The 63,567-nt window shown below is 43.1% G+C and overlaps 2 long non-coding RNA genes across 4 annotated transcripts; one reads left to right on the forward strand and one right to left on the reverse strand.

The window, feature by feature from the left end:
- Positions 1-20,055: 20,055 nt before the first annotated feature.
- Positions 20,056-41,519, reverse strand: LOC308458475. 2 transcript variants are annotated; one of them, XR_013977456.1, is made up of 3 exons: positions 41,296-41,519; positions 23,768-23,852; positions 20,056-21,544 (listed from the first exon to the last, which is right to left on the reverse strand). It is a non-coding gene; the product is annotated as an uncharacterized lncRNA (long non-coding RNA). The 2 variants fall into 2 exon arrangements; XR_013977457.1 differs by having other exon boundaries at positions 23,768-23,875.
- A 1,762-nt stretch (positions 41,520-43,281) lies between these two features.
- Positions 43,282-56,557, forward strand: LOC308458406. 2 transcript variants are annotated; one of them, XR_013977370.1, is made up of 6 exons: positions 43,282-43,449; positions 46,753-47,170; positions 47,937-49,660; positions 50,003-50,165; positions 55,880-56,022; positions 56,474-56,557. It is a non-coding gene; the product is annotated as an uncharacterized lncRNA (long non-coding RNA). The 2 variants fall into 2 exon arrangements; XR_013977371.1 differs by lacking the exon at positions 56,474-56,557 and having other exon boundaries at positions 55,880-56,241.
- Positions 56,558-63,567: the final 7,010 nt, after the last annotated feature.

Raw genomic sequence — 63,567 nt, forward strand, 5'->3', positions numbered from 1 at the left:
CCTTTTAGCTCAAGTAGCAAAATGTCTTGGGTCTGCTGTTCCTTTTCCCTCTCACATTGGTTATTTAGCCTAATCATGGCTAGGCCATTTGTGAGGCAGGCTGAAGGCTCCAGAAGAGCTAATGTTGGATGATGAATTTGGGGTATGATTTAGAGGCGACAGATGTGGAACACAAACCCTGAATTTATGGATTCCAGTCCTTCCTAGCATCAGCTCTCTTAGCTAGACTGCTCTGGGAAGTATGGATGAAGCCAAATGCCTGGTCCTATACTTCTCCCTTCTGGGAAAACCACATGAAGATCAAGGACAAGAGACTTCGCTTTTTTTGTCATAGGTGATAGAAAGGTCTTCCTTAGTACAAAGTGCCATCACCAGGGACAGCATCAGACATTTCACCATTCATTCTCAAATCCAATAATTTATCTCACATGTTCAGATTCATCCCTCAGTGCACTGTCAATGCTGTACCAGGAAAGACTATTGCCAGAAAGCTTCTGGCAATCAGAGTTGAGGTTGGATGAACCCTTGGTCACACCATACAATTGTCAAAGGACCAAACATCCATGAATGAAGAGAAACGTGAGCCCAAGTCAGGTATTCCTGAACCTAACGTCTGCCTTTTCTCCATTGAAAACAGCCAGGTGATTTTGCCAGCAATTTCTCTAGATTCATTATAATTTGCCATAATGGCTCTTTGTACATTTGTCTGTGCGAATCAGCACCTACTAATATGCATTAAGGGCTCAGCAGAAAACCAAGAGATGCTGTGAGATATAGATCAGCTTTAGTTCTTTGAAAAATTGCCAGCAGGGATTCCGTCCTCATGGTCAGCATAACACAATAATTAAAAACAACACCAACAATACGATGCAGCAGACAACAGGACGTGGGACTATTAAACTCCACTCAAATTGCAGACCAAAGGCCTGAACAAATATGTTTTAAATTGACAATTACATGAGGTACAACAAAATCTCCACAGGGAAAGAGTTCCTCAAGCAAAGTACTGGCACCAAGAAGGCCCTGTTTTGTGGTATGGTCCCATGGGCTGCTGGACAGGAGCAGGGGGCTACAAGCAGGGCCTCTCCTCATCTGTGCCCCTGACCCTCAAGGGACTGCAAAGGATCCAGAATTACCCCAAGCTGCATACCTGCTCCTTCAGAGGGAGTGTAACCTCATCAAGAGCGGGCAGCCTCCCATCCACCTGGTCTAGGAACCACCCACTAACAGGGTCTCCGTCTTATCTGGATTGAGCTTCTGTTTATTGGCTCTCATCTAGTCCATTACTGAGGCAAGATAATGATTCAGCACTTCCACTGCCTCACCAGCAGATGCAAAGGAGAAGTAGAGTTGTGTGCCATCAACATATTGCTGACAATATATTCTGAACCTCCGGATAACCCCACTCTGAAGTTTCATGTAGATGTTAAACAGCATAGGGGATAAAATTGAACCCTGAGGAGCCTCACATTGAAGGCTCCATAGGGCTGAAGCATCACCCCCCGGAAACCTCCATTCAAGTAGGACCGGAACCACTGCAAAGTGATGCCACCCATAACTTGGACAGCCGCTCCAGAAGGATACCATGGTATTGAACACCGCTGAGAAGTTGAGGAGAATTAACAGGGACACGTTTCCTCTACCTCTCTCTTGACACGGTGATCAAAGCAGTTTCTGTGCTGAAACTGGGCCTAAACCCCAGTTGAAATGGATGTAGAAAATGAGTTTCCTCCATGAGTGCCTGGATTTGGTCCACAAGCACCTGCTCAAGAACTTTGCCCCAGAAGGGGAGATCAGAAACTGGGGAAGGTTTCTTGAGGAGTGGTTTTACCACGGCCTCCTTCAAGCAGGCGGGAACCATCCCCTCTTGCAAGGAAGCACAAATCATCTGCCTGGATCAGTAACACATGATCCCATCTTGCTGCTCCTCAATAGCAACCTGGTACTGTGGGTTAAACCACAGAGCCTAGGACTTGCCGATCAAAAGGTCGGTGGTTTGAATCCCTGCGACGGGGTGAGCTCCCGTTGCTCGGTCCCTGCTCCTGCCAACCTAGCAGTTCAAAAGCATGTCAAAGTGCAATTAGATAAATAGGTACTGCTCCAGCGGGAAGGTAAACAGCGTTTCCGTGCGCTGTTCTGGTTCACCAGAAGCAGCTTAGTCATGCTGGCCACATGACCCGGAAGCTGTACGCCGGCTCCCTCGGCCAATAAAGCGAGATGAGCGCCGCAACTCCAGAGTCGGCCACGACTGGACCTAATGGTCAGGGGTCCCTTTACCTTTAGTGGCATAATTCACCAGCAGCAGGTTCCGGACTGTCTTCAAGGTGGCCCCATGGATTGCTATAGTCCTACGAGGAGTCTATTACAGCATGAATCACTGCAGTCAGATTACTCTGATACAGGAAAGTCCATAGCTAGCTGGACAGGCAGTCCTCACAGCTGAAGCTACTTGGGCCTCAAGTGACAGCTTATGCACCTGTTCTCTGGGGGTGGGGAGTTCTATGCCACCCAGAACAGGAACTTTTCCTGATTCCTGTAAGCCAATGATATTCAAGGAATAAGGCATGCGCCATAGTGAACGATGGCGTAATGGAACAAATAACACTAAACCTGAGGTACAAGACAAGGATGCCCCCTTTCTCCAATTTTATTTGTATTACTTATTGAAGTTTTAGCCAACGTAATTAGATACGATGAAAATATAAAAGGGAAAGGTAATAAAGGAAAAGAGAAAATGAGCTTATTTGCAGGTGGCGCCTTGCTGATAATTGAAAATCGGGTGGAAAATACGCAGGTAATAGAAGCATATTTGAAGGAATTTGGAGAAATGACAAAGTTGTGAGTTAATTGGAATCAGAGAAGTTTCCCCAATTCTTGGACTGAGTAATCATCTACCAAAAGAATCTCCACCTTATTGATACCGAGTCTGCGTTTATTGACCCACATATGGACATCAGTCTAGCCTCTCCCGGTACAGATTTGGATATCTCTCTTACAATAAAAACAAAACAATGTTTGTGCTTTGCCTTAATCCTCTTCCCCCACCTTTTGAAGTTTGTGCAATATTTGTTCAGCACAGATATCTATCTTGTCTATAGAATGATATTTTTAAACAAATATTTCCTATACACAAAGCTGCTCCTTCCAATAAGTGAACACAGACAGGATTATCTCTTTTGCAGCTAGTGCACACACAAAACACACACACAAAACCTAGAACATGCCAGCAATGTGTCCTTTACCATCACCTAGAGGGAGTCTGAGTTTTCCACAGAACCTATTGATAAACCATTCAGTTACTGAGGTGGAATGCTCACTTTAATCACTGTGCATTTATTCCTCTCGGGTTACCATTGTGAGCATATTTACTTCACGGTAAGTGCTACCGAAATCTATTGGACTTACTTCTCAATAAACCTCAGGGTCAGCAGAATGTCTCTGTTTTTAGCACCACATGCAATAGTTTTTTCCTGTTACAGACACAGCACAGCTTTGGATTGACAAACAGTTAAGGAAAACGGCATGCAAGATTTCCTTAACCAGCTATGGTTTGGCACAGACTAAGATGTGAAGATTTTCCATTAATTAGATAACTCTTCATTGCCTCTCAGCCTCAAAATAGCCCAAACAAACCAACCATTCACAGAAGCCTATCATTAAAAACAATTTGGCAAGGAACCAAAAAACAACAACAACAAAAGCCCTCCAGACCCTTGATTTGCCAGGATGTTAACTCAGTTGTGCTCAGGTTCTCAAAACCACCATTTCCAAAGCTACACACAAGTTCAACAACATGCCTAATTTCATACTGTGTTTTAAGATTCAGGAAAGGCAGTGTTCTTTTTGCGACTCTTTCCTGGATTCTTGAGCTCTGTCTGGAGTGTGTTTTAACAGATGGGCTCGCTGGCAGACTGTGGGCTGTAAACCAGCAAGCCGTGTGGAATCTGCACTGAATGATTTGGAACCGAGCGCTCGTAAAGTTCACGGACACAGGCAGACTCAGACTTGTACGCAGTCGCACACAGAGGAGGTCACACACAGAGTACACATCGCTAGGCAGTCTGCCTCCATCCCCCAACCGCGAAAGGGAAGTTCAAGACTTGGCATTCGGCTTTACAATCCTCTCACATACATTGCAGCTCCTCATCTGGCTGAAACAAAGGAAGGGAAACAAAAAATGCTACATATACAGTCTCCAAAGAAATTAGCATCTCTTAACACAGCCTGCAAACAAGAGATACAGAAAGAGGCATTGGGCAACAATCATGGACGGTGACTGGAATTTCCCCCTGTTGTCAAATCCAGCATATAGGAGGAAAAGAAATTAAGGGTAGGATGGCTACTGAGTATTTGTTTGCCCTAAGAAAAAACTATTCCCATCTCTCGCTATTCTAAGACAGGAAGAAAAGATAGCCCAAGTGGAAATTTAGTCCAAGCCAGCCAGCTTTTGTTAGTTTGTGTTTACAACCAAATAGTTACCATGGCATGTGTTATATTTGTAATAAACACACATACACACAATTCTGACATGTACAGCAACTGCACCCTGAATTAGAGATGGCTTGCATGCACATTTATTTGGAACATAGGCTCTGTATTGCACATCTGTATTACACATAGCCTTCTGTGTGCTCCATTAATTGCTTTTTCCGTCTTTACACAAGGTAATTATTGCATTACAGTATGAAACACCATCAGGGAAGCTTCCCGCGCATACTCTGCCCTTTGGGTGGTGGAAACAGAAACCAAATACCGCTAAGAAAATTACTGCCAAAGAAAGGATGACAACTTTTTCCCCATACGCCGTTGTCCCCAATTTTAAAGACCTATTTTTAAAAGTCTGTCGCTCTCAGCAGTGCAACAACTCTGTGATTTTACCTTAACGGAAGTTCCTCAAACAGATGGGCAAATACTGGGGGAGGAAAGGTAACAAATATGAGAAACAGGGGGCCTTTCTTTTTTTCCTCCTCCTGCTCTGGAAGATGGGACTCCAATGGCTTCAAGTTACAAGACTAAACATCAGGAAAAACTTTCTGAGCTGTTCAACAGTGAAACAGATTCTCTCCTTCCTTGGAGGTTTCTAAGCAGAGGTCGGATGGCCATCTGTCATGGATGCTTTGGCTGAGATTCCTGCATTGCAGGGGGTCAGTCTGGATGACCCTCGAGGTCCCTTCCAACTCTACGATTCTCCAGCTTCCTGTATTTTAGGTTTGCAAAAGGAGACTCGCTGCTCAGTGCCAACCTCTTCTTAAAACCATCGTCCTCTCCTCTCTCTGGCTGGTATGAACTAAGTTGGGGGGTGGGGGATAGGGAAGAGCCCAGCCCTTCCTTGCAAACTGGGGGTGGGGTGCAAGCTCTTGCCTGGAAGAAGGGAATCACGCGCGGACCTGATGGAAGACTCCACGTCCCCACCGTGTCCAGCCCGGCTAGAGAGAGAGAGAGAGAGAAAGATCCACTCACCTTTCTTTCTTTCTTTCTTTCTTTCTTTCTTTCTTTCCTTCTTTCCTTCTCCGGAGGGGTCCCGCTTCTCAAGGCGCAGCTTCCCCGGCACGGGAGGCGCCGGGCAGCCGCGTCTCTGCCCTTGCGGGATCCGGGGACGGGCAGGCGAGCAGCCGTGTCCGCCCCCCGCGCCGGCAATTCATGGACCTATTTGCTTGCGCTGGAAAGAGAGAGGCAGCCCAGGCGGGGCGGGGCCAGCTCTCCTGATTGACAGCCGCCTCCTCTTTGCCTTCCTCGCCCTGGGAAAGGGAACCGGGAGGAGGAAGCCGCGTTTAAGGAGGACAAAGGGCGGCGGGGAGGACCCCTAGTGGCCACAGAGGGGAAGCGAACTGGGAAAAGCGTCCAGGTAAGAGCGCCGGAAAGATGCTCCAGGTAAATGCGGATGCAGCTGGCGCCGCACACCTGCCCATTAACCCCTTCGTCCCCGCGTGGCGGCGCTGCGGTCTGAACCACTGAGCCTCTTGGGCTTGCCGATCGGAAGGTTGGCGGTTCGAAATAGTCCGAGAAAGCTTTCCATTCTTCCACAAAACGTTCACCATTAGGTTCTTCTCTTATTTTATTTTCTCTCCCCCCCCCCTTATTTATTTCTCTTATTTTAGCTGGTAGCTCTGCGGATTCCACAGAGTCCCATGACTTTACTTATCCATTCTTTTTTGGTGGGCACCAGATGTCAAAGAGAACAACAACTACCAGATTTTTAGAAGACATCTGAAGGCAGCCTTGTTTAGAGGAGCTTTTAATGTTTAACAGACCACTGTATTTTAAAACTTTGTTGGAAGCCGCCCAGAGTGGCTGGGGAAACCACAGATGGGCGGGGTCAGTGGCCTAGTGTGGGTTGTCAGCACCCGGGGCAAGGCAAGTAATTTGCGCCCCCTAACCTGTGGATTTGCGCCCCCTAACCCCCAGATGTTGCGCCTGGTGCGGCCGCCCCCCCTGCACCCCCACCCTACGCCACTGGGCGGGGTATAAATAAATACATTATTATTATTATTATTATTATTATTATTATATTACTTCCTGTGGGAGCAGGTGGTGCTGTGGTCTAAACCTGTTGGGCCTCTTGGGCTTACCAATTGGAAGGTCGGCAGTTCAAATCTTCATGGTGGGGTGAGCTCCTGTTGCTCTGTCCCAGCTCCTGCCAACCTAGCAATTTGAAAGCACACCAGCGTGAGTAGATAAATAGGTACCACCGTGGCGGGAAGGTAAATGGCATTCCCGTGTGCTCGGGTTTCCATCACGGTGTCCCGTTGCGCCAGAAGCAGTTTAGTCATGCTGGCCACATGACCTGGAAAGCTGTCTGTGGACAAACACTGGCTTGCTTGGCCTGAAAACAAGATGAGCGCTGGAACCCCATAGTCGCCTTTGGTTGGATTTAACCGTCCAGGGGTCTTTACCTTTACCTATAGGGCAAACCACTTTCTTTGCAGTTGTCTTGTAGAGTTTAAAATAACCAGGGCTTTTTCAGCCGGAACTCAGTTTCGGCACCTCTCAACTGGGCGCCCTTGCCCAGTGAGAGATAAGAGAAAAAGGGAGGTATTTGTGGTGAGTTCTGGCACCTCCTTTTCTAGAAAAATAACACTGAAGATTAACAGAACCCTTTTTTATCCCCAGTCGTGGCTTATCCTCTCATGGCTGATATGAGACAGGTACCTTAGCTTACAACCAGAAGCAGAACTCTCCCAGAGAGAGAGGGGATGCCTCAACACATTCATTTCTCACCAAGAATGGTAATCTGTGCACCTGTATATCACTTCCTCAATTGGGTCCCATGGGTAAAGGGAAAAGGGTAAAGGGACCCCTGACCATTAGGTCCAGTCATGGCCGACTCTGGGGTTGCGGCGCTCATCTTGCTTTATTGGCCGAGGGAGCCGGCGTACAGCTTCTGGGTCATGTGGCCAGCATGACTAAGCCGCTTCTGGTGAACCAGAGCAGCGCACAGAAAGGCCGTTTACCTTCCCGCCGGAGCGGTACCTATTTATCTACTTGCACTAGTGTGCTTTCGAACTGCTAGGTTGGCAGGAGCAGGTACCGAGCAACGGGAGCTCACCCCGTCGTGGGGATTCAAACCGCCGACCTTCTGATCGGCAAGTCCTAGGCTCTGTGTTTTAAACCCACAGTGCCACCCGTGTCCCTCAATTGGGTCCCATGGGTAAAGGTGCTCAGTTGGGTAATACCCAACCATACTCAGGACTCAGAAGTGAGCTCCCCACTGCCATGGACAGATGATAATTCCAATGACATGCTGGTGGCGTGGGAAGGCATGTTCCAGTCGCTCCAAAATTCCCACTTTTGGGTGGGATCAGTGCTTCTCAAAGTTGCCAGCGCTTAATTTGCTATGCCAGAAGAATAGTTTGCATACAATCTGCTGCTGCATAAATGCCTGGATCAGGGCCACAGCGCCAAAGTTCAACTCTTTAAAGCCACTTACTTTCCACACAATTGTTTTTGGACCAGAGCCTCCGTTTCCCTGCTTGAACGGTGGGCATTAAAAATCTCACTCACAGCTTGGACCAGTTATGAAGATGAATGAGTTCATAACCGTAATAAGCTCTCGTTGTTTAAAGCAATATGCTTTAGTCGTTCAAAGTGCGAAGCAGAAAGAACACAAATTGTAATCAAAGCAACCAGAAGCATCAAAGAGTGGGGATGAAGGGGGGGAGGAAAGGATTTAAAGAGCGGGGCAGAGAAAGCACATAAAGGGAATATTAATCTCCATTTACCAAAGATCTATTCAGAAAGCTAACAACTAAACTGACGACTGAAATATTTAATTTTCGGCATTAATGAATAATTATCCCTTTTTAAAATGCTCTTGAGTTTGCTGGGAAAACAGTGTCCTTCAAGCAGTTTTCTTTAGAAGAGAGATTATAAAAAGCCTTCTATCAGATTGAGTTGACTGGGAAGCCCAGCTTGAATATCACTGTGTACAGAATCTCTCAATCCTTTATTCAAAGTAAGTGCACTTACTCTGATTGTGATAACCTCTCAACTCATTCTGTGTACATCTCCATGAGAGTAAAAGCAAATCACATTAGGGGCTTTCACTCAGGGCTGACGCAGGGGCCTTGCTTTATGGGAGCTCCTTATAATGATATTTAATGAGGCATAAGCATACTAATAATAAAGTCTTACAGCAGAAGGGAAATTATGTAGAAACAAGGTTAGCAAAGAAGTTGGGTGTGTGCTTCTTCCGCCATAAATGCGTATTCTTTTTCAAGGCAATATGGAAGAGTGCAGCTTAGCTTTACTTTGTTCCTAGATAAACGGGGTTTTCAGATGTGAGGAAAACACATATACAGTGGTACCTCAGGTTACATACACTTCAGGTTACATACGCTTCAGGTTAAAGACTCCACTAACCCAGAAATAGTGCTTCAGGTTAAGAACTTTGCTTCAGGATGAGAACAGAAATCGTGCGGCGGCAGCAGGAGGCCCCATTAGCTAAAGTGGTGCTTCAGGTTAAGAACAGTTTCAGGTTAAGTACGGACCTCTGGAACGAATTAAGTACTTAACCTGAGGTACCACTGTACTAATAGCAAACTCAGGCCGTGTACATACTTTCATCTGCATTCACACACCGCTGTGGGTTTGAAGCTGTGTGTGCACATTAGCCACAATTCCCATCTATCCTACACTTTCTTGCTTTTTAATACGTTTCCTGCCAAACCCAGCCTTGATCCGATTTCAAAATGTAAGCCATTGGAAGGCATCCACACTCCCTCTGCGACTACTGGGGTGGACGGACCATAGGAGCCAACTCCTAGGGGCCAAGGTCTCTTCATCCCCCCCTAAAATATTTGAGGGGGCCAGGGCACCCCAAAGATGATGGCCACTGCCATTCAAATGGCATGTGCCGCCATTCTACCACATGTGGTGGATGTGTATGGTGACAAAAGCATTCTGGGAAATGATATACAAAGAGAGAAATAGAGCTGTTTATATATTGTGGGTGAAACTCCTCAGAGGGACTTAAGAACGACAGCTTTGCGAGATGGAAAGAGCGATGTTATCTATGAAGGCGATGATATATGGAAACCATCTCGATTTGAGGAATGGAAGAACGGAAAATTCATACAGGATTATTATTATTATTGGTGTTTATCGGCTTAAGGAGACTATCAGAAGAGATCATAAAGGAAAAAGAGAAAATATATAAACAAGATGTGATGTGGAAACAGCAAGATAAGACTGGATAGAATTATAAACTCTGTTTGGACTGATTTGGACATTACCACAGTAGCAAGAAGATGATCAGAATCTCCCTTCGGATCTTGAAATATGGGTCCCCCCAACAAAATTTAAAATTCGGCTTTGTAATTCGGAATTTATGTGATGTGATTTAATTTGATTTGATTGGCCGGTTAATAAAAATTATTTTTTAAAAAAATGATATACAATGAATTGAAAAGAGTGTTTAAAATAACTTTTGTTTAAAAAAACACACAGAAGCTTTTTTATTAGGAATTATACGTACCAAAATCCCAAAGGAGCAGAAAAGACTTTTTATGTATGCAACAACAGCCGCACGGATGTTACTAGCCCAGAGATGGAAAGAAGACAAAGTCCCCACCAGATAAGAATGGCAAACTAAGCTGTTGAATTATGCCAAAATGGCAAAACTGAACAGAAAGCTCAGGAACCAAGAAGACCAAAACTTCAATAATGAATGGGGGTGGGATATAATTTACCTGAGAGACCACTGTAAGCGGATGAAAACATTAGCAGGATTACAATAAGACTTGTAATGTAGAAGATATTAAGGAGAAAATGGAGAGACATAAAATTTGGATGATGAAATAATATGTAGTTGAAAAGGTTTATAATAGGGCCCATGGAGGGGATGGTGGGAATTCTAGAGATTTGGAGAAATCTCTAAATATGGATATGCACTTTGTATTGTTGTAACTCTACACGTGTAAAATCAAATAAAAATTATTTCAACAAAACAACAAATGGTGTGTGCCACATCTTATGATTGATTTTGCGCAGTGGGGCTCACCTGCCCCACCCGCAATATTTTATTCAAGTTGGCATCCCTGGGGCAGTCTGGCGATTTAGAAATACTTCTAATTGCACACTAACAACAATGTGCAAATGTGCTTTGAAACACTACAGGGAGAAACAAGTTAGCTACTTTTTAAGCTGGCAATGTGTTCACAACTGATTAAACTCTGCCAGCACGGCCAATGGTCAGGCTATGAAGGAGAAATAAATGGTGATGACGATGATGGGACTTGTAGTCCAAGTTGGGGAGGCATGTTCTATGTATGCCCATGGAACTCATTTCCAGGCTTGGTAACATTTACAGATCCCCAGCTTTAACAGGGGTGGATAACCTTTGGACCTTCAGATATTGTTGTACGATGGTTCCATCATCTCTTACCGGCATGTTGGCTGGAACTGTTGGGATTTGTAGTCCACTAGCATCTAGAGGGCCACAGGTTAGCCAACCGCATTTAACAGAAACCCGGGCTCTTTTTCAATTGTTTGAAATGGCTCTCCTATCCAATAAATCCCAAAGGCCCTTAAGCAAAAACAATGTTTCAGCACCATTAGAAAACTGTATATCCTGCCCTTAGTAGCAATTTAAAAGAAGAATGTGAGCATCCCTAATCTTTTGCTAGCAGGCTTGCAAGGAAAATTGTATCACTTTTGATAATGTTGAGAGAAAGGTGGCATAGAGAAGCATAGTCAGTACGTTCCATTTTATTTCAGGGTCAAGTCGCATTATGCTGGTTGACTTTCAACAAAGGCACTTATGAGCTGATGCAGATGGTATTAGCAGGAACTCCAAAGAGCTTAAGATTTCCCCAATAAATATAAATGATTACATAGATATTAGTGCTGTGTCACATGTCAGGTATCTGAAAAGCTGCAATGATACTCTAGAGTCCCAAGCAACTGTAATTCATCATCTAAGTTACATTTAATCTGAAATATGCCTTATCTCCTTTCCGCTTTGAGCAAAAGAAGTTGAAGTGCATTGTTAAATCCCTACAAGCACAGAAGTACGCAGACATAATCTTGCCATTTCTTCATTTGCAAGGAGCAGCATTTTAACAACATGGAGTTCAACGTGATGGTGACAAAGATTCTTTTTTATCTAAAAGTCAAGTTGTTTGGTAGCCAGAAATGGGACCAGAGCAGGGTTTTTATCAAGGTTGCAAAACCAAGTTAAACATATAAATTCGAATTTCAAGAAATTCATGCAGTTTATTTGTGAAGAAGGAGATACAAAATGATCAAAGCATTCTTCTGCAGCCCACAGCTGAACTACAAATCCTTTCTTCACCCGCTGCCATCATCTCACAGCTCTAGGTTCAACAGCCGATACTCCAGTTTTTGTATATCCACACGATGTTTCATTAGAAATTGCCCATTCAAATGAAAGACAGGAATGTCATACTTGTACTTTCCAAACCAGGATGAGCGATTTGGAACAGTGATGTCTACTTCCTGCAAAATAAACTGTCAAAGACAGCAAAACTCAAATAAGAAGCATTTAAAAACGAAGGATGCATACTTACTTAGCTGCACTGAAGTAACTGGAATGGCCTCTAAAGAAAATACATTTACAAGTGTAGAGTTGGTGTATTCTAAAACAATAGTTTTTCATTGCATTTATTATGGGTGGTATCCCATTGGTTCTTCTATGGATGGAAGGCACCCATCAATGCAATAAGATGCAAGACCATTTTGGGTCTTGCATGATCCCCAAAATCTGCTCAGAAGGAATGGAGGGCCTTGTGGGACAGATTTTCAGAGGACGCAGGAAGCTCTAGGGGAAGGACGAGTCACTGGGAATTGTCTTCTGACCCATTCCACTGAAAGATGCTTTCCTTCAGCAGACAAACACTCACTGGATACCATCTTGTGCAGCCAGCAATAATTTCTGAATGAGTTGAGCAGGCAGATGTTGGCCCTTCAATGAGAAGGTGCACTACAGATCAATTGGCTCTTGAGAAAGAATTCTTGTGCCAGTTTAGTTCCAGAGAAATGTGCAATTTTGAAATTGGCAGCCTGCACATTGAAAAGTAATGTAATTTTCAGCTGCCTTCTCTGTAGACGTGCCTGTTGGCTTTCCAAGTGGCAATCTTAAGCTGCCTGCATAGAATAGAGTGCATACCAATTAGGTATGGGAGAGTATGGGACCACTTATAAATGCCATCTCTACCTCCTCAAAAGATTCCATCAACGGTGTCCCCAAAAATTTTTACACATCACTTGAGAAGATAGGTGAATTAATGCCAGTGTACTGGAAGAAGCAAAGATCACCAATGTCAAAGCGATGATTCTTCAACATCAGCTACGTTGGACGGGTCATGTTGTGCGGATGCCTGATTATCGTCTTCCAAAGCAACCACTCTATTCCGTACTTAAAAATGGAATGCTGGTGGTCCACAAAAGAGGTTTAAAGACTCTCTCAAGGCAAATCTAAAAATATGCAGTATAAACACTGACAACTGGGAAACACTGGCCTGCGAGCACTCCAATTGGAGAACAGCCTTTACCAAAGGTGTCATGGGCTCTGAAGACGCTCAAACTCAGGACAAAAGGGAGAAATGTGCTAAGAGGAAGGCACACGGCATACCCTCACCATGATCAACTCCCACTCGGAAACCTATGTCCCCACTGTGGAAGGACATGTGGATCCAGAATTGGCCTCCACAGTCACTTACGGACTCACTGTTAAAACTGTGTTTATGGAAGACAATCTTACTTGGCTATGAGTAATCACCAAAGAAGAAGAAGTAGAAGAATACATACCAATTAGGTATGGGAGAACTCCACTAGTTTCACTTTTGTAAAACTGGTGCATGTGGGTTTCCCCCTAGACTTGGATAAAAACCAGCCAGATCCCATAACTACATGCCGGATTTCATTCCAGAATGGTAAGTTTCATGCCCAAAGGCTTCTGTGATTACAGCAACATGCACAGCAGATTTGGGAGTCCTCTTGCTCCCATCCCTCCGAGGTCATGCCACAGTTTGGCAATGCACAGGCTACAGTCACTCCAGATGCCTTTCAGAACCAACATGTCTGGATTAGGCCCTTTCCTGGAGGCTTTTGGGTGGGCCTATAAGTGCTGATAGGAGTCAGACACCCAGAACAAGGTAGTTGCAGTTGACATGTTCTAGTAAGTGAAACAAAAAAATCTAGCAACGCAACCTGAGGCTACCTGTGGGTCACTTTGCCACTTCTTGAGGGCTTCCCAGTGGCTTCTGAATCTCATAAAAAGAACCACCTCACATTTGGCAAGACACAAAGATGTTTCAACAAGATGTTTCAGACAGACTCTCAGGTGCCTCAAAGTTCTCAAGAACTTTGAAGACTGAGGAGCAATGCCCAGGTAGGTGAGTTGTCAAGGTAACAGTGACCGGCCCTCCTTTGTGACATCTTTTTGAATTCTGGCTTAAAGGTCACAAACCAGAGGTGTCCAGTCCAGGAGTCAGGAGTGGTAGCAGCAGTGTGAGAGTGTGTCCATGGGCGTGCGAGAGAGGAGAAGAGGATTTATATTTTGTTTTGGTTTTTACACATTTTCATTCATCTTTTATTTAATGCTTCCCATAGCCTTATATATTTTTAGATTGATATTTAGGGATAGGGTTGGAGCAGCTTATGTGGGTTTTAGGGAGGTAGAAAACATAGGTTTTGGTTGTGTGTGTTAAATTACCTTTCTACAGAGAAACTTCATAACGTTAAAAATGTAAGTAGGATTTCTTCTTCTGCTAACTCAAAACTTGGTGTGAGGGGACTGGGGTCACCCATGTTGCCTCGTCTCTCTTGAAGGTCACCAGTTGCTCCCCTGTGATGCTGAGTCCAGACTTCATTTAAGGCAGAGTTTTCCAAACTGTGTGTTGCAACACCTGCAGTGTGTATAGGTGTGTCATGCAAACGCTCGCTTGCTCCTCCCAGGACTTGAAATGGGTTAGTTTAACCTCCAGTTTGCTAGTAAATCTGAATCACTGTGTCACTAAATAATGTATATCTTAAAAGAAATGAAACATGAAAAGTTTGGAAAGCTCTGATTTAATGCTTTGCAAGAGGCCTGTCTTCACCACCTACTGAGCTACAGAGACCAGTAGAATTACAATGGTACCTTGGTTCTCAAACAACTTGGAACCCAAGCACTGCAAACCTGGAAGCAAGTGTTCTGGTGTACAAACATTTTTTGGAAGCCAAACATGCTCCATTTTGAGTGTTATACTTCCGATTTGAGTGCCACACTGAATATTTGAGTGCCACACTTCTGTTTTGAGTGTTGGGCTGAGGTCTTTCTGTTTTTGCTATTTACTTTGTGTTTTTGTTTTTGCGGCTCTTTTTGTTTTTTGTGTGTGATGGTATAGAACCCAGTTCAGCTACTGACTGATTGTGTGACTGCGGAAATGGATAAAAGCCCCCCATCCAAACACTGACTATCATCAGTGCACATAAGGAAAAAATAATAATTTTTATTTTTATCATCTACAATACTGTCTTATTTATTTTATAGTACAGTACATTTATTATTGCTTTCATTTTATGGATCAATGGTCTTGTTAGATAGTAAAATTCATATTAAATTGTTTTTTAGGGGTTGTTTTTAAAAGTCTGGAACAAAATAATCCATTTTGCATTACTTTCTATGGGAAAGTGTGCTTTGGTTTTGGAATGCTTTGGTTTTGGAACGGACTTCTGGAATGGATTATGTTTGAGAACCAAGGTACCACTTTACTTCACAGAGTGGGGTAGGAGAGCTGAAAATAATGCCAATATATTGGTTGTCTGGCAACCAATGTGCCTCTTTAGTTTCAGATTGTACGACGAGTCTAAAAAGCCCGGGACGCAAATTTTCACAGTCCTCTAGAGGCTATGGTGGCTCATTTACCAGACGTAATGTATTTGGTGTTAACTCTGAAACTATGTAATTGTTCCTGACCAAAGTAAGCTTCTTAGAGCACAATATACACCAGGAGGCTTGGTTCGGTCAGATTCGTGTATACACTTCCAGAGTTAACACTAAATACATTACTGCTGGTAAATCAGACACCGTAGCTGCTAGAGGGCAGTGAAAATTTGTGTCCTGGGTTTTTTAGACTCATCTACCCATGTACTGAGGGACGCGGGTGGTGCTGTGGGTTAAACCACAGAGCCTAGGACTTGCCGATCAAAAGTTCGGCGGTTCGAATCCCTGCGACGGGGTGAGCTCCCATTGCTTGGTCCCTGCTCCTGCCAACCTAGCAGTTTGAAAGCACGTCAAAGTGCAAGTAGATAAATAGGTACCGCTCCGGCGGGAAGGTAAACAGCGTTTCCGTGCGCTGCTCTGGTTCGCCAGAAGCAGCTTAGTTATGCTGGCCACATGACCCGGAAGCTGTACGCCGGCTCCCTCGGCCAATAAAGCGAGATGAGCGCCACAACCCCAGAGTCTGCCACGACTGGACCTAATGGTCAGGGGTCCCTTTACCTTTTACCCATGTACTATCTGAAACCAAAGGGGCATTTGGTCGACAGATGTGATTCCTCCCCCGGTGCTGTAGCCCACTAACATCAAGAAGAGCCTCCTCTATATGATATCTCAACCTTAAAGCATCTAGCAGGAAGTGAATCCAGCAAGTGCCATCCTAATTGCAGTTTTGTGTGAGTGATTTGTATCACGTTCGTGCTGCACCTGACAAGGTGCTCATCTTCTCTGTCAATGAGTGACGGACAGCTTTGACCTTGACACTGCTGTATCTTGATTTTCATCCACACAGCTAAGCGTGCAGATACCCCAGATATATGAAGAGCAGAAAGATATAAAGCTGGCGGGGGTGGGGGGTGGGGGAAAAACAAGAACACCAATGCTTTCTGGGAATTAGTATTATGGAACTCAGCAGCGCAAACCTTTCAAGGAAGTTGGAGAAAGAGCACGGAAAGGTCAACACAATCAAAGCCCTCCTCCAAAATGTTGTCATTTTAAATTATGTGTTTTATTGCATGCGTCCAAAGAACTATAGGGCTCTGTTACATTACCTTGTGTTCATATGGTTCATGTGGGATGTAACATCACTGAAGCAGTCAAAGACAACATTTCCTGTTTGCCCAGAGTGGACACACAGGGTGTTATGTACTAACCTTGGATTCTAGAACAATAGGCAAGTAGGATCCTAGAATACAACAACTGATTGGCTTGCAGGAGAAGACCAATCAGGCTCCAGGAGGGAAGCCAATTCGGCCAATCAGACAAGACTCATTGTGTAAATAATGTATATAAAAGCCTGAGGTTTGGGGGGAAATTCAATCACTGTTTTACAAGCTGCAATAAAGAGCATGAAATCACTATAGGACTCCGAGTATATTTCACAGGGGAATGTTGCACCAGCCAGGAGGACTTCCTGTCACACCTGATCTGGAACTTACTCCACTTGCATGTGACCAGGTAGATGGCCGTGACCTTGGCAGACCCTATAAAGGGGCTAGTCACGAAGCCATCTCTCACTCTCTTGATCCCATCTCTTCTTGATGCCTCTGCTGTCTGCTGGCTCTCAGCTAGCAGCACATGGGCTCATCCCTCACAAGAGGATGAACCCACACTTTTCTCTGTAACTGTAACTACAAGCTAAAACCTGCCTTCAGGATCACACTGTGAACTAAATGTAAGCAAACCTTATCATTACTTTTAAAAGAAGACTGCTGTGTCATTATTGTTTTTAAGAGGGAACTAAAGGGGATTTACCAGGAACCCTCCAGCCTGGACAAGCCAGACTGGATTGCTTAACTCAAACGGTTCTCACAAATCCATCAACTAGCTTCCTGCAAAGTACAGGGGAATGTGCTCTGCTACTAGCTCACTAGCGTGAGTGAGGAAGGATAATATTTAATCAATATATCCCCTCCTACCATCCTCAACATTCCCACAGTTCAAGCACCACTTTGGCTTCATCACACAAGAAGCTGCGATGCTTCAGGAGAGAGGGGGAGACAGACAGCAATTAAATGAAACTGTGCGACACATGACGCTCCCTTGCTAACATATTCTCAGACAAATGATCCCTCAAGATCTTTTTTTTTAAAAAAATAATATTTATTAAAGGTTTCAGAATTACAGAAAAAAAAGAAAGAATTAAAAACAAAACTACAATACATAAAAAGGAAGAAAGAAAAAAGAAACAAAGCACAAAAACCAATGCAACAATACAGCAAAAAAATACAAAAAAACCAACAAAAACACAAATCCCTTATTACATATCTTTAACTTCCATTTGCTTGTTTCATTGACCTCCTCACACCTCCCTTTTTGTATTCTAATTTAATTAGTTATTTCAGCAAATTCTTTCCATCTTTCTCATTTTTCATTAAATAATTTATCTCAACAATTTAACCTATTAATTAACTCAACAAATCCTTTCCATCTTTTCCCCATGTTCTGTTATTCAAATTACCTTAGTTTATTTAACCTTATCTTACCATAAAATACTTTAGAGCTTAAAGCTTAATACTCAATTATACATAACTCCTGGTATCATTTCTACTAGAGTCATATAGTTTCATTCCAACATTTTCCCTAACATTCATTAATTTTAAGCCAATTCCCTAGAGAGAAAAAAATTTCTTTATAAATTTTCTTCCAGTCTTCATCCAACGTCTCTTCTTCCTGGTCTCGGGTCGTGTCAGTCCTTACTGTCCTTTCCATCTAGTCCATCAACCTGGTAATCTTATGTCCGAGGCCCTTAAGTCTCTTCCATGTCCCTTCTGCAGTTCTTCTTCTTCTTGTTTATACTTGCCCTTTTCCTTGTCTTTTGTTGGTCTCTTTCTTAATTTCTTTCCTTTCTCATTGAGGAGTAGGTCTCTGGGGGATTCCAACCCAAAATTATCTCCATCTCCCTTCATCAAACCAACCCATTCCCCACAGTCCCACTCCCCACAGTCATCAATGTAATCCAAAAAGTATTTAAAAGCATATTTCAAGGTCTCTCCAAAGTTAAGAACCTCCTCAACTCCAGACTCCCCCTGGCCCACTCCAACTTCAATCTTCAATGACAGCGGCTTATGCTCCTGTAGGGCCTCGGGTCTCTCCATTTGTATTATTTGAGGTGCACCCGCATCCTCCTCCATTATCTTCTGCACTTGCCCAGTCAGTACAGGTTCATGAGTTGGTCCCTGAATAGTTTCTGTATCAATATTCCCTATTTGTCCACAGTTATTAACCACAACAGTCATCAAGTCCATTTTCTCATTCATCAAATCCATCTTCTCATGCATCTGTTCCAACAAGGCACTTGTCTTGCGTAAAGCAAGCACCCAAACTTCTTCCCAGCTCATATTTAGTCAAGGTCAAAAAAGACTGGTCCCACGATCTTAATCTCACAGCTGTTGAGTCCTCAAGTAGACTGCAGCAACAATTTAACAAGCTCCCTCTAGAGGAGACAATTTCTATTTGTATCCATTTTTTTAAAGGCAAGTCCAGCAAAGGAAAATTACTTTCATTTTTCAGATATTTTGTTTCTTTAGAATGCAAAAGGCAACATTGGAATCAATTTATTTCTCTTCTTTAGCTATCTGTCAAAGTATTCCATTCACAGTCAATGAACCTCTCCAACTATTTCTGTCTCTGGCACCCCGTTCCCAGGTTAGACACGGTGGAAACTTATCTTTCTTCACTCCCTCTCCTGCAGGGGTTAAACAAAGTCCCCCCCCCCTTTTCTTCTGCTTCCAAGGGGGTTTCAGTAGTTATAAATGAAGGAAATTTAGACTTTTTTAACGACTTTTCAGGCTTTAGCTTACAAGGTTTTTGCTTCAGTCTATGTACAAAAAGCGGAAGGCGGACTTCCTGTTTTGAACCTTCCCGCTTCGATACCAAATTAAGATATTTCTTGATCCAATTTTCCGTTTCTACTCACGGGTACTTGTTTTAGATCCAATTGTCCACAGGAAAAAGTCAGCGCTCTCCGGCGATGGCTGTGCGGCTTCACTCCGTGAAAGTAGCAGTCAGTTCGCAGCACCGCACGGCTCACCCCACTTCACTCCGGAATCCCAAAAAGGGGTTCCCCGTGAGTAGGGGGGGCGCTCCAGGTGCCCTGTCGAACCCCACGTTCCCAGGCTTCCTCCGCCTGGGATTTCTAGCGGGTCCCCACCTTCACCGCGGCGGGAAGACACAGTTTCCACGGAGCTAGTTCCTCCGGTCGGAGGAACTCCGCCATTCACCGATGGCGCTGACCCGGAAGTCTAAAAAAAAAACATTTTAAAAGGACATAGGAAGTAAATCAGATCAACTAAAGGCCTGGTTAAAAAGGAACGTTTTTGCCTGGCACCTAAAGGTGTATAATGAAGGCGCCAGGCAAACTTCCCTGGGGAGAGCATTCCACAGATGGGGAGCCACTGCAGAGAAGGCCCCGTTCTCGTGTGGCCACCCTCTGGACCTCTCGAGGAGGAGGCACATGAAAGAGGGCCTCAGAAGATGGTCTCAGGGTCTGGGTAGGTTCATGCGGAAAGAGGCGGTCCTTGAGGTATTGCAGACCTGAGTTGCTGGAAACCACAGGAGGGGAGAGGGTTCCTGTGCTCGGATCCTGCTCGTGGGCTTCTCAGTGAGGCGTCTCGCTGGCCACTGTGAGAACAGGATGCTAAAATAGATGGGCCATTGGACTGACCCCAGCAGGCTCTGCTTATGCTCTTATCTGTCTTTAACCAGAGATGCCCAGTGTTGAAACCGTGGATAGCATTTGTTTCTTTCTCCTTAACCCGCCATGATGATTCTTAGTTGGAAAAGGTCATCCTTTCAACTATCTGCCCACCAGACAACCTCTCCTACTCTTCCCAACTCAGCTTCCCATCCCCTCTGTTCTAAAGAGCAGGTCCAAACATGTTTGCGTAAGAAAAGACACACAAACCTCACAATAAATGGGACACAATAAATGTAGAGGAGATGATGGTGATGATGACGATTGAGGAAGTGGGAGAGATGGTGGGTGGACAGTCACTCGGGACAATGCCATTAACCAAGAGACTAGGTTCTATAGCCTCTCTCTGTAATATTGAAAGAAAAAAGGGTGGTAAGAAACTTTTCCTTGTTTTTCTACTTCCCTGGGCAACCAGCCGGGAGCCGCTGACATCATCCTGACAGCATGTGCTCTGTCACTGAGCTTCAGCCTTGCATGATAGGCTTCTTTCAGTGACGATGGGCCTGCTGCTGTGTTCTTCAACGAGGAACATGGGGAAGTCGGGCCTTTGCTATTTCCAGTTGGGGTTCAATCACAGAGCAGCAAATTCAAGTTGCGCAACAAGCCCATTTCCTCCCCAAATCAGACTTTTTGCAATAAGAAGAGTGATGGGGTAACACTAGCTTTGACACACGGCCTCCCAACAAGTCAAAATGGATGTTCCTGAAACAGCCAACGTCTCCCTGAAAACATCTGAATCTCAGGTTGCGGGTTCGAATCCCACTTTGGGCAAAAGATGCCTGCTTTGCAGAGGGTTGGACTTAGTTGACCCTTTTCTCTTCTTTTCAGATCTCAGAAACGAAGTTCACAGGGGCCAAATCCTTTTTCAAACTCATGGAAGGAGAGGGAGATGAACACAGAACAGAGTTAAGTTTAGAAGAGTTCATACTCCGGAGTCGCGGGACGTGGACAGTTAAGTAGCATGGCACATCACTTTCCCTTACAAAGAACTAAGCCAACTCGACAATAGTCCATTTTTGGAACAGGGATGTAGCTCCAGTAGGAGACCTCTCTGAAAATAATACTCTTACTGGTCAGATTCTCAGCAGCCTAGCTTTAAGCAGCTTTTTTCATGGGATGCCAAAGGAGATTTCTCAAAAGGTAATGCCTTTCCGCAGAGCACTCAGTTGCTCCCGTCGCAAATGGAAAGCCAAATCTTCCACAGAACGAACACACAGACCTGCTGGGCACCAAGAATGCGAAATGGCGAGTTTTATCCCTTCCCTGCAGTCTCACAGCACACTTCCCTCCCGACTTAAAAACATAACTGAGGCTGGACTGAGTGGACCCAAGCTGGGAACACGAATTAGGCTATTAAAAGAAGCCTGCACTTTAGGGAGATAACTTTGCTCTGCGAGTCCACACATTCCCTGCAAAAAAAGAGAAAAAATCAATCCCACATTCACATAAGCACGCGTTTAACAAAAGAGGCCAATCTAAAATACTATTTCCAGTTTCTTGGTGACAATTTGCCCTTACGTTATGACTCGGCATGTGCTAAAGCATCACAAAAGACTTCCCCATCACCCAATTATTAACCTCTGAAAGTAATCCCGTTATTCACTACCTCATTGCTTTTTTGGATTATAAAACCGCATGGGCAGCTGGCAGAGAGAGGGAGAGAGAGAGAAAGAAAGAAAGAGAGAAGGAGACCCGTGACTTAATGTTTCCTCATCGAAGGAATGGCTTTGAACAAATGAACCCAAGGATGCTTTGATTCAGCTTAATTGGATCATATTAGTGAAACCAAATATTCCAGGATCAGGTTTATTGTTAGTTCTGTGGTACCCATTACACCTTGCATCAAACATTTCCTTCCATTTCCCTCCCCAAATCCTCTTTACAGCTTGGCAGGAACATTTGTCTAATTGTGAGGGTTCCACGCTACCAACTGCAGGAGTCATCCACTTAAAAATGGTAGGCACTGAAGGAAGTGAAATAAGTGTAAGATGTAGGCATAGACTTGATCATCTGTCATAGGAAGTTGGGGTAATGGCTAAATCCCTTTAAAAAACAAACAGCATATCAATATTATCTTTCTACTTAATTGATTCTGACAACTTATATATGACCGAACTGACAACTTGTATATGACTGAACTACAAATGTCTCCAAGGAAGGAAGGCTAGGTTTGTCATTCCTTGGACTACTGCAATGCACTCTACGTGGGGCTACCTTTGAAGGTGACCCAGAAACTACAATTAATTCAGAATGTGGCAGCTAGACTGGGGACTGGGAGTGGGACCACATAACACCGGTCTTGAAATACCTACATTGGCTCTCAGTACGTTTCTGAGCACAAATCAAAGTATTGGTGCAGACCTTTAAAGCCTTAAATGGCCTCGGCCCAGTATACCTGAAGGAGCATCTCCACCCCCATCGTTCAGCCCGGACACTGAGGTCCAGTGCAGGGGGCCTTCTGGCAAGAAGTGAGGTTACAGGGAACCATGCAGAGGGCCTTCTCAGTAGTGGCACCCACCCTGTGGAACGCCCTCCTCCCAGATGTCAAGGAAATAAACAACTATCTGACTTTTAGAAGACATCTGAAGACAGCACTTCAGGGAAGTTTTTAATGTTTGATGTTTTATTTTATTTTTTTTGAATGATATTTATTAAAGTTTCAAAAAATACAAAAAATACAGAATACAGAAAAGAGAGTAAAATTTTTAAAATATAACAAAAAAGTAAAGAATAAAAAAGAAACAAACAAAATAAAACAGTTAAAAAGACATTGATTTTCCAAACCTATCTTCCCTACACTTATTTCCCCGGACCTCCTCATACCTCCCTTTTTTGTATTCCAGTTCAGTTTGTTAGTTCAGCAAATCCTTACCATTAAACTTTTGCCCAATTGTAAAACTTTTTTCATATCTCTTAAAGCATTATTAATGTTTGATGTTTTATTGTGTTTTTAATATTCTGTTGGGAGCCGACCAGAGTGGCGGGTATAAATGATAAATTATTATTATTATTATTATTATTATTACTCAAATCTGGTCATTACTATGATGATGACTGGGGCTGGACAATATCTGGTTTACAACAATATATCACTGACTAAACATCACGATATATCAATATATCACGATGTCTGAAATAAAGATGGAACTAAGTCGAGGGGAACAGTAAGGCTGGGCAATATCTGGTTTTCAACATCGTGATATATCACCAGCTAAACATTGTGCTATACTGATATATCATGTCTGAAATAAGGATGGAGCTCTGTAGAAGTACTACCTGGCTTCACTGTTTTCCCTGCATCGTGATTTTTGCCGGCGCCTGCTCTTGTGATTTGCTGCCTCCAAGGTTTTCCAAACTACAGTGGTACCTCAGGTTACATATACTTCAGGTTACAGACTCTGCTAACCCAGAAATAGTACCTCGGGTTAAGAACTTTGCTTCAGGATGAGAACAGAAATCGTGCTCCGGCAGCACGGGGGCAGCAGGAGGCCCCATTAGCTGAAGTGGTTCTTCAGGTTAAGAACAGTTTCAGGTTAAGTACGGACCTCCGGAACGAATTAAGTACTTAACCTGAGGTACCACTGTACATTTTGGGTCATTGTGTTTGGTTTATTCAGCAAAGTTGTGCTTACCTTGGTGAACTGGTAAACTGGCACTTGCTTCCCCCGCCAGCCTTTGCAGTGGACTTGAGCATTTTGCCAGCTGTGATGTCAAGCTCTGAAACCAGAACCAGAAATACCCTGTAGAAATGATAAAATATTCCCCTGCAATTATACGCATGGCACATTTTAATTGGGGGCCGTAAGTTATATATCAGCAGACAGTCACCAGATAGCAAGGATGCTTCAGCAAAAGATTTGAAACATAAATGCAATTATAAATCATTTTCACATCGCTCCGAGAGAAAAAAAAGTTTACTACCAGACAAGCATAGTAATTTAATGCAGCACACTGTTTAGAATTTACATTACATTTTCTTCCTGTAATGCCTCTTTTAAATTCACTAAAACAAACACTGATATAAATACATTACACAGTTTCAAGGAGACACATGCCAGTAAGTATTAGCCAGTATTAGCAGAACACAAAGTGCTGTGCTTTGAACCTCTGATAATCTTACTGCATTGCTTGGCATAAAATATTCGTAGTTCTTCAAAACTATTCTAATAAACAACCGGTACTGTAGGCTGAAATGTTAAACTAATGCGTCCTGCAGCAAACATGAAAAAGAGTCAAGATGATTTAACTTTGTAATGTGAGTTAAAAGCTTGCAAATTACCTTGTGGATTTTTTAAAAAAAGCAACAGTAAATTAATGTATGAAATATTTTATTGCTGGACTTCTTTAAAGCAAGCTTTACTTTCAAAAGAAAAGTGCAGTTTAAGTTTTATTTGGGAAGGTTATAAACTATAATTTGGTGCACATATTGATTTGTAACTTTATTGATTAATGCTGACTTTCCCCCTCAATGTGGCTCCTTTTCTTGCTTTTTTATTGGGGTGGGGGAGAAAGACAGTATCAATTATACCGTTGCTGCATATAAAGAGTATGGGTTTTACCTGACTTAATGAGTAGACCCATTGAAATAAGTGAATTTAAGACTTCCAGGTTGGCGCCATCGATAATGGCGGATTCCCTCTGAGTCTCTGAGGGACCAGCTCCGCGGGATCGGGTCTGACCGCTGTGGCGAAGCGGGGGCCCTTTAAAAATCACAGGCGGGTGAAGCCTGTGAACGTGGGGACTCGGCGGGCACCTTTTGCGCCCCCCCAAGTTGCGAAGGGACCCTTTTAAGGGCTCCGGAGCGAAACGGGGTGAGCGGCGCAGTGCTGAGAGTCGACTGCTTCTTCCGCGGAGTGAAGCCGCATAGCCGTTATCGGAGAGCGCTGACTTTTTCCTGGGACAATTTGACTTTGAAAGCAACTACCCGTGAGTAGGATTAAATTGGATTAAAAGAAAAAAACAAGCTAATTCGGCACCAAAGCGGGAAGGTATAAACAGCAAGTCTGCCTTCCTTTCTTGTAAATAGATCAAAGCAAAGAGACTGTAAGCGGAAACTCGGAAAGACGTTTGGAAAAAGACTTAAATCTTAACATCTGGAAAGCGATCTCCCCTCCGGATTGCAGGAGAGGAGGGGGGAAAGGTTTGAACTGTATTTATCTGCAAAAAAAGGGGAAAAGGAAGTTAAAATCCACCGCCTAAAACCTGGGAACGGACTGCCCCGAGATAAGGAATGCCGCTCTGTGGAAAGCCTATCGGTAAGCAGAGGACTTTTGACAGCTAACTCTGCAAAAGAGATACAGTGTTTCTGAACTTCTCCTGGTTTTAAAGTAACTGATTAAGTGCAACTGAAACTGTTGTTTTTATGTGAATTGGGGGACTTATAAGGACTATTTTCTATTTTAAAAGTTGCAAGCTTTGGCTGTTACTGTGTCCCCCTAGAGGAGGCTTGACATTGCTACAATAACAACTGGGCTAGAGGAATTTTCCATTCCAAAACAAATTCCAGCTGTGGGATCGACCTTGGATTCTCATGAGAGTGTTATGGCAGATGGGAGAGGAAAGTTAGAGTTGGCGCAGGAAAAAACTACTAGGTCTGGCAGACCCTATCGGACAGATACTGCGTTGCAGTGAAGAGCTTCAACATCTGGACCATCTGGAATACCAGGGGCTGCACCTCCACAGGTTAAACCAAAAGTTATGTCGTCCGAAGACGTTTTGGCACAGGCACTTGGAAAAATTAATGAATCTTTGGAAAATTTAGCTAAACAAGTAGCTGAAACAAATAAACAAGTAGCTGAAGCATCAGTTAAAATTGACCAGAATACTACAAGCATCAATAATTTGGGACAGAAGGTGAATACCAACACAGAGTCTATTGAAAAATTACTACAGGAATCTGCTTTGACCCGAAAGATAGCTGAAGAAGCAAAAGATATAGCAACTGCTACTCAAGAGACGATACCACCGGTATATAAACAACTTGAGGACCACGGTTTGACATTGTCTATGATTGAATTGAAAGAGAAACAAAGAAATTTAAGAATCAGGGCTGTACCAGAACGCGAGAAAGACAATTTGGCTGATTTTCTTATGCAGGAATTCGCAGATTTCTGGCAACAGGATTTGGGGAAGGAAGAATTTAAGATAGTGAGTGCATTTAGACTTGGAAGAGGAGGAAGGAGGAACAAGGTGAGAGACTGCTTGATTACCCTTCGAACAAAAGAGGAAAGAGACAAAATTTTGAATCTGCATTACCAAAAGACTTTGGAAATTTACGACTCAAGTGTGGAGATATTCAAGGACATTCCAAAACACCTTTTGGACTTAAGGCTCAACTACGGAGATCTGGTTGCCCTGCTGAGAAGAAATAGAATCATCTTTAGATGGGAATTCCCTCAAGGCCTGTCCTTTAAATATAAAGGAAGAAAGATAAAAATAAGATCAGTCAATGACAAAGATCGGTTTCTGAAGGATCACGGAGAAGATCTACAGAAAGAAGTGGAATCCGGAGAAGAGCCAAAAGCACTGGAAAAAGGAATACTAGATATAGCAAACTTATCTTTTGGATTGCATGGTCCAGAGAAAGAGACACCACTGACAGAACAAGAACAGACACTTGGCGCAGTTGGAGGTAAAGCGAAGTAACCCCATCATGGCTCTGCAACTGTTAAGTTGGAATTGTAATGGTTTGAATTCTCCTCAGAAGAGAAAAAGTGTTTTTCATTTACTAAAAAAGGAACAATTGGACTTGATTTGTTTACAAGAAACACATGTAACAAGGTTACACAGGAAACTACTGATTAATAAGAGATTGGGACAGGAGTTTATCTCATCTGACAAAGTTAAAAAAAGAGGAGTTGTGATATATGCAAAGGAGAGACTATCACCGAAATTAATTTTTAAAGATGACCAAGGAAGATTTTTGGCAATTGAAATTCAAGTTCAAGGAGATAAATTTTTGATAGTAGGAATTTATGCACCGAATGAGGGGAAATCTGAATTCTTTAAAAAGTTGCATGAGACCTTATTGGATTATTTGGATTACAATCTGATTTTGATGGGGGATATGAATGGAGTAGTATCTACAAACATGGTTAAGGCACAAAGACAGGTAGTTACCAAGGATGGTAGACTACCGAAAACATTTTTTGAGATGACAGACAATTTTGATTTAGTGGACACTTGGAGAACAAAGAACCCCTTGGGAAGAGAGGGAACCTTCTTTTCTGAAGCTAAGATGACATGGACTAGAATTGACCAAATATGGGTAACTAGAGGAATGGCACCAAAGATAAAGAAAGTGGAAATCTGCCCAAAAACCTGCTCCGACCATAATGCGGTAAGGATGGAGTTGAAACTAACATCAGCTGGCTCCTTCAGATGGAGGATGAATGACACCTTATTCAGAGATGAAGAAGTGTATAAAAAGGCCCAAAAAACCTTGAGAGACTATTTTGAAATAAATATGAATACTAATGTAGAAAAAAGAGTAATCTGGGACGCAAGTAAAGCTGTTATGAGAGGGTTTTTGATACAACAGAATGCAATAAAGAAGAGAAGTCAAAATGAGAAGAAAGATAAAATTTTGGGGAAAATAAAAGAAAGTGAAAAGAAATTGAGAGCAAAACCAAAGTCGCAGGAGATTTTGAGAGAAATAAAGTTATATCAAGTACAATATATGGAAATGATGAATCAGGAAATAGAATGGAAAATTAAACAAATGAGACAAAAAACATTTGAATCAGCTAACAAATGTGGGAAATTGCTGGCCTGGCAAATGAAAAAAAGACAAAAATTAAATACTATTACAAATTTAGAAGTGGAAGGAAAGAATATACATAACCCAACTGAGATTAGAAACTGTTTCCAGAGGTATTTTAAACAACTATATACACAAGGGCCACAGAAAGAAATGGATATAGACCGATTTCTGAAGACAAATGGATTACAAAAAATATCCCAAGAAAGTAAATTAATGTTGAACTATAAAATATCTGAACAGGAAGTAGAAGGTGCCATTCAAAACATGCAATTAGGCAAATCTCCAGGACTGGATGGGCTGACTTCTAGATATTATAGATCTTTGAAAGAGTGGCTATTACAACCTCTAAAGGAAGTCTGCAATGAAATATTGGAAGGGAAAAGGGCACCAGAGTCTTGGAAAGAGACGTATATTACACTTATACCGAAGACAGAGACTGAAAAGACTCAGCTTAAGAACTACCGCCGCATATCGTTACTTAATGTGGATTACAAAATTTTTGCAGACATTTTGGCCAAGAGATTGAAAAAAGTATTGATGGAAGAGATTCATAAAGACCAAGTGGGCTTTCTCCCGGGAAGACACTTGTCCGATAATTTGAGAAATATAATTGACATTTTGGAAAAACTAGAAGTGAACATAAATACTAAAGCAGTTTTGATATTTGCGGACGCGGAGAAAGCCTTTGATAATATCTCTTGGAGTTTTATGAAGAAGAACCTACAGGGGATGGGGGTAGGCCAAGGTTTTGAAAACGGTATAAGTGCAATTTATTCAGAACAAAAGGCTAAACTAATTGTAAATAATGTGGTGACGGAATAATTTAGGATAGAAAAAGGGACAAGATAAGGTTGCCCAATTTCCCCATTGCTTTTTATATCGGTCCTGGAGGTTCTGCTGAATATGATTAGAAGGGACCGGTTGGTTAAAGGTATACAGGTCGGAGCCAAACAGTACAAATTGAGAGCATTTGCAGATGACTTAGTATTGACGTTACAGGAGCCAGAATCTAGTACCAAAAGAGTTTTAGAACTGATTCAAGAATTTGGTCAAGTTGCAGGATTTAAGTTGAATAAGTTAAAGACCAAGGTTTTAGAGAAAAATTTAACACCAATGGAGAGAGAGAGGTTTCAGAATGAGACAGGTTTAACAGTAGTTAAGAAAGTTAAATACTTGGGGATTAACATGACAGCAAAAAATGGGAATTTATTTAAAGACAACTATGAAAAATGCTGGGCTGAAGTGAAAAAAGATTTAGAAATTTGGTCAAATTTGAAGCTTTCACTGTTGGGCCGTATTGCTGCGGTAAAAATGAATGTATTGCCTAGAATGTTGTTTTTGTTTCAAACATTGCAAATTGTGGACAAAATGGACTGTTTCAAGAGGTGGCAGAGAGATATTTCTAAATTTGTCTGGCAGGGCAAGATGCCTAGAATAAAATTTAAAATACTAACAGATGCAAAGGAAAGAGGTGGATTTGCCCTGCCAGACTTTAAACTTTACTATGAATCAGCAGCTTTTTGCTGGTTGAAAGAATGGTTGCTTCTTGAAAACACTGACATTTTGGATTTAGAAGGTTTTAACAATGTATTTGGATGGCATGCATATCTGTGGTATGATAAGGTCAAAGCACATAAAGCATTTAAAAATCACATTGTCAGGAAAGCATTGTTTAATGTCTGGATAAGATACAAGGACTTATTGGAAAATAAAACTCCAAGGTGGTTGTCACCGATGGAAGCAAAAGCTCTGAAAAAGCTCAATATGGTCAAATGGCCGAAATATTGGGAAATTTTGGAACAAGACGGAGATAGACTGAAATTGCAGAGTTTTGAGAAATTAAAAAACAAAGTGCGAGACTGGCTTCATTATTATCAGATAATGGAGGCATATAATTTGGACAAGAAAATTGGTTTCCAGGTGGAAAAATCAAAATTAGAAACAGAACTGTTAGAACCCAAAACTAAGATTTTGTCAAAAATGTATAACTTGCTGTTGAAATGGAATACTCAGGATGAAACGGTGAAATCTGCTATGATTAAATGGGCACAAGATCTTGGACATAACATTATGTTTGCTGACTGGGAACAGTTGTGGACCACAGGTATGAAGTTTACGGCATGTAATGCCTTAAGAGAGAATATTATGAAAATGATATACAGGTGGTACATGACCCCAGTCAAGCTTGCAAAAATTTATCATTTGCCTGATAACAAATGCTGGAAATGTAAAGAAACTGAAGGTACATTCTTTCACCTTTGGTGGACGTGCCCAAGGATTAAGGCTTTCTGGGAAATGATATACATTGAACTGAAAAAGGTATTTAAATATACCTTCTTGAAGAAACCAGAGGCCTTTCTCCTAGGCATAGTCGGCCAATTGGTGCCAAAGAAGGATAGAACTTTTTTTATGTATGCCACAACAGCAGCAAGAATACTCATTGCAAAGTATTGGAAGACACAAGATTTACCCACTCTGGAAGAATGGCAGATGAAGCTGATGGACTATATGGAACTGGCAGAAATGACTGGCAGAATCCGAGACCAGGGAGAAGAGTCGGTGGAAGAAGATTGGAAGAGATTCAAAGATTATCTACAGAAATATTGTAAAATTAATGAATGTTAGAATGATGTTGGATAGAAATTAAGTGGTTTCCAGCTGTAATGCTTTAAGGGAATATGAAAAATGGGTTGTTAATAGGTAAAAATCTAACGTTACTATTTTAAGACCAAAGATTAGGATAAACAAAGAGGGTAAGGATTTGCTGAACCAAAAAACTGAACTGGAATACAAAAAAGGGAGGTATGAGGAGGTCCGGGAAACAAGCTAAGGAAAATAAGTAATAGAAAAATGGAGTGGTTTTTAATCATTTTTATTTTGTATTTTTTTTCTTTTTCATTTTTCATTGTAATATTTTTAAAAAATCCTAATAAATATCTTATAAAAAAATAAAATAAATAAAATCTGCTAGGTGAAAAAAAAATGAAATAAGTGAATTTAAATTCATTATAACTAATTGTCTGTTGACTTCTATGGGTTTATCCAGAGTATAATCAGTGCCTCCCCCCCCCCCCAAAAAAAGAATGTTTAGGGGTACTCTCATTTCGACTCAAGAAAATCACCATTTTATAGTTCATATCAGGAAAAATAAATACAATAAATGGACAAAAGTACAAAGATTCACAAAATGTTTAGGCGCGTGCATACCCCTGCGTCCCCCCCAGAAAAAAGCACTGAGTATAATTAAGTTTGATACAACTCCATATATACAATCCAATGGGTAGGCACACTTACAGTACAATCCTATGCATATTTTCTCAAAAGTAAGTAACGCTTATGAAAGCACACCCAAAAGTGCAAGTAGATAAATAGGTACCACTCCGGCAGGAAGGTAAACGGTGTTTCTGTGCGCTGCTCTGGTTTCGGTGTTCTGTTGTGCCAGAAATGGCTTAGTCATACTGGCCACATTACCTGGGAGCGCCGCAACCTCAGAGTTGTTCACAACTGGACTTAATGGTCAGGGGTCCCTTTACCTTTAAAGGACCCCTGGATGGTGAAGTCCAATCAAATTCAACTATGGGGTGTGGTGCTCATCTCGCTTTCGGGCCGAGGGAGCTGGCGTTTGTCCACAGACAGCTTTCTGGGTCATGTGGCCAACAGGACTAAACTGCTTCTGGCACAACTGAACACTGTGACGGAAAGCAGAACGCCCGGAAATGGCGTTTACCTTCCCGCCACCGTGGTACCTCTTTTATCTACTTGCACCGGTGTGCTTTCAACTGCTAGATTAGCAGCAGCTGGGACAGTGCAACAGGAGCTCACCCCGTCATGCGGATTCGAACCACCGACCTTCCGATCGGCAAGCCCAAGAGACTCAGTGGTTTAAACCACAGCGCCACCTGTGTCCCATGTCTCCTTATATAACTAACACTCAGGAGTTGTAGTCTTATTACCGTGATTGGTACAGTCACACGCTGCTCCTTCCCTTTGCACCATATCTTGATTTGGTGTTGTTATTTAATTTATATGCCACTTTAAAGGAAAAAGCAGAGTACTGTCAGATAAACCCATAAGAGTCAAAACAGGTTAAAAGTATATCATCAATCTCAATTAGAACATATACTGATACAGTGGTACCTCGGGTTAAGTACTTAATTCGTTCCGGAGGTCCGTTCATAACCTGAAACTGTTCTTAACCTGAAGCACCACTTTAGCTAATGGGGCCTCCTGCTGCTGCCGCGCCGCCGAAGCAAGATTTCTGTTCTTATCCTGAAGCAAAGTTCTTAACCTGAAGCACTATTTCTGGGTTAGCGGAGTCTGTAACCTGAAGCGTATGTAACCTGAAGCGTATGTAACCCGAGGTACCACTGTATATAACACCAGAATTAGAGTGTTGCTAGCCTCATCTTTCTATGAAGAAAGGTTCAAAAGCAACAGCAAAATCACAACTTTTCTTTCTAAAAAACTGGGCCATGTGAACAGCCTGTATTTTTCAGAAATGATATTATTTGGATCAGGAAAATTGCATGGTAAAACATTGCTCTCTGGATCACATTTGGCCCAATGCACTTTGTCCCAGTGATTGAGGAGCTATAGTGGACTGGTTATGTGACATTATTAAAAACGGCATTAAGAGCAAATTAATTTTCGCTTATTTAACACGATGCATGGAAGTAAAATTATAATGAGACATCATTATGGGCTAGAAGGAAATAAAAATATACTGCAGCATAATTCTTGTTCGTGTTGTCGGCACACTAAATGTGACACTTTGACTGCCAGTTATTTAGCCAGAGAACTTTCAACAAAGTTGAACGCTCCACTGCTCAAACACTTTGAGACATATTTAGAAGTGGAGAAGAGAGCAGACGCCATAGTGGTTGTGTTTTCACATAATGCTAAGCTTTGTTTTAAACCATGGTTGGTGGAACAAACCAAGCAACAGTTTTATACACAAGGAAAGTAACCATACCTTGTTTTGCCTAATGTGGATCTTGTCTTTTAAGCATTCCCATGTTCTATACCCAGGTGAGACAGGGCACAAAAATAAGATTAGCTCCTTCAGTAGCCCATAAGATTTTTAATCTCAGGCTCATGGAATCGAGCCCCACCTTGGGTGAAAAATTTCTGCACTATGTGGTCCTTTTCAACTCTACAATTCTATGAAACTAAGATTAAGCCAGGATAGTGTGTTGGCATGTGACATGACATTGCGGTTAACACAAGTCAAGATTCATAAGCTGCCTTCAAACCATGGTTTCATAGTCTAGTTTGTTGGTCACAAGCAAACCACCGACCATTTCCAGAGGCGGATTTGGAAAGACAAACCAACCAAAGTGGAGCCAGTCAATGACTAGCAGGGTTCAGGATTAAATATCAGTAACCATCTGTCAGGGGTTCAGGAGCAGAGGCAAGGGCAAGGGAGGAAACAGAGAGCGAGGGGGAGGAGGCAGAAGAAAAGATGAGTGATGACGACGACCCGAGATCTCCGAGTCTTTCCAGTGAATCAGAAGATTCACAGAAAGGAGCACCAGTGGCCAGGGCAAGGGGGGAGCCTAGGGGGACACCCCAGGAAGATAGAGCCAGAGGGGACTCAGAGGGGAGCAGTTGGAAATCGGGACCAGCGTCACCGCCAGAGAGCAGGGAAGAGGAAGGGCGCCAGGGATCAAGCGCTGGCAGCTCACAACAGGGGGGAGGGCACGAGTCAGGAGTGGCCACACCTCCATCGGGGAGCGAAGAAACGGTCAGACGGAAGGTGGAAGGTTGGGCGCGCGCGACAAGTTCAAATGCACAGGAAGGTGGCGCAGTAGGCAGCCCGGAAAGGGAGCCAGGTCCTAAAGCCCGCCGAAAGGAGGGAGAAGAGTCAGGGGGGTCAGCGTCAGCGTCAGAGGAATCCCGGAAGGAAGAGACCCCGGGGGGCAGAGGGACCCAGAGAAGAACAGTCAGGCGGAAAAGGTGGAGCAAGGCTAGGATATTAAGTTGGTGTACAAGGGGCGGAGACTCAGATGGGGCTTCGCCGATCTAACCATTAGACGTAGGGTTGCACGCAGCAGCTTGAGAATGGAAACTGTAACTCAATAAAGACTTTTATTTAATGATCGCTGGCTAGCGTGATCCTCTGTGAGCTAGGATCTGGAAGCAACTCTGACACCATCTTTGCAAACCTGTATCCCACAAATATGCTACATTAGGCCTCATTCAAGTGCCATGAACTATACAACCACTAGGCCATTCTGTGACCATTGGAGATTTTTGCAAGATGGGCATGTGACATTGGCAGAACTATATTCAATTGTGGCCTCAGTGGCCCAGAGTACCTTCCATCAGCTTCGACTGGTGGCCCAGCTACGCCCCTATTTGGACAGGGATAGCCTAACTACTGTTGTCTATGCTCTGGTAACTTCAAGGTTAGATTGCTGCAATGTGCTATATGCCTCTGAAGACAGTTGGAAACTTCAGCTAGTGCAGAATTCAGTGGCCATGTTGCTCACCGGAGCAAGACGGTTTGAGCATATTACACTGATCCTGGTCTGACAGCACTGGCTACCAATTAATTTCCAGGCCCAATTGAAAGTGCTGGTTTTGACCTATAAAGCCTTAAATGGCTCAGGACCACAATACCTCAAGGACCACCTCTTTCCATATGAACCTACCCGGACCCTGAGATCATCTTCTGAGGCCCTCCTTCGTGTGCCTCCTCCTTGAGAGGTCCACAGGGTGGCAACATGAGAAGAGGCCTTCTCTGCATTGGCCCCCCGTCTGTCGAATGCTCTCCCCAGGGAAGTTCGCCTGGCGCCTTCACTATACACCTTTGGGCACCAGGCAAAAATGTTCCTTTTTAACCAATCCTTTGATTGATCTGAATGACATCCTATACCCTTTTAAAATGTGGCTCTTTTTGTGTGTGTGTGTGGGGGGGTGTTATTGGGTTATTATTCCTATTTTGATTTTATATATTGTGATCTTTTCTGTGAACAGCCCTGAGACCTCCTGGTATAGGGCGGTATCTAATTAAAATAAAATAAAACAAAAAAACCAGTGTGGAAGTAGAGTAGAGGAAGTCAATGTGATGTTCTCCAGAAGTCTCAGCCAGCATGGTCAATGGCCAGGATGATGGGAGTTGTAGTCCAAAGCATATGGAGGGCACCATGTTGGCTACTCAAGGAGCAGAGGAATACTGCAGTTGTGTGCTGGGATGCAATATAAACTCAGTGAAAGATGTGTGGTCCACATTTATTGTACGAATAATCCAACTGTGTGAAATAGACCTTACTGGCTGAGGACAAGTAAGCGTTATTTTAGTGGGATTTAAATAAACAATAGCTTTAGTTTTCTTTATAAGGTTGTTAGCCACTCTTAGCCTATGTGGTTAAAACATGTTATAAATCTAAAATGTAATGAAATAAAACCTCCTAGAGCTCCGGACACTCCTCTCTCCTTCACCATTTTGCAAAATAGCTATAATAATCACATAGAATGCCCAAACTTGGCCAGTGATATGTTCCAGGAAGCAGAGCAGAGCAATAAATCCTCAGCTACACTATAAATAAGCCCCAGCATTAGAACCAAGTATAATTTAGACCAATTAATTGCTTGTGCGTAAAACTAAGAGATAAATATGTCTCACTTTTCAGTTGCCCGTTTTTAATAACGGCAATTTCTTAAATAATCCCAGAGTGTCAAGCTAATGGCTGCTATAACCATGGGGCATCAAATGATAGGTTATTAAACACACTTATGAATATCTGGAATCAGCTGTTAAGATCTATTTTCTGCCTCATGATCTCTTTATCTGCCTAATCACATGTGCGTAGTTAAAAGCCAAAGGCTTGCCTGACAGAGCAACTATGAACCGATAGAAAAACAGACATGTATTTTGTATTTTATATTAGCTGGCCAGGAAACCAGAAATAATATATGCCCTGTAGTACAACCATAATTTCTGTTATGATATTTTAGCTTCTTAAATCACTCGATATATTTACTACCCAAGGCTTTCTTCCAAATTGCCCATTCCACAGTCCTCCAATGGCATCACAAAAGGGACCGATAAACTCACGAGAATTACGTTCCCCAGTCAGAATGGAAAGGCAAAAAGGCAAAGGGTTTCCGTTGACCGAAAGTTGCCGCATTGGCTTTGGCCAACAGAACCAGCCCCAACTCTTGTAGTCCAAAGATGCACACCAAAGAATCCAAAATTGGAGAAACTTGCAATGATCCCTTTAGTAAAGTGGTAGGCGAACTTATGCCAGTGTACTGGAAGAAGCAAAGATCACCAATGTCGAAGCAGTGATCTTCAACATCAACTTTGTTGGACTGGTCATGTTGTGCGGATGCCTGATTATCGTCTTCCAAAGCAACTACTCTATTCTGAACTTAAAAATGGAAAGCGTAATGCTGGTGGTCAACAAAAGAGGTTTAAAGTCTCTCTCAGGGCAAATCTAAAAAAAAGTAGGATAAACACCAACAATTGTGAAACACTGGCCTGTGAGGAGAACAGTCTTTACCAAAGGTGTCATGGGCTTTGAAGACACTCGAACTCAGGACAAGAAACATGCCAAGAGGAAGGCACGCTTGGCAAACCCGCACCATGATCAACTCCCACCTGGAAACCTATGTCCCCACTGTGGAAGGACGTGTGGATCCAGAATTGGCCTCCACAGTCACTTATGGACTCACTGCTAAAACCGTGTTTATGGAAGACAATCTTACTCAGCTACAAGTGATCGAAGAAGAAGAAGAAGAAGAAGAAGAAGAAGAAGAAGAAGAAGGCTTTAGACATAGTTTTAATATATACATTCATTTTTTAAAAAATTGAATAAAAATTGGAAACATTTCCATGCTTAGATGCAGGTTTGGTGCATAAGCTATGACTGTAATATGACGGTACTGGTTTTTTAAAAAGGTCTCCAGTGGAAGTGGAAGCATTTTAACCATCTCAGTACTGTCTATTTGTTTTCTACAAATTGTGACATAGGCGATCCCAGAAAATAAGGCATCACACACAGCTAATCAGAATCGGCCATGTGACGAAATGAGAACTGCCCTCACTCTAGCTGGCGGGAAAAACACTTTCCCCCGCTTTTTTAATTTTAAAAATTCAATTTTACAACATACATTTGTATTCAAACAATAATCATAATCGTCAACATTTAGGATTTCCGAAATCCTTAGACTTCCCTCCACCCCTCCATGGTTTCCATTATCACACTTTTTTCTGCTGTGTCATATAGTTTCTCCATTTTTCTTAAAATAGTCCATTTTTACCCTTTTAATACATTACAAGTGTTACTCAAATCCTGGCAAAGTTTTTAGTTGTTTACAGTGTTCTCTTAGATAACTTATGAATTTTTCCCATTCCTTATTAAAGTTTCCATCTTCTTGGTTTCTGATTTTCCCAGTCATTTTCACCATTTCGGCGTAGTCCATCAACTTTATCAACCATTCGTCTCTGGTCAGGACTTTATCTTCTTTCCATCTCTGGGCCGGTAGTATCCGTGCTGCTGTCATCATACATCATACATAAACAATTTTCTGCTCCTTTGGTATTTCTGCATCTAAATTTCCTAGTAAAAAAGCTTCTGGTTTTTTCATAAACGTTATTTAAAACTTTTATTTAACTCATTATACAGTGGTACCTCAGGTTACATACGCTTCAGGTTACAGACTCCGCTAACCCAGAAATATTACCTCGGGTTAAGAACTTTGCTTCAGGATGAGAACAGAAATTGTGCTCCGGTGGCACAGCGGCAGCAGCAGGAGGCCCCATTAGCTAAAGTGGTGCTTCAGGTTAAGAACAGTTTCAGGTTAAGAACGGACCTCCAGAACGAATTAAGTACATAACCCGAGATACCACTGTATATCATTTCCCAGAATGTCTTTGTTATTTTGCATGTTCTCCACATATAGTAGAACGTGCCTTCCTTTTCCTTACACTTCCCACGTTTGAAGAAATGCTATACATTTTTGCTAATTTTATAGGTGTTAAATACCAGCGATACATCATTTTCATATAGTTTTTCTTCAACGCACAGCATGCTGTAAATTTTAAATCCTCCCTCCATAACGTTTCCCAAGATGAAAACTGAATATTATTGCCCAATATCTTTTGCCCATTGTATCATCACCGATTTAACTTCTTCATCTTTAGTATGCCATCCCAGCAACAACTTATACATTTTGGAAAGTAGCTTCACATTGTTTTCCAACTGGGGGGAAAGAAAAACACTTTCACCCTCTTTTCAATCAATGCATTTGTACCAATAAATAAATAAATTGTGGAGGGCGCTCCTGTCTGCATTGCTAAGCATCGCCAGGAAAAGTGACCCCCGCCATATGACTTCCACTTGCTTGCAATGCAATTATACGAGACAGACAGTCTCCCGGCTTCGCATTTCGGACATCAGCAGAAGACAGGTGTGCCAATGAACAGGCTGCTCCCGCAACTTTTCTTTATATTTTTTAAAAAAGAATATCGCAGGCTGTCAGAAGCAATTGCAATAAAATCAAATATAATATGCTATTTTAAAAGGATTGAAACATCTTCATTACAGCAACCAAAGGAAGCAGTTATGGTGCAGTAGCTAATCAATCACCCTTTATTTCACAGAGCATGAAAACTGCTTTATAATACAGGGGACAGTGATTTACTCCAGTTCAAAGGGCAAAATCATCATCATCATCATCAAACCTTTATTGGCATCACATGGCAAAATCTCAAGTGCTCAAGGAATTCAAGAATCTACCCTATTTGTGGATTAGCTACATACCCCTATTTCTGCCTGCCGTTTCCTCTTTCCTGGGTAATAATAATAATCATAATAATTTTATTATTTATATGGCGCTCATCTGAACGGGTGGCCCCAGCCAACCTGGGCAGCTCCCAACAAAATATAAGGTGTGACTGGAAAGTAGGGTGAATCACTGCTGTATGTGATAATGGGAACTGCTGGATTCGCAGAAACACGAGGGAGGCGTTCGTCCGTATCTTAGCTAACGTATGTGCATGTGTCTCGGCATTTGTTGACAGGCCTACGTCCATGCGATAGCATTTAGTAGCTGTTAATAGTGCAGTGTGTTGTGACTGAAAATGGAGCAGAGAGTCGATATGAAATTCTGTTTCAAACTGGGTAAATCGGCATCGGAAACCCACGAAATGCTGACAGTTGTGTACAGAGATGAAGCTGCAACTCGAAAGACAGCGTATGAGTGGCTTCAGCGTTTCTGTGAAGGGCGGCAAACCATCGAAGATGACCCTCAGTCTGGCAGACCATCAACGAGCAGAACAGTGGCAAATGTCGACAGAGATCATGAGTTATTGATGTGGGATTGGCGTTTGTCCGTCCCAACGGTGGTGGAAGAATAGTACATTCCACGTGAAATCATTACTGAGGTTACGGAGTTGTCCCACTGTGCTGGTCCCAGGGGGTTACCGTGCGGCATGGTCTGAGTCCAGTCCGAGGTCGAGGGTGCGGTATGGAGACTGTCCGTCAAGGCTGAAGCGGGGTCCAAGACAAGGAGTCAGGTAAGGTCAGGAACTCTGGCAGAAGAGCAGGACAGGGTGCCGGAAGGAACAGGCTACCAGCAATGTTGCTCCCGCAACCTGGGACTGGGGCTGGCTGGCTTTTATCTGCCCCGAGGCATAGGGCGGCCCCGGTCCACAGGTGACTCGCCTCTCCTGGCCTGGAGGCGAGCACTCCTCCTGCAGGAACTTAGTTCCCTCTGCCTCTCTGCCCTGAGCCTCTGCAGCTCAGGAGAGGCTGGAGGGTTACCGGACCCAGAGGCAACCTCCTCTTCCCCTGATGGGGCTGAGAGTGGAGCACCTGCAGGCAATGGGTCCTCGATCACCTCTGGAGCCAGAGCGGATTCAGCTGGTGTCTGCTCCTGAGGATCCGGCACAGATGAGGACCCTTCAGGTTCAAGCCCCAGCCCCGGCTCAGCTGGTCCTGGAGGCGGGGAATCCTGTGCAGGCTGGCATTCCTCAGGTTCAGCCTCTGAATCCGATTCCCAGGCCATCACACCCCCCCCCCCCATATTCTCCTAATCTGGCCCCACTGGATTTCTTTCCCCTCCAAACTGAAATCTGCAGTGAAAGGGCACAGATTTTCCAACATTTCACACATCCAAGCTACTGTGATGAGGGAACTGACAGCTGTACGAGACGATGACTTCTCCAGAAGTTTCCAACAGTTCTACAAATGTTGTCAACGGTGCATTGTATCAGAGGGGGTCTACTTTGAAGGCCTGTAAGGTATGTATGTTCAACTATTTCTCACTGTCCGATTTCTGTGACCATTCACCAAACTTTCTGGTCACACCTTGTATTAAAAGCACAATGGAAAAAAAAAACTGCCATTAAAAACTTCCCTGAACAGGACTGCCTTCCAATACAATATTCAACAGCAGTGAAGATCTTGATGGCTCATTGCCGGCAAGATTAGCTGCCTTCGATGTTTTATGCTCACAGGCAGGATTTAAAAAATGTTCCACATTATTAAATAAAGGTTATTGATATGGAAGAAAATGATAATTCCTTAACAGAAATATTTCAGCAAATTTCCAAACAAGAGCTTTTCATAGCTGAATGATGTTTGGACAATTCCTGCTGATTCCAGTGTCTTAACTTCACCCCATCAAAACAATAGAATCATAGAAGCAGTGCTTTTTTTTCGGGGGGGGGGGCCGCAGGGGTATGCACACCCCTAAACATTTTGTGAATCTTTGTACTTTGGTCCATTTACTGTATTTATTTCCCCTGATTTGAATTATAAAATGGTGGTTTTCTTGAGTCAAAAGGAGAGTACCCCTATACTCCCTAAACCCGGGAGGTGTGCATTTCATATTGTATTTAAAAGGAGATTGGGGTGGTTCTCTTAGAAATCAGGATAATCTGAAACGGAGATATGAATATGAACCAAGTGTAGGGGCAATTTATCCAGAAGATAATTGTATTTCAAGGAGATAAGTGATCTGACATGGTATTCTCTTCCTGCTCCTGTTTACTTCCCCTCTATCTGTTGTTCTACTCTTTGATGGCTGAGAGCAGCCTTTAATGTCTAATCTGGTGGAAGGAAGACGCGATAATGCAGGGTACCTTCTGACCTTCTTTGATGTTAGACATTGTTTGGAGGAACGTGCGATATTGGAAGAGGGGGCTAGCTAATGAATAATCTGCACATGGGAAGTTGGGCAAGCCATACATGCTATCAGTAATCTATAAATGAGATGATTTTGAGGCATAGCTCAGATGCTCGTGTACGAACTCATGGCCAGGGGGTCGTACAACCTGAGGCTACCTGGGGGTCACTTTGCCACTTCTTGAGGGCAGATTGAAGTGCCTGCTTGGTACTGTATATAACGGTTGCTGTTTAGAATAAAATCTTTAATTTTCTCACTCACTTGTGTTTGTATTGCTTCTGAATCTCATAAAAAGAACCACCTCACATTTGGCAAGACACAGAGATGTTTCAACAAGATGTTTCAGACAGACTATTAGGTGCCTCAAAGTTCTCAAGAACTTTGAAGACTGAGGAGCAGTGCCCAGATAGGTGGGTTGTCAAGGTAACAGTGACCTGCCCTCCTTTGTGACATCTTTTTGAATGTCACAAACCAGAGGTGTCCAGTCCAGGAGTCAGGAGTGGTAGGAGCAGTGAGAGTGAGTGTCCATGGGCGTGTGGGAGAGGAGAACAGGATTTATATTTTGTTTTGGTATTTATAATGTGATAGGAATTTTATGGTTTTAGATATATGGCAACGTTCATAACCACACGTACATAGATCAGCACAGGAAAGCCAACCTGGAACCATTTTGATTCCTAAACTGAGCAAATGTTTCTCTGCATGGTAAAAAATGGAAAAGCCTCCCCATTGTCTCTTCCTTCACAAATCCTGTCTTAATCTGTGTTTGAATAAGGGTGTGAGCCTTATCATTACAAAAGACTGCCAAGGCTCCCCAAGAAATCCAATCAAGTAACCTGCCAGACAGGAAATAAACAAAGCGACAGGAGAAAACAACATGCAAATGTTCTGTTTTAGACCGCCTTATCTGAGGGGTGGTCTTAGGTTACACCCCTTCTGTGATGAATGCATAATGTTTCTGGGGGTGGTCTTGATCTAGAGGATGGGAATTTCAAAAGTCTTTATAAGCCCTTGCATAGCATTTTTGGGGGTCCTCTTCCTCTCCTGCGTGTGAGGGGAGCACCCTGTTGCAACAGATCAATAAAGATCAAGCTTACTAGCTGCTTTGCTTCTCAATATTCTCTGGTTGGCCTCTGTTATTTTCTCCTACCAATAGGGAACCTATGTAAGGACTCTATATGGGCTCTTGGATACCCCATAAGGGAAAAGGGCATATTTTTATTTACAACAACACATTTTCATTCATCTTTTTATTTAATGCTTCCCATAGCCTTATATATTTTTAGACTGATATTTAGGGGTAGGGGTTGGAGTAGCTTAGGTGGGCTTTACGGAGGTAGAAAACATAGGTTTTTGTTGTGTGTTTTAAATTACCTTTCTACAGAGAAACTTCATAATGTTAAAAATGTAAGTAGGATTTCTTCTTCTGCTAACTCAAAACTTGGTGTGAGGGGACTGGGGTCACCCATATTGCCTCGTCTCTCTTGAAGGTCACCAGTTGCTCCCCTGTGACGCTGAGTCCAGACTTCATTTAAGGCAGAGCTTTCCAAACTGTGTGTTGTGACACCTGCAGTGTGTATAGGTGTGTCGTGCAAATGCCCGCTTGCTCCTTCTGGGGCTGGAAATGGGTTAGTTTAACCTCCAGTTTGCTAGTGAATCTGAATTACTGTGTCACCAAATGATGTATATCTTAAAAGTGTGTCACCAACATGAAAAGTTTGGAAAGCTCTGACTTAATGATTCACACGAGGCCTGTCTTCACTCCCTCCTGAGCTACAGAGACCAGTAGAATTACAATGGTACTGTGGATTTCAAACGCCTTGGTACTCAAACAACGTGGAACCCAAACACTGCAAACCTAGAAGTAAGTGTTCCAGTTTGCGAACATTTTTTGGAAGCCAAACATACTCCGTTTTGAGTGTTACACTTCTGATTTGAGTGCCACACTTCCATTTTGAGTGTTTGGCTGAGGTCTGTCTGCTTTTGCTATTTTGCGTTTTGGCTTTTGTGGCTGTGTGTGTGTGTGAGAGAGACTGTGTGGAACCCAGCTCAGCTACTGGTTGATTGATTGTGTGACTGCAGTACATTATTTATTGCTTTCATTTTATGGATCAATGGTCTCATTAGATAGTAAAATTCATGTTAAATTGTTGTTTTAGGGGTTATTTTTAAAAGTCTGGAACAGAATACAGTCATACCTCATGTTACGTTTATTTCAGGTTGAGCATTTTCAGGTTGCATCCCGTGGCAACCCGGAAGTACCGGAAAGGGTTACTTCCATGTTTTGCCTCTCGTGCATGCGCAGATGCATAAAATGACGTCACGCGCATGCACAGAAGCAGCGAATCGCAACCTTGGTTTTGGAACGCTTTTGTTTTGGAATGGACTTCCGGAACTGGCAGCCTGCCGGCTTAGGTAATCGGCACTCAGTAGTTGTATTTACAAGAAGATTTATAATACACAGTAATTAACCTCAGAGTTAATATTAGCGGCTGTATTGTCACAATGAAGTTGAGGCATCTGAGCTCAAATTACGCCACCAACAGGAAACACAAAATCCCCACCCCCTTCTTCTTTGATTGACACCTTTTCTTAACCTTTGTTTGTCTGCGCGCCCTCAGACTCTTGGGGTCAACTCCGACCTCTTCCTCTGACGAAGAGTTTTCCCTCCCCATAAGGTGACTAACAGTTGCTCCTCAGAGAATTGGCCACTGTCCAGTCCACTCTTGCTGTACTGATAAAGTACAGTCTCTCCTCCTCCTGAAAGGGTTGGGGGTTTTTTAGCCCACTGCCTTCAGCTCACTGAGAAAGAGGCAGGTCTATTTCTTCCTCTTCTGACTGACTGCCTCCTCACTCATCCTGCTCATCTTGACTGTGGGAAGCCATGTCCATGACAGGAACTGATTAAGTTTGAGAACCAAGATACCACTGTATCTCGCTATCTTTTTATTTGAGATGTAGAGAAGACATGTGGTGCCAAAATCCCAATGGAGCAGAAAATATTATTTATGTATGTGACCACATCTGCGCAGATGTTATTGGCCCAGAGATGGAAAGAAGATAAAGTCCCTACCAGAGAAGAATGGCAGATCAAGTGGATGGATTATGCCAAAATGGCAAAACTCACTGGAAGTATCAGAAACCCGGAAGACCAAAATCTTAAGAAGGAATGGGGAAAATTTATAATTTATCTTAAAAATAATTGTAAACAGTTAGAATCATTAGCAGGATTGGAGTAACACTTGTAGTTTAATGGTGAATTTTGGATATAATGGAGATGTAAAAGATCTGGATTATTATAAAAGATGCAGTAGGAAATGAGTAACAATAGGACCCACAAAGGGGAGGAGGGAAGTCCAGGAGATTCTTTGGAATCTTGTTTTTATGATGTATGTTGGATATGTGATTGTAAAACTTTAATTTGAAAAACCAAATAAACATTATTATTTTTTAATTGATGATGGTGATCAGGGAAGAAAAATGTTAATTGCTGCTATTTCAAGAAGACCCCTTTCAGAACCTCAGAGTCTGAGATTAGCTGCACCACTGTCTGGTGTCAGCACTTTCCCAAAAATTAGTGACCCCCCCCCAAGCAACAAGCACAGGGCATGAGCCTCTTAATCTGAGTTGTGGGTTCGATCCCCACATTGGGCAAAATATCTCTGTATTGCAAGGGGTGAGACTGGATGGCCCTCAGGGTCCCTTTTAACTCTACAGTTCTCTGATTCTGTGAAAACTTCATTGGGACTTGATGGGCTATTGGCTTGATCCAACAGGTGCTTCTTAACCTGTTTATGTTCCGTGTATCCCTAAGGACTATAGCAATACACCTGCTGTTACTTTTAGCTGAAATGGACAGTGTATATTTTCCCATGAAGCATAGTGCCAAAAGAACTAAGATTCTTCCTGTTTCAGCCAACTCCTTTGTCTTGCTTGAACAAATTTTGCTTGGATTGTTCCAGCTTTTCCCGTGATAAATCTTGATGTGATATCCATGATATCCAAATAAGATAACTAACAGGAGCCGAGGGAATGGAAACGATGATTGCTTCCTTCCTGCTGCAAGAGAGGAAAGTACTAATTGCTCCTCATGGGATACAAATGGTTCCCTGCTCAAAGATGTTATTTAGGATATTGTACAGTTGTTGTACTTCTTCAGTGGCGAAATCACAGCCAACCTCCCCACCCAGAACCCACTCCCAGCATTGTTTAATATCTAGCCTGGTGAAGAATTCTGGAGCATCTGAAAGTTTGCACGCTATTTTGTGACGTTTTCCTTGCCTGAAAAACATGTTGCCTTACCATGGATTGATGGATAAACATGGCTACCTTCTGAATTTGAAAGGAAAGAATTGATAGTGAGACAGCTATGAGCACAAAGCTTTCTACCAGAATGTCAGAGGACTTCTGGTGGCACTAATGAGCAGCAGTTTTCAGATATCTGACTGTCAAAAAGAAGATGCAGCAGAATTTTTCATAGATGCTCCAGAGGGCAGGACTAAAGCCAAGGTGTGGATATGGACGGAAAGCAGATAATGGCTAAGGATTAGGAGGCACTTCATAACAGCAAGAGTGTTTGGAGTAGAAGTGATGAGTTCTCCTCGATGGGATCAGAGGCTTGTCAACCATCTAGCCTGAATTTTTCAGGAAAATCTGGGTGACCTCCCAGGTCTCCTCTATAATGTGTTATCCTGCCAACAGAGCTCTAGCTCCATCTGCAAAGCAGCACCTATGCTACTCACAGGTAAGTAATTGCTACCAAGGACGCCTCTTGGGCTTGCCGATCAGAAGGTCGGCAGTTCAAATCCCCATGACAGAGTGAGCTCCTGTTGCTCTGTCCCAGCTCCCGCCAACCTAGCAGTTTGAAAGCACACCAGTGCAAGTAGATAAATAAGTACTACCGTGGTGGGGAAGGTAAACGGTGTTTCCATGTGCTCTGGTTTCTGTCACAGTGTCCTGTTGTGTCAGAAGCTGTTTAGTCCTGCTGGCCACATGACCTGGAAAGCTGTCTGCAGACAAAGGCCAGCTCCCTCGGCCTGAAAGCGAGATGAGTGCCGCAACCCCATAGTCACCTTTGACTGGACTTAACTGTCCAGGGGGCCCTTTACCTTTACCTAAGTAATTGCTCCTTTAATCTCCCCTTTTTGCGGTAACATGTTTTGAATGAACATCCAGGATTCGAATCTTTCCCCTTTCCAAACAAAACTTGTGACCGTTCCATGTCGCGGGAAGAATTGCCTCATGGACTTGAGCACAACGGAATTTAATTAAAATGCCTCTAGGTAAATTCAGCCTTTTTTTGCCCTCGCTCATTTCTGCCTGCTCAGTCTCTGTGGCACAACGGTCACGAAGGCCCAAGAAGATTTTAATTTTTCTTCTAAGAATATATTCAAGCCATCATTATGATCTCCCTCTGGCAAGTTCCTTAGCTTAACATGGTTCCTTCTAATTTTCCAACCTCTTTCTTTTGCATCTCTTCCTTTCTTGTTTGCTTACTCGCTTGAATTTATTGTATTGCTACAGAATGTGTTTTCTTTCTTTAAATCTAAGATGCTTTAGATAAAGGAGGTCAAGCCTCCCTTAATTTGCCACTCTACCTAGAGACCCATTTCATGAATTGTATTCCCTTTCCTTGCTAGAGTTCTTTCTCATAGTTGCACTTGAGGCTCAACCTTTTGCTGACCTTTAAGGTTTCTTCCATTTTTCTCCCTTACCTAGAATTGTAGAATTGGAAGGGACCCCAAGGGTCATCGAGTCCAACCTCTGCTATGCAAGAATCTCAGCTAAAGCATCCCTGACAGATGACCACACAACCTTTGCTTGAAAACCTCCAAGGAAGGAAAGTCTACCACCTCAAGAAGGCATCTGTTCCACTGTTGAGCAGCTCTTACTGTCAGAAAGTATTTCCTGATGTTTAGTCGGAATCTCCTTTCTTGTAATCTGAATCAGTTGGTTCAGATCTGAGCCTCTATGCCCATCCTTCATGTGACAGCCCCTTAGATATTTGAAGATGGCTATCATATCTCTTCTCAGTCTCCTCCAGGCTAAACGTACCCAGTTCCTTCAAGAGCTCCTCATAAGACATCGTTTCAAGACCCTTGATCATCTTGGTTGCCCTCCTCTGCACACATTCCAGGTTGTCAACATCTTTCTTAAATGGTGGTGCCCAGAATTGGACACAATATTCCCAGTGTGGTCTGACCAAGGCAGAATAGAGCGGTACTAATACTTCCCTTGATCTGGACCCTAGACTTCTGTTGATGCAGCCTAGAACAGCATTAGCTTTTTTGGTTCAGCATCAGACTGTTGAGACATGTCAAGCTCATGGTCTACTAAGACCCCCTAGATCCTTTTCACAAGTACTGCTGGCAATTCAGGTATCCCCTATCTTATATCTGCGCAACTGGTTTTTTTCTGCCTAAGTGTAGACTCTTACATTTGTCCCTATTACAAATTCATTTTGTAAGTTTTTGACTAACGTTGGATAGCACCCACTATGTGCCTTTTCACAATTTGATCATTATTTTCCCCAAAATGGGTCTTCTGAAACTTGCTTGCTGCAAATTTTTAAATATTTGTTCCTATCAACTGCCTCCCCGAGGCATCCAAAATACCATGTCTGGTCTTGCAGTGAAAGCAGTATTTTCTGCCTAAGATAATGGATGGAAAACCGCTAGGAATATAAATGACCTATGATTCATGAAACATGAGTTCTTTGCATGGTTTTGGGTTGACATCAGCATAGAGCAGAATTCTGGTGCCTTTAATGGCTATTAGTTTTTGCAGAATGTTTTTATATATAAAAAGAAATGAATTTACTTTAACCCCTATAGATTATCTGCTTCTCTGGTATAGCATTTCCTTGATTAATCACTCTTCTCCCCCAATCTCTTTCTTTGCAGATTTCCTGTCTAGAATTCTGCCTTCCTATGTGTTTAGCATTCCTTATCTGGAAGCATGAGTACAGGCTCCAAATCAGCTCCCGCTACTCATATCCACCAAGAAGCAACGCAGTAAGACAGACCCCGAAGGAACAAGTCCTGATCCTGCCCCCATAGCAAGCAAAATTAATCACCGAGCAAAGCACCACGACTATCGAGTCTGAAACCTGCCGGCTCCCTCGGACTCATTTGTAACTGCTGTGTTAAACTGGGCTTTTTGAACATAGGATCTAATGCAGGCATTTGAACAGCGCTGTCTGGCCAGGTGACAAACCAAGCTCCCAAGACCCTAATTCCATCAGCTGGGATGTTTCAAATTATGAAAGGTTTGCAATACATATTCAGTAAACAGAGCACTCGTCTTGTCACAATGATGCAGTATTCCGCATTGTTTGTCTAAGTGGCTTGGCTATGGCTTCCATATAAGAGGGCTGCTGTCAGTTGTGTTCGGCTGAAAAATGAGAATGCAAGGGTCAAATATGACATGATGGAGCAGCAGCTAGGAGTATTCATTCCCATGACTGCTCCATTCACACAAAGGGGGGGGGTATTCTTTATGAGGCAGAGAGCAAAAGCTGTCCCTTCCCAACATTACCTCACCCTACTTGGATCAGTTTCCTCACAGTATTTAATGGCTGGTGTTTTACTGTGTTTTTAATATTTTGTTGGGAGCCTCCTAGAGTGGTTGGGGCAACCCAGTCAGAAGGGCATATAAAAATTGTTACTACTACTACTGCTATTACATACCCTCCAACATTTCTCCAATGAAAAAAGGGACATCCTATTACAGTGGTACCTTACTTCTCAAATGCCTTGGTTCCCAAACACTGAAAACCCGGAACTAAGTGTTCCGGTTTCTGAACTTTTTTCAGAAGCTGAACGTCCGATGAGGCAATTGAATATTGTTTCTAGGGCACCTGCACCAATCAGAAGCCGTGCCTTGGTTTTCAAACATTTCAGAAGTCAAACAGACTTCTGGAATGGATTAAGCTTGGCGCTTTTGTTTTTGCTATTTATTTTGCGTTTTTGTTTTTGAGGCTTTTTTAAAATTTATTTGTTTTTGTGACTGTGTGGAACCCATTTCAGCTATTGATTGATTGATTGTGTGACTGAGGAAATGGATAAAAGCCCCCCATCCAAACAATGACTATCATCAGTGCAGGTAAGAAAAAATAAATAAATTTTAATTTTTATCATCTACAATACTGTCTTATTTATTTTATAGTACAAGTACATTTATGACTGCTTTCATTTTATGGATCAATGGTCTTGTTAGATAGTAAAATTCATGTTAAATTGCTGTTTTAGGGGTTGTTTTTAAAAGTCTATAACGGATTCATCCATTTTGTATTACTTTCTATGGGAAAACGTATCTTGGTTTCGGAACGCTTTTGTTTTGGAACGGACTTCCAGAACGGATTAAGTTTGAGAACCAAGGTACCACTGTACAGTGGTACCTCGGGTTACATACGCTTCAGGTTACATACGCTTCAGGTTACATATGCTTCAGGTTACAGACTCCGCTAACCCAGAAATAGTGCTTCAGGTTAAGAACTTTGCTTCAGGATGAGAACAGAAATCGTGCTCCGGCAGCGCGGCAGCAGCGGGAGGCCCCATTAGCTAAAGTGGTGCTTCAGGTTAAGAAGAGTTTCAGGTTAAGTACGGACCTCCAGAACGAATTACCGGTAAGTACTTAACCCGAGGTACCACTGTATTTGACCTGCAGCTTTAGGAATTCATATATTCTCCCCCTCAAAATAATTAGTAACCCGCAAGGGAAGCAAGTATCGTATCCATTTCAACAACTTGTGTCTAGCAACTAATCAACAACAAACCCTGCCTCATTTTTGAAACACCATCTGGTCTTCCTTGTACCACTGAGATTTGGTTGGATGCCAAATGCTACTTTGTTCTAGTGTAAGTGTATGTGATTTTCCTCCAGCAGGGATTCTCATAGTGAAGAGCAATATGGTGGCAGCAGCCTCCTCATAGCCTTATCAATATCTTCTGTTTATGTTATTGCATAGGACTGTTTTGTTCCATCTGCCTGCTCTCATATTTACGGCTTCGAAGGCAAAGTCAGAACGCTGTGGAGATATGGAGGCATGACTTGAGTAGGCAGGAAGGGACTGGAACTCAATCCCAGCCTAACCGCCTCACTTGCTCCTGTCACTGTCTTTGTTCTTCAAGGTAAGATAGCTGGCATGTCCAGTTATTGCTGATCTGGAGCTCTTGTGCAATGCATCCAGTCCATCCAAAGACTGGTGTTTTTGCGAAGAGAAAAGTGATGACGGAAAGCATGGAATGACGTCTGCTTTGATGTAACATTGTCTAGCTTCCCTGCAAACAAATCAGAGTGAAGGCTCATAGTCTACAGCGGGTCCGTCCCCGTCCCCCCGACGAATCAGGATGAATACTCAATAAACAGGTTATCTGGAAGTTGCCATAAGTGCCATAGTGTGGTGGAGGCCACAGGGGCTGTTGCCCCAGGCGCAAAATTGTTAGGAAGAACAAAATTTCGACACCTGGTGCTGCCTCAATACAGCTGTGCAATTCTGTCACTGGGCTCCATTGAAAACAGCCTTTCCATGCAAACCAGGAAGTGACCTCTTCTCCTGACAACGGAACAACTCTTCTTTCTCATCTCTGTGTTGGTGATCTCCTGGGTGATGTGGATGCCATTAGGCAGTTGCATGTGTGCTCCATCCATTTCCCTCCCTCCCACCCCTATCTGAGCAGCCCCGGGCAGAGGCAACCCACGCTATGCCACGGGTTCCCAGTGTCAGACGTGATTTACTGTCCTGACTAAAGAGTCAGGGGCTAGATGAGAGGGCAAGTGGAGCCACTTCCGATATTAAGACTCTTTACTAGTTATACAAAGACTGAATGAAAAGGAAAGACGTAGCGCTTGACTTCTGGCACACAAAACAGAGGAAGCTGCCTTTATGCAGAGTCAGAGCATAACTCATCTTGTCTGCACTGACAGGCAAGGGTTTCAGAATCTTTCCCACCCCTCCTTAGAGCTGCTGGAGATTGAAAATGGGACCTTATTCATGCAATGTAGTTGCTCCATCACTAGTAACAGGTGCTTGGCTCTTGATGTCAACAGATTTCTTTGTGGTGTCCTGGGTGTATCTGTGCTGCAATGGAGCAAACGGCAGTCACAGAAGAGAACATAACATGCCAGGCCAATCCGTAGACTGGAAAGGAAATGTTGGCAAACACCAGGCTCTTCGGAATAATGTGAAGCACAGCTGGAATGTGACTACAAATTGCGAAGCCTTCTGAATAATACAGCAGGGACTTGGCAACCAATTCTTTAGGACACATGCAGACATTCCTTACTGCATATTACGACTGTAAAGCACAATCTCGGCTGGGTGATTTTTATATTTCGGAGAGAGACGTTTATGGACCAATAATGACTAAATAAATAAAGGGCACATTTAATTAAACAAAAAGTATAAGAGCACGACTGCAAATGAAGTTTCATCTGCATCAAACCTGCCCGCTCCCATCAATAATTACATCTGACTCTACAGAGTGGCATTCACGTCTACACTGGCTTATTACAGCCTGCCTACCTCTGCATGGATTGGTGAAGATTCCTTCTTTCCTTGCAATGTTTGGCAGGAAGAAACAGCTTGCCTAAAAGGTAAAGGGACCCCTGACCATTAGGTCCAGTCGTAGCCGACTCTGGGGTTGCGCCACTCATCTCACTTTACTGGCTGAGGGAGCCGGCGTACAGTTTCCGGGTCATGTGGCCGGCATGACTAAGCCGCTTCTGGCAAACCAGAGCAGCGCACGGAAATGCCATTTGCCTTCCCACCAGAGTGGTACCTATTTATCTACTTGCGCTTTGACCTGCTTTCGAACTGCTATGTTGGCAGGAGCAGGGACCGAGCAACGGGAGCTCACCCCGTCGCAGGGATTCGAACCGCCGACCTTCTGATTGGCAAGTCCTAGGCTGTGTGGTTTAACCCACAGTGCCACCCGTGTCCCTAATAACAGCTTGCCTAGTGCCCACCTAATCTTGTGCAAGCACACAGTTGAAGGATGCTTCTCGACGACCTGCTCATTGAGCGTTCATCTCAGTCTGGTTGCAGGAAGACTAGATGACATTAAATGCACTACTCTCAGAGACCAGGCTGAGGAGTACTGCTCTGGTGAGGAATGGTGGGAGCCTCCCCCTCCCCCTGCTCCTGACCAGGATCCTGAAGCTGCCCAGGAGCAGTGGAGCAGTACCTGGAACAGATCTGGAACAGTGATTTGCAGAGGGACATCGTACAGAAGGCAGAAGCTGGGAAAAACTGGGGGGTGAACAGCAAAGTGAAGAAGTACCAGAAGAGAGACAGCTAACAGACTCTCTCTTGCTGGCGACTGTCCAGCCTATTAGTCCAAGGACACGTAAAGCAGATAAGGTGGCTACACAAAAAGCACAATGGTTGCAAGATCAGGTTGCAAGGCATGGAAGTGGGTGGAAACCTTAATTGGGAACACCGTTATTCCGAGAATGGCTGCTTTGTTCTTCTGCTGTGATTAAAGACTCTTTAAATGATAAGAGACTCTTTTCGCTTTGTCCTGCTTATCTACAGCAAAAGGAGGGAAGGAAGCCGAGTCCCCGAAGCCTGACAACTACACATTTAAAGCAGCATCATGCCACGTTAAACAGTCGTGGCTTCCCCTGGAGAATCCTGGGCACTGGAGTTGATTAAGGGTTCTGAGTTTGTTAGGAGGTCCCTATCCCCCCCACAGAGCTACAATTCTCAGAGTGGTTTAGCCGGAGGCACCAGGTTGCCCCCAGGGTTGAGGGTCCCCATGGTGTCTCCTGACACCGCACAGGCTGGTGCAACCTTTTGCGATGTTGTGTCTGCTGGGGGAGGGGCTTTAATTTGAGGGGGCCAAGCCCCCCCCATATATATATATATATATATATATATATATATATATAAAATACTTTTCAGGTTTATACATATCACTAATTTTAAAATCATTGTACCATTTCAAAACTTGACTTCCTTCCTCCTCTTTCTGCGGTTCCTTACATTATTTTTAATATCTTCTGCAAATCCAGATTGACTTTATTTGCTCATTTATTCATCTACTTTATATACTCTTAGAAAACTGCAAGTTATTGCAATAATCCTACCAATGTTCTTATCTGTTTACAACCTATCTGGAAATATTCAATAAACCATTTCCATTCCTTTATAAAAAGTTTGTTATCTTGATTTCTTATTCTTCCGGTAAGTTTCGCCATCTCTGCATATTCCATAAGTTTTTGTATCCATTCTTCCTTTGCTGGGACTTCTGCTTCTTTCCATTTTGTGGCAAGTAACATTCCTGCTGCTGTAGTAGAATACAGGAATAAGTTTCTGTACAGTTTAGGTAGTTCTGTCCCTATAATTCTTTTAAAGAAATATTGAGGGGACCGTAGACACCTCAGCCCCCTAGAGTTGGCGTGCCTGGGAAATAACAACCAAACCTTTCAATCGGGGAACTCTGTGAATTGTAGCTCTCTGTGGGGGATCTATGTGGGGAAGATTAGGGAGGCAGGAGAGGATATATTATTTAATAATATCCTTCCTAACTTGTGCTAGCAAGTTCCATATTTTAGCAGAGTTCCAAACATCCCCCTTTTTAAATTACGCAGCGATCAGCTTGTTGCTGACTCATCTGAGTCTTACTATTAAAGATTCCTTCCTGGTAAAATCCCTTCTAATCCCTCTTTAAAAGAATAAACACAAGAATCTGATTAACGTTAATATAAAAGTAATTTACTCACAGATTCAGTCAGGTTCACAGACCTATCCCTGAAGGCAGGCTTAGGTTACTTAAGAACTAGAACTATTCCATAAAGAAGTTAGTCCCAAGTGACTGCAACTAAGCAGTCACTTCTCCAAACACACAGCAACATCTAAAATGGAGAACACACACACTGATCCGAACATGGAGGCCATGTGCTCCTCCATGCTAGTACAACAGACCATACCCTCTTCAAGTCACATGTAGTGGAAGTCTGTCCCAGCCCAGGAGGAAACAGGAAGTCTTCTCCTGAGTAGTACAAAACATCCCCTAACGTGTCCACTGTAGGAATGTTGTACTTGACTGCAGTTTTACATCTCACAATCTAGTGGTTGGAATGCTGAACAGGGGCAGAACTCTATTCTCATCTGTGCTTAGGAGAGCAACTTTATGTTAGCTTATTACTGGGTTTGACACTTTAAGTGCAGTTTTTAAGTCTCTTGAAAGGTGTCAGGGACTTGCAGGAGGCTGTTGAGTGTGCACTGGGGAGGAGAGGGGCTGGAGTCTGACTCGGAAGAGGGGAGCCGTGGTTCGTGGGGACCTGCACCAGCCAGGAGCAAGAGTTGGAAGCATGAAAAGCTACAGAGCTGGAGGAAGAGGAGGAAGAGGCAGGTCTCACAAGTCCTGAAAGACCCACAATGGTTCCCAGTACGTTTCCGAGCACATTTCAAAGTGTTGCTGCGGACCTTTAAAGCCCTAAACGGCCTTGGCCTGGTGTACCTGAAGGAGCATCTCCACCCTCATTGTTCAGCCCGGACACTGAGGTCCAGCTTCTGGTGGTTCCCTCACTGCAAGAAGTGAGGTTACAGGGAACCAGGCAGAGGGCCTTCTCAGTAGTGGCGCCCACCCTGTTGAACGCCTTCCCATCAGATGTCAAGGAAATAAACAACTATCTGACTTTAGAAGTGTGTGCAGCCCATCAGGGGAAGCACATCAAAGTGCAAGTAGATAAATAGGTACCACTCCGGCGGAAGGTAAACGGCGTTTCCGTGCGCTGCTCTGGTTTGCCAGAAGCAGCTTAATAATAATAATAATAATAATAATAATAATAATAATAATTTGTTTTGTTTTGTTTTGTTTTTTATCTTATATTTTGGAAATGTACATCCAGGTTTCTTCCCTTTAAATTTTTTGGGGGTCCCCCAAGAGAGTGGGGCCCTAAGCTACAGCTTGTTTAGCTTATACGTAAATCCGGCACTGCTCATGCCTGCATTACAGGGTGCCCCCTAAACATTTGGCGTGTACCTTCTCGTAATGTAAGACCTAGCCGTGGTGGCTATGTTCTGCCTTCACTGTCGGAGGCAGTATGTCTCTGAAGACTGGGAACTGCAAGTGCTGAATGTGCCATTGTGCTCATGTCCTCCTTGTGAGCTTCCTAGGACAGCTCAGTTGGTAGAGCATGAGACTCCTAATCTCATGGTCCTCGGTTGCTGCAACTGCTCCGTAGAAAAGATGTGTTGGGAATAGTCCATTCCACCTTAAGGAGCAGACATGGATCTGTTGCGTGTCACATGTCTGTTTACATTTCAGCATAGCTTGCTGGGAACTTCCGTTGTGTGTATTGCTTTTGCTTTTCTCTGTCTCTCTGAGAAGATGAAGAGAGAAACGACATGTTTCTTTGTCCTGATTTATGATTAATAAATCTGTAGTTGTAGTATGCTTTCACAAGCCTCACGCCTATTCTGTTTTCGCAGTTCGATCTGCTGACATAGTGTGCGCTGGCTTTGAAGCCCGGGTGGCTGATTTAAATCAGAGCAGAGGCCGATGGGTCTTCGCAGCGTGACGGTTGGAAGGAGACGGCCCAGCTGGGGCTAGCCAGCTGGCCTTATGGCCCTCTGCATGTCGACATGTTGAACACAGACCTGGGAATAGATGCCTAGATTGGGGTGTGTAGGTCTTCAGAGCTTCAGAAGCGACTGCGTTATCTTTGACAATAGAGAGTTAACTCTCTGCTGTGTGCATTCCTTGGCTGGGAAGCATCCTTGATGGAAGGTCTTCTGATGATGATAATAAGACTACATAAATATTATTAACTATTTCAGATATTAATAATTGTAATGTCTGAACTTAAGAACCTAATGTGGCTTTTCTTCATCTAGATGCAACATGGCTATGGACTTCAAGGTGATGTGAAATGTTATCTCAAGGCAGTTTCGCTATCTTCGCATGGCTGTCAGAAAGGATAAATATTGCCCTTTGAAAGTTTGGCATGCCGCCGGACTGTATGTCTATTTACTCAGAAGTAAGCTCCACTTCCTTTAGCTGGATTTCTTCCCAGCTAAACATGCATGGGATTGAAACTTTGACATACTGTGACCAATGAAAGATGCAAAGATGTGGCAATCACATTTTTTCCGGCTTAATATTTCATTTTAATTAAGGGAGGATGGGTCTTAATGAGCCATGGAATACGTGCCAACATTTGCATGCTCTTCTCAGAGATGTATAACTTTTAAAGTGCACTGACTATTAATAGTGGGCTTAATTAAAGCTTGCTTACATAGATAAGAAATTGCATCAGCTTCGCATGAATTGTGTCTTGTCTTAAGTTATTGCAGATGGAATATAAAGGTTTGGATGATGGAGCAATATTTTATTTCTTTTTTAATTAGGATTTTCAGGTTTCAGTATTTTTTTAAAAAAATAAGTTTCCTCTTTTTTTTTCTTTTTTTTTTAATCATTGACATCCCAAGGCTAAGACAAGCATGAAGAAAAGCTGTAGAACATCCCACCCTGGACTATAGAGCATGATATAGAGTGTCAAACTAGGACCTGCGAGACTTAAGCCAGGAAAGGTGTGATATAAATGTAATACTTTATAAATAAAGGAAGGGAGAGATCTATGGCCAGTATATTATGTCAATAATAATAAAAACAATAAAAAAAATATCATTTGTTTCCTCAGCCCCTCTGGGCTGCTTCCAACAGAATATTAAAAACACGATAAAACATCAAACATTAAAAACTTCCCTAAAAAGGGCTGCCTTCTGGTGTCTTCTAAAAGTCAGATAGTTGTTTATTTCCTTGATATCTGATGGGAGGGCGTTCCACAGGGTGGGTACCAAAAGGCCCTCTGCCTGGTTCCCTGTAACCTCACTTCTCACAGGGAGGGAACCACCAGAAGGCCCTCAGAGCTGGACCTCAGTGTCCGAGCTGAATTATGGGGGGTGGAGATGCTCCCTCAAGGGTACTCAGAAATGACTGAAAGTTGTATATACCCCTCCACCACTCCCACCAGGTGTAAGGAAACCCTATTCAGATATATCGTTTCTGAACAGCCATTTCACAACTTTTCTCCATAATAACTGCTTTTTTAATGCCGTATTTTAAGCAGAAGGCAAAAGATTTTGTGCTTGATAGTGAGCATGCAAATATATGCAGTCCTGCTTCTCCGGGAAATGGCTTCCTGTTGCAGCTCACACTTTGCACTACCTCCAGATAGGTTGGGCATACAGCAATAGGTTAGACTCTATAGAGTTAGCTTGGTATTTCCCACAGCGGAATCCAGCATGGCCCTCCCGAAACTGGGTTTTACAGAGACAGAGCAGGGGCAGCCTGTGATCTGCTGGATCCTAGGCCAGGCCAGTTCCCATAGAGGTATTCCAACCTGGAGCTCATGTAGTCAAAAATGAAAATGCACACCAACCTCCACCATTGCCAGTGCAAGCATGCGGGTCTTTGGATGTTGGGATTGATCCTCCGCTCTGCTCTGCCCCACTGCTCCCAGCCAGGGTTTAAGATTATTCTATAAAGTTGCAAGGCTATACAGTGGTAGCTCTACTAACGATCACCTCCGGTTATGTATCTTTCGGGATATGCATGCGGCAAACCCGGAAGTGTTTCCCCGGGTTTTGCCATGTGTGCATGCGCAGATGCGCTCTACACACCACATGCATGCACAAAAGCATGCGCAGAAGTGGCACCTCCAGATAAGCACACCTCGATATCCGATCGGAGCTCCGGAACAGATCCCGTGTGCAACCAGAGGTATCACTGTATAAGTAAAAAGGTAAAGGACCTCAGGGCGGTTAAGTCCATTCAAAGGTGACTCTGGGGTTGTGGTGCTCATCTTGCTTTCAGGCCAAGGGAGCCATCGTTTGTCCACAGGCAACTTTCTGGGCCATGTGGTCAGCAGGACTAAAGTGCTTCTGACGCAATGGGACACCGTGATGGAAGCCAGAGCGCACGGAAATGCCGTTTACCTCCCCCCCCACAGCGGTACCTATTTATCTACTTGTACTGGGGTGCTTTTGAACTGCTAGGTTAGCAGGAGCTGGGACAGAGTAATGGGAGCTCACTCTGTCGCGGGGATTCGAACCGCCAACCTTCTGATTGGCAAGCCTCAGAGGCTCAACAGCACCACCCGCATCCCTATATACCAGGCATAGGCAAACACGGCCCTCCAGATGTTTTGGGACTACAACTCCCATCATCCATAGCTAATAGGACTAGTGGTCAGGGATGATGGGAGTTGTAGTCCCAAAACAACTGGAGGGCCAAGTTTGCCTATGCCTGCTACATACCTCACCTATATACATTACCTGTGAGTAAGCCTTACCAAACTCAATGGGGCTCACTTACAAGTAGACATGAATAGGGTTGATTTTTAAAGGAAGTTTTTGATTTTGCCAAATTTTCATTGACACACGCCCCGTACAATGGGGATTGGTTAATCTGTGGATCTTCAGGTGTTGTTGGACTACAACTTCCATCACCCCTGACTATTCACCTTGCTGGCTGGAACTGATGGGAGCTTGAGTCCGCATTTGGAAGGCCACAACAGGATAGTCACCCTTGCCTTGCAACCTGACTGATTTCAGAAGTCATGGTTATAAAGAAGGCAGAATTCAGCATGAGGTTAAGTTATATATTTTTAAACCCATGCTTTCTAAAATGTCAGGGGTAGAGCATGTGGCCTATAAAGATTTGCCCTTATAAATCCAAGCAATAAAATCAGTTTACTGAATGTTGTGGCACATGATCCAAGCTCTAGCATTCAAATCCTAGGAACAAAGTGACCAAGGGTTGTACCCAATGATGTGGGAGCAGAGTTCTGCTAACGTAATTTCCCCTACCTCTCCCCATGTGCTCCGAGAAGTTGCCTCTGCAGCACATTTTGAGGGTGCTCAGACGGCTGCAGGTAAGAGGAGGGGAAATCTCCTTTGCGCAAGTTGAAGTCTGCTGTGCTAGTGGAACTGCAGTATTTGGTACAATCAGGCTTGACCCAAGCATGAGACATCAGAATCCACAAGGACAGCAGATCCAGACTCCAAGGAATGCACAGCAATGGCTGTGGCATGCTCCTTGGAGGTCGGATCTGCCTCTTCCTTGGCAGCCCCCTGTTAAGGAATGCAGCAAATGGGTTAGTTTTCAATGTGCAGAGACTGCACATGCCCTACAAGGCACCTTCAGGCATTTGTTATCTGTGTTATTGGGCAGATTTGGCAAGTAACTCTGTGTATAAAAGGGCTCAGGTTACAGCATACTGTGTGGGTCCTGGTAGGGGATTGCAGGAACTATGGAAGGCTATATGTTGGAACTGTGGATTCGAGTGAAGACTTTTTGAAGAGATACCGTCTGAGGAAGAAGTTTACAACAATTTACACAGAACCATTGTTACCAGTACTTCCTGTCACACTGCGCATGTCCAAAGAACAGTTCCCACAGAAAACGTCCTTGCATGGACAAAACAACCTCAGCCTTCTGCTGCTTCTTGAAACTTCTCTGTTCTTCTTTGTTTCTGGAACAAATGATTTTCATGCACACAGAGAGAATACCCACCAACTACGACAACATTCAAATCACAGTTGTACTCTTCTGGATGTGTGCATGGGGCAACGGCCCCTGCTGCCCCCCTCTGCACAGGTAATATATATTCTATCCCCGCCCCCCTGCCACACACAGTCTGTTTAAGGTAAAGACATCTCGAACCTGCTGTGTACACAAACAGAAATGAATCTGCCGCTAATGAAAATGTGCTGATGTGAACAGCTATAGGGGAACGAAGCCAAAAAACACAACTTTGCCATGCTCTAGGTTGGTAATGTGAACACTCTTAATGTTGCAAATGGGTCATTTGTACAGTGGTACCTCGGGTTACAGGGACACGGGTGGCGCTGTGGGTTAAACCACAGAGCCTAGGACTTGCCGATCAGAAGGTTGGCGGTTCGAATCCCCGCGACGGGGTGAGCTCCCGTTGCTCGGTCCCTGCTCCTGCTAACCTAGCAGTTCGAAAGCACGTCAAAGTGCAAGTAGATAAATAGGTACCACTCTGGCGGGAAGGTAAATGGCGTTCCCGTGCGCTGCTCTGGTCCGCCAGAAGTGGCTTAGTCATGTTGGCCACATGACCCGGAAGCTGTACGCCGGCTCCCTCAGCCAATAAAGCGAGATGAGCACCGCAACCCCAGAGTCAGCCACGACTGGACCTAATGGTCAGGGGTCCCTTTACCTTTTACTTTACCTCGGGTTACAGACACTTCGGGTTACAGACTCCGCTAACCCAGAAATTGTACCTCAGGTTAAGAACTTTGCTTCAGGATGAGAACAGAAATTGCGCGGCGGTGGTGTGGCAGCAGCGGGAGGCCCCCTTAGCTAAAGTGGTACCTCAGGTTAAGAACAGTTTCAGGTTAAGAACAGACCTCCAGAACGAATTAAGTTCTTAACCCAAGGTACCACTGTATATCACAACCAGGTTGTTGGTAACAGTGGGGCTTTTTAAAAAAATGTATTGAACTTCCCCACATACTGTAAAGGGTAAATTTGGATTAAGGGGGGCAGGGAATATGGACTGAAATTTTGATGACGTTGTTTGAACTCTGAAAAACTTGCACGTGTAAGCACAACTCATCCCACAATAAACGCCAGTCTGGAAGCATCCAGGGAAAACACAGAATCTCCGAACAAAGAATCTCTCTATTTGAACCAGAAAGGCAATATTAAGAGGAGTAATTGGGAGCATTGGGTTCAAACATCAGTCATAAACCTTGCGAACTATCCCACAAAGCAACAGTTCTATTTCACCTGCTCAATTGCAGAAGACTAAGAATGAACCACCGTAGGTATGTTTTCACAGGTACACCACACGGTGCCTTAACTGTTCAGAAACAATATGTGAGCCTGGGTGATAAAAATGGAAAGCAAATATGCGCCAATCTCTCAAAAGACAATTGTGCAGACGTGCCAGGATGTAGACACGGAAGCTTTATGTAAATACAGAAGCCAACAGCTACAGAAGCATCTGTCTTGAGTTTGTTTTGCAGAAGAAATTTTTAACACAAGATTTAAATAACATCTTCAGTGACCATAATGAGCCATCTGGCTTTGAGTGTAAATAGCCTGGTGGTAATAAATAATTTCACATAATTAGAGAATCACTACAAGCTCACACAGAGAGGAATGCGGCAGCAATTTACACATTATTTTTCTTATCCAAGCTGAACACGAATCTCTGACCACTCCAGATCTCTAATATTACAAGAGTATGTAGTAGCATAGCTAATGTGCCTTTGTTTTAAATAATTTTTTTCTTCTTCTGAGAAGGAGGATTAATTGCATGGATGGTTTAAGTTTACAGTTCAAATAGAACAATCCCAAATCACACTTTCCTTTAAAAATAATGAAAAAGGTACCAGATCTTTAAACTGGATTAATTAAATCCTCTAGACTGTTTAAATAGTGGAGTACCTGTTTCTTTTTAATCTCTGGGCTGTACATTTGAGAATTTATTGCTAACTCCTTAATACAAGTAGGTCAGCATTCTTGCCAATTCCTCTTTAGTATCTCAGCTGGGTTCAGCAGAGCTAGAGTGGCGATAAGACATCAATTTTTTGCCTGTGCATCGTGTTACAAAAGTTGCGTGTTTCTGTTTCTTTCTGCTAAGCGGTGGCGACAGCCCAGGTGTTTTGCAGCACTAAAATTGTATATTCTGATCTCTTTTCTGAACACAGTGTAAAGAATGTATGTGTTTCCTATTTGCCGAGGAGGTTCGGGGTCAGAACATGACAAGATGTTTTTGTTAGGCGGGTGGGGCGTTGGAGAAGAGAGCACTGTAGACTTTATGGTGCTTTTAAATATTTCCTGCTTTTTTTCAGATAAACTAACAGAACACAACCCTCAACCAATCTTGACCAGAAAAAAGCAAAAAAGCACACCAATAGTTTTGGAGGTATTTGTAGTGTCTCAGTGAGATTTCCAAGCAGTGTTGGGGGAGATTTCAGGTGCTGGGGGAGAGGTGGTACCAAAGGAAATGGGCTTGACAAAACCAAAATACCTAGAGCCATAATATAATTAATCCAGAATAGAATACTGCCTCTGCGTACTGAGTGAACGGCACATCTACGCATGCATGGTGGCTGTATCACATGTACAAACCATTCAAAGGGATGAATTGAGTATGGCTTATGTTTTCTAGTTTTTTAAAAATGTTTTTTATTAGGTTTACATTGCAAATTCAGATTCAAGCATTAAACATCAGTATCATCATTTAGGATCCCCTGAATCCTTCGACTCCACTCCGCCCTTCCATGGTTACCATTATCAATCTTTTTTCAACTGCTTCACATATTCTATTTTTAAAAATAATAATCCATTTTTACCATAGTTTTTCGTACATTATAAGGATTACTCAAAGCCTGCCAAAGTTTTTAGTTGTTTACAGTGTTCGTCTTAAATACATTGTAATTTCCCCCCATTCCTTCTTAAAGTTCTTCTCTTCCTAGTTTCTGATTTTCCCAGCCAATTTAGCCATTTCAACAAAGTCCATCATCTTCATCCGCCATTTGTCTCTGATCGGGACTTTATCTTCTTTCCAGCTCTGGGCCAGTAGTATCTGCGTTGATCGTTGCATACATAAATAATCATTTCTGCTCCTTTGGTATCTCTTACGTTTTCTAGTTGGATTGAATCTGATTTGATGGAGGGAAATGTATTTATCCATGAACTACAAGATCAATATGGATTGTGACTAATGTTGTGTGAGTTTGGCTTCTAAAACCAGCAGTGGGAGCGCACTGGATAGGCAGTAAGCAGCGATGTGAGCAGTCCCTTAGTTCAGCCATATGAAAGAGGACTTTTAGTTAAAGGTTGACATGGAAAGAAATTGACAAAATTCTCTTAAGAAATGGTGCCACTCTTTTCAAATGTGAGAAGACGGCGATATAGTAAGTGCGGGTTGACATTTCAATAAAGCAACACATTTATCTTCATCAGCCATAGCAAACAGGTTTTTTTCTATTTTTGTTCTTGAAGAAATGTTCAGATGATTTTTAAATATCACAGATAGTCTGTTATCTCTGGCACCGAGACTTACACCTTCTTTCAGATTAATTTTATTTTGATGGGGTGCTCTTTTACAACAGGTAGTTCTTGCTGTGCACGAGAATGTCAAGCAGTTTTACCTTAGCAACTGCAGGTATTGTTTTTTTGCCCAGTGATGTTGCTTAATAATACTCGAAAGCATCCCCGTTAATTCGCTGAATGTCATTTTCAAAGCAAAACACAGCACGTCTCTTGTGGAAACAAACAAACAAACAAGCAAGCAAAAGCTAGAATACTAGCAGAGGTGGTTCATCCCAATTCATTGCTGCTGTGCTACCTCCTCTGCCAGCACTGCCGCTATGCCACCTTGCTCCGCTGGCACCGCTGCCCACCCTGCCCCTTCTGCCACTGGGGAAAAAGCTGGGGTGGGGGACACACACAGCTAAAACAGGCTACAGAGACAGAGTGATTTTTGCAACTATGTAATGTTAAAATAATTTTGAATTATGGTGCTAGAGGAGACTCTTGAGAG

The sequence above is a fragment of the Podarcis pityusensis genome (assembly GCF_964106645.2).
Source record: "Podarcis pityusensis genome assembly, chromosome: 11".
NCBI classification, from domain to species: Eukaryota; Metazoa; Chordata; class Lepidosauria; order Squamata; family Lacertidae; genus Podarcis; species Podarcis pityusensis.